At 38.2% G+C, this 60948-nt stretch overlaps 1 protein-coding gene and 1 non-coding gene across 2 annotated transcripts; one reads left to right on the top strand and one right to left on the bottom strand.

Moving 5' to 3' along the window:
* Nucleotides 1–27664: 27664 nt before the first annotated feature.
* Nucleotides 27665–27771, bottom strand: LOC142174001 (small nucleolar RNA R71). The gene has a single exon (XR_012703364.1). It is a non-coding gene; the product is annotated as a small nucleolar RNA R71 (small nucleolar RNA).
* A 12185-nt stretch (nucleotides 27772–39956) lies between these two features.
* Nucleotides 39957–54063, top strand: LOC107822472 (sphingoid long-chain bases kinase 1). Its single transcript, XM_016649019.2, has 9 exons — nucleotides 39957–40299; nucleotides 40670–41226; nucleotides 41318–41668; nucleotides 48809–48902; nucleotides 49007–49044; nucleotides 50254–50400; nucleotides 50704–50803; nucleotides 52400–53340; nucleotides 53628–54063. The coding sequence occupies exons 2-9, from the start codon at nucleotides 40804–40806 to the stop codon at nucleotides 53775–53777; spliced, it is 2244 nt and encodes a 747-aa protein (XP_016504505.1). The 5' UTR covers nucleotides 39957–40299; nucleotides 40670–40803; the 3' UTR covers nucleotides 53778–54063.
* Nucleotides 54064–60948: the final 6885 nt, after the last annotated feature.

Below are 60948 nucleotides of genomic sequence, written 5' to 3' on the forward strand. Positions count from 1 at the left end.
AGCTCTGCCTTTCAAGTGTATCAGTGAAAACTCTAAGTCTTTTACCAAATTTGCCAAAAATATGAGTAAGTTTGAAAATAGTAATTTTTCCAAAATTCCTTTCAACAATAAATAAGATGTTTCATTTTCTTTCCACATAGCCAGTGGAAAATGCATTAATATGCCCATATGTCAAGTGTGCATGTTAATGCGATGCAACTTACTGATAAACCATATGCATACTCTCAAAGTATCATTTCACTCGGTCCTTCCAGTCACTCAGTACTCCCAGTCACTCAGTCTTCACAGTCACCCAGTCCTCATAATCACTCAGTCCTCACAGTCACTCAATCCTCCCAATCACTCGGCACTCACACTCAGTAGGTACATGCACTCACTGGGGGTGTGTACAGACTCCGGAGGGGCTCCTTCAGCCCAAACGCTACAACAAGCCAATCATGACATAAACCAATGAAACATATTGCGGCGCGCATCCCGATCCTATAAATATCCTCACCATCAGGCCCTCGGCCTCACTCAATCATTAATATCTCCAGTCTCTCGGGCTCACAATGTCATGAAAATCAGCCCAAAATGATGATATGATGAATCAATAAATAGCAACTGAGACTGAGAGATGATATGAAATGAATGAACATGACTGAGTTTTAAAATTTCAATTTAAACAAATTCTACAACAATATAACCTCTTTGGTTGCTAATAATACTGGCATATAGCCTCAACATGATTTTAACATGATTCTCAGCTCAATAGCTCTTGTACGTAGAGATTTCCATGATTTCAGATAAGTTCAAGTAACTACACAGTACCACAGGAATAATGGAATCACAGTTCACACGGTGCCCGCCCACACGCCCGTCACCTAGCATGTGTGTCACCTAACACCAAACACATAACACGTATAATTCAGGGTTTATACCCTCAGTTCCAAGATTAGAAGAGTTACTTACCTCGAACAAGCCAAATCCAATACCGAGCAAGTTGTACAATACTCCGGAAATTCCATTCTGCGCGTATCAACCTCCATACGTCTTCCTATCCCCTCAATTCAAGCCAAACGACTCGTATCTATTCAAACAACGTGCAAATTAATTACAACTTACTCTAATGCTTACAATTTAACAATTTATCAAAATTTCTAACTCCGCTCGAAAAATTGACAGTGGGGCCCACGTATCGGAATCTGACGAAACTTATAAAATCCGAACACCTGTTCCGATACGAGTCCAACCATACAAAATTTATCAAATTCCGACATCGGATTGACCTTCAAATCTTCATTTTACATTTTTGGAAGATTTTATAAAAATCTGATTTTTCTTCTATAAATTCACGGATTCATGATGTAATTGAATATGGAATCATGAAATATAATCAATATAGGATAAGGAATACTTACCTCAATGTTTTCCCGTGAAAATCGCCCAAACATCACCTTCACCGAGCTCCCCAAACTCAAAAATGAGTAAAATTGGCAAAACTCCCCGTTTTATGGGGGTTTTACGTCTGTGGCGCCACAGGTGGCGTGGGGCGCTGCCTGTGGCACCCTTTCCAGTACCTCCAACAATCACAACGCCAGGGATAGCGCCCCACGCTACACTGGGCGCTGACGATGACAGAAAATCGTTCCCGACACGGAAATGGGCATAACTCTCTCATACGATGCCCGAATTCGACGATTCTTTTTGCTATGACTCCGTAATTTCAATACGGATCCAATGCTTCAATCAAAACTGAATTTGGAGCTCATTTTCTTAATGTGGTACCACGTATTCTTGAAGAATCAATGTCGAACATTTTAGGAATATCCAGCTTAAATTCTGTTAACCATCCGAAAACTACCCGAGGCCCTCGGGACCTCAACCAAATATGCCAACAAGTCCTAAAACATCATACGAACTTAGTCGATGCCTCAAATCACATCAAATAACACTAAAACCACGAATCATACCCCAATTCAAGCTTAATGAACTTTAAATCTTTCAACTTTCAAACTTCACGCCGAAACATATCAAATCAATCCGAATGAACTCAAATTTTGCGTACAAGTCATAAATGACATAAAAAAGCTATTCCAATTTCCAGAATATGATTTCGACATCGATATCAGAAAGTCAACTCCCCGGTCAAACTTCCAAATTTTAAATTTCTTATTTTCGCCATTTCAAGCCAAATTTAACTACGGACTTCCAAATAATTATCCGGACACACTCCTAAGTCCAAAATTACCATACGGAGCTGTTGGAATCATCAAAACTCTATTCTGGGGTCATTGACACATAAGTCAATCATCCAGTCATCCTTTTCAACTTAAGCTTTCATCTTTGAGACTAAATGTCTCAATTCATTCCGAAACCTCACCGGATCCGAACCAATTACCCCGGCAAGTCACATAACAACTGTAAAGCACAAATTGAGAAGTAAATGGGGTAACAGGGTTGAAATACTCAAAAACAACCGACTGGGTTGTTACATCAACATTACCTGGTATCCGCAAAACGTAGGTTCCCGTGCACTAACAATATGGCAGAATATGAGGCCTGCATCTTGGGACTCAGATTGGCCATCGACATGAAGTTCAGGAGTTGCTGCTAATAGGAGATTCTGATCTATTGGTACACCGGGTACAAGGAGAATGGGCCACTAAGAACACCGAAATATTTCCATACTTGCATTGTGTAAAGGAGTTGATCAAAAGGTTCACAAGGATAGAATTCAAATATGTTCCAAGGATCCAGAATGCATTTACAGATGCATTAGCCACCTTGTCTTCCATGATACAACATCCAGACAAGAATTTTATCGACCCTATCCCAATAGGAATTCATAAGCAGCCAATTTATTGTACTTATGTTGAAGAAGAGTTCGATGGAAATCCATGGTTCCACGATATCAAAGAATACTCGGGAAAGGGAGAATATCCAGAGAATGCTACACATACTCAGAAACATACACTACGAAGATTAGCTAACCATTTGTTTCAAAGTGGAGGAATTCTGTATAGAAGGACTCCTAACTTGGGATTACTGTGATGTTTCGATACTAAAGAGGCATCTAGATTGCTTGAAGAAATACATGCCGGAACTTGCGGACCTTACATGAACGATTTTGTTTTGGCAAAGAAGATATTAAGAGCAGGGTATTTCTGGATGACTATGGAAACAGACTGTATCAAATATGTTCAAAAGTGTCACCAATGCCAGATACATGCTAATATGATACGAGTGACGCCCAACAAACTCAATGTAACGAGTTCACCATGGCCTTTCTCTTCTTAGGGCATGGATGTCATCGGACCAATTGAACCCACTGCTTCAAACGGAAACAAGTTTATTTTAGTGGCCATAAATTACTTCACAAATGGGTTGAAGTCGTGTCCTATAAGGCTATAACTAAGAAGGTCATAGCAGATTTTGTCTGAGACCGCATTGTTTGTCGATTTGGAGTACTTGAGTCAATCATTACTGGCAATGCCGCCAATCACAATAGTGATCTAATGAAAGCCATGTGTGAAACATTCAAGATCAAGCATCGGAATTCTACGGCATACAGACCGCAAATGAATGGAGCCGTAGAAGCCGCCAACAAAAACATCAAGAAGATATTGAGGAAAATGGTGGACAACTACAAGCAATGGCACTAAAAGCTACCATTTTCTTTGCTCGGATAACGCACCACAGTTCGTACAACAACTGGGGAAACTCCTTATCTATTGGTCTATGGTACCGAAGTTGTTATCCCTGCCGAAGTAGAGATCTCCTCCTTAAGAATTATACAAGAAGCCGAGCTCAGCGATGTGAAATGGGTACGGAACCGGTACGAACAACTAGCTCTTATTGATGGTAAAAGAATGAACGCAGCGTGTCACAGTCAACTCTACCAGAATAGAATGGCAAGCGCTTTTAATAAAAAGGTTAGGTCAAGGCAATTCATGCTAGGGCAATTGGTACTGAAACGAATCTTCCCACATCAGGATGAAGTAAGGGGAAAATTCTCACCCAACCGGCAAGGCCCTTACATGATTCACCGAGTACTAACAGGAGGAGCACTTATACTCGCAGAGATGGATGGAGAGATTTGGCCGAAACCTATCAATTCGAATGTAGTCAAGAGATATTATGTTTAAGACTATGTTTGCACTTTCTACTTGATGTAACCCGAACTACGCTTGACCTGATTCCCTTTTAAGAGGGAATACGTAGGCAGCCCTGTGGGTTCGGTCACATTATAATAAAATCTCCATTCTCCCTTATGGTAAAAAACTGGGACAAGATCCCGAGTTTGCCCGATCTCATCGTATTCAGAATCGCCAAGGAATGTATCGCCAGAAGCATGCATTTAAACTGGGCCAGAATTTTGAGAAGGATCCTCAAAATTTCGAGTTAAGGAGGTTGCAATGTCTCAAAAGCGTATCACAGTCACCAATTCAACAAAAGTATTTGCTCTCACGCATTATCACATATGTCAAGCAACCACATTTTCATATAAACAATTTTTCACAAATGCATGTTTTTCGAAAATTTCATTTTTTCGTGGTAGCCAGCCGTTACCTAGGGTGACTCAAACAGGACCTTGAAACAGGAACACTGGCAGAAGTCGCCAAGCACAAACGCTTCAAACTAACGACCACTCGTCCTCTCACATTTAATCGTTGTTTTCCTGCATAGGGCTAAGCACTGCCCTTATTACATTGTATAGGGTTAAGTGCTGCCCTCATCATTGCACAAGGCTAAACGCTGCCTTTCTCTGCATGAGACTAAAGGTTGTCTCCATTACATTGCATAGGGCTAAGCATTGCCCTTATCATTACATAAGGCTAAACGTTGCCTTTCTCTGCATGAGACTAAACATTGTCTCCATTACATTGCATGAGGCCAAGCATTGCCTCACTTATTGCATAAGGCTAAACGTTGCCTTTCTCTGCATAAGACTAAACATTATCTCCATTACATTGCATGAGGCTAAGCACTGCCTCCATTATTGCATAAGGCTAAATGTTGCCATCCTTTGCATGAGACTAAGCATTGTCTCCATTACATTGCATTAGGCTAAGCACTGCCTTCATAATTGCATAAGTCTAAACGCTGCCTTCCTTTTCATGAGACTAAGCATTGTCTCCATTCCTTGCATAAGGCTAAACATTGTCTTTATCATTACATAAGGCTAAGCACTGTCTTTTCTTGCATGAGACTAAGCATTGTCTCCACTCATTGCATCGGGCTAAGCACTACCCTCATCTCATACAAGACTAAGCCTTGTCTCATCTCGTTCTCTCATATGACTAAGCATTACCTATTTTCTCTATCAAATAATCGATATCAATGCATACTTGCACTTCATGGGCTGAAACATCGCCACGTTGTCTGAAGGCGTCATAGTCCGAAGGTACCATCCTCATAACTCGAAGACATCATGTCATGGCCTGAGGATCTCTCGAAATTGCATATCATTATTCAAAGGCGTCGTAGTCCGGAGGCACCATCCTCATAGCCCGAGGACACCATTCCATGGCCTGCAAATCCCTTATCATACGCTTCATGGCCCAGGACGCCATAGTGTAAGGACATTATCCTCATCGTTCGAAGACAACTCTCATGGTCTGAAGGGAATTTGCATCATGTTTAAATTTTTGCAATAACCCATATATATTCACGTGCATCGTGTTTTAAGTTTTGCAAGTAACTCGGGAGGTAACTGTTCTACAAACAGGAACAATTCTCACTCCGATTTCGTTCACAACGTTCATATCCTTCGATCACCTCAAATGTAACCGATGATTAGCAATTGACTACCCTTTGTTCTATAACAATTCAAATATTTGCCTTATACATCCGTAACTATCAAATTCACATTCATAGCTCCACCTGAAATCATCCATTACTCATGACATTATCACATCCAAAAGATCCTTTTCGAAATACACGACCACTCTTATAATAACTCAATCGGTTTCGTTCGCCGTTGGATCCAGAACTACATACGACCTAATTTTTGTAACACCAAGGATATGTAGGAAACTCAAGAACCAAGGTTCGACCCCCATTTCTTTCAAAACACATCATTCCTCACTCATTTCGGACAAAATTGGTCATTATTTTCTTTACCCGATAGCTCTTTCATCATTCCCGAGTAAAGAGGGACATCTGTTGATACCCAATTTTGCCCTCATATTTTTATAAATATCATATATGCTTTTACAATATTAGTCCTACATCATCACCAATTTACAAAAGTCATACAAGTATTTTCTACAATTTTTTATAATTTTTAAAGCTTTAAAATTGATTTTCTTGCTTTTAAATTATTTGAATATGTACTAATTACCCCTTTAAATTATTTTGTGATGTTTTAATTATTCAAATTTATTATTTTCATCCACATATATGTTTCATAATATATTACCTCATTTTCATATAATTATATTCGTATTTTTAAGCTATTTACACAATTTTATAGTAATAGCCTATATGATGTGCATAATTACATTATTTGTGCCCAAATAGTATTTTTATATTTTTATAATGTCAAATTATTATTTACAAGTATCTTTCTACATAAATAATATTTTTATTATTTGTTAATTACCTCTTATAAATTATTTTATAATTTTCGTGTATTTAAAAACTTCGGCCCAATGTTTGAGTTAGTTCCGAACCCAAAACCTAGCCCAATAACCCCAAGACCAAACCATACAACCCTTTTAATGAACCCGATCGCAACCCACTTCAAACGACCCGCCCCACCAGTTTAAAAATCCTGGTCGTTGATCTCCCAAGATCAACGGCCCACGATCCCCCCTTCATTTTAATTACCTGCCCCAACCCTAATCCTCACATTTCACTCTGCCCAGCCACCCCCAAATGCTATCCTCTCCTCGTACACCAAACCATAGCCGTTGTATCTCTAAACCTCTCCAAATTCGGCTCTAAGATGGAATCAGTCACTGATTCACTTACTTATTTTGTGGTACTTCGCCATTGTACATATGTCTATGGTATTACTTAGTTATTGCCCTATTTTTGGCAAGAACTGCCTTTCGAAATCAAGCCTAGTTGGCTTCGATCTTCAAGGATTCAGACTGTATTTCGTCTACATACACTCGAAAGGAGGCGATTCTTGCACTCCTGGTTTGATTTACAGTTAATTAAACCCAACTAGGGTTTGATATCTCCATCTCCTTTAATGATTCTGATTGCATGAGATCTTTTCTTTCCTTTTCTATGTTTAAATTGATTATTTTCCATGTTTGTTTGCTTAATAGACTACTACATAAACCCTTTTCCCATCTCCCCTAAGGCTTAACGACTACTGCTACCACTACTATTATTCTCTCTACACTCATTCTTCTATACTTTCTTTACTCTTGGTTGTGGCCGGCTGAAAGCCAAGGCCATTGGAATTGTCTCTAATTACCTCTCTAGTGCGAGCACTGCTCGGGGCTCGTTCGAAGCTCCTGTGAACTCTGACACACTAGGGGTGTGGAATTCATGTTGTTGTTCTTATTTGCTATTGGCATTTGATGATTTATCCCTATTTTCTCTTGAATTTGCAAACTGGTAAGTGTTCAATCCCCTACAGTTATGTTTCTTTCTTGTTTGTGTTCATGCTTCTGAACATTTGTGTTATGTAGGCCTTTCTAAGACAATATGATATTGCGCCAACCTCGCTTTAAATTTCTTCTGCAATCATTTATCAAAACTTGTATAAGTTTGCTTGTGTTCATTTAGTGTAGCTAATTTGGGAATAATTATATGTTGTTATGCTTGTTTGAGGCTGTCATGTTTACGTATGCTTAAGTTTCTACATTGACTGTCCAATATTAAACCTTTTCTTATGTCTCACTTTGGAACGCTTGCCCTGAAACTCTGAGGAATTACTGCCTACCTAGAATTTGTCTTAATAAGTTTCTGAATCCTTTATGTAGGCTCTATTGTTGCCCTTCTTTACATGAATCATATGCTTTAACCAAACATGTGGATTTAAGAATTGTAATGTGATGTTTAGCAAACTCTGTGCTCTTTAATATTGCTTAGGTTCCCAGTTGAATCCCAATACACTTGTTTTTCTGTATTGTGCCTCGTTGACTGGTTTAAGTTCTGAAACTTGTCTGCTCTGCTTGACCTTAATTTGTCAATACCTTCTACCATGATACTTTTTGAACTTGGGAACCTATGTGTTACACTCAGCACAATTATGATTCTTATTAGTTGCTATAGACCATGCTTACTTGCTTGTTTACTTGCCATTCTCTAACTATGACTTTGTTAGACCTTCATGCCTTAAATTCCTAGTTTTGAGTCTCTTTTAGGCTAATTCATGCTTTACTATAATCATGTTGTTCTACAAACTAAGCATGTATGCTTACCATGTTGACCTAAGTGATATGCCTCCTCAACTCTGCTAATGTTGCACATGTTATACTCTTTCTCTTGTTATGAAACTATATTGTCATTCTTTATGCTAAAACGACCCTATTAAGGTTATTCGTTGTTGATTCTTCAGCTTTCATAATTAGATCCCCTACTTGAAATTGCCTTAAGCTGTTTTGACCATGTTAATGTTTGAGACTTCTTTAGAAGTAGTCTGTTATTCTATGATGATCAATCATGTCCCCTAAACCTGAAAAATGCAAGTATAAACTCGTCTTGTGTGTGTCCTACAAACATGTCACATGAATTTGTCTATATGCCTTGGTGGTAATTAGCTTTACAGTCTTAAGAAATAAGTGTGTGGACTTCCTTCCTGGGTTAGTTAGTTCAACATATAGTTTGTTGCTTGTAGTCATCTATGAAGCTTTCGTTTGGGGTGGGTGTCTGTTCTATGTGATGTCGGGATTGACTATTAGATTCAGACTTACTGCTGGTCCTATGAGTTGGGTTTTGAGTCTACTGGAGCCGTCAAAGGACTAAAAAAGCACTGGGATATCTGTACTGGGCCTATCATTGGGCCTATAGTGGCCTTCTTCTATAACTATTCATATTTGATTATTTCATTCGGGCTGTAATAACTTGTAATAATGAATGATGGGGAAGTTAATAAAAGGGGGCTGGGGTATTCTAATATTTACATGAAAGGGTAGAAAACATGCCTATAGGGTCTACGTGATTTATGTGCCATTTTGTTTAACTTGATTTATTTCTACACATCAATAGAAATCACGACTATAGGAATCACGCACGCACTTCACTTAACTTGTCAAAATATGTCAACTCAAGTAATTACTGCACTGTTTTCATTCAACACTTAGACATCATGTCTATAGTATGAATAATACATATTTGTTACTGCCCATCTAGATACCATGTCTATAGGTTTTCAATTAATCGATCAATCAATTATTTCTATTGCTTTTAGCGCGCTGTCACTTTAGATATCATGATTATAGGATTTTAATCAATTAATCAGTCACTTTGTTATTATTATACTTAAATGGCATGCCTATAGGTATAATTATATAAAATATATTTCAACTGTTAGAAATCATGCCTATAGGACATTGACGTCTACATAAGAAGCATGCTTATAAATCAGCACTAGTAATATGGTAACTAATATCGCTTCACTGCCTCGTCGCGTAAATAATTAGAAATCATGCCTATAGGACTTTTGATGCTCTAACCTGCCTATACTATGCTTGTACAATGTTGGAAATCAGAATAGCCTAGAAATTATGCCTGTAGGATTTAACAATTCTAATGCGTCTTAACCCTCTAAACTATGTACTGCCTAATCTGCCCGCGTGCATTTGTTGTTTATGTGTGGAGGCTAACTTGGGCCTTTAATTGTCTTTATGTGAAGTCCTATCTATTTTGGATGTAGCCTAGCTTTATCATTTTGAGCAACCTAAGCTGAGTCTAGAACCACCTAATAGTAGGTCCAAAGCCTCCTGGACCATAGGCATGGGACGGGTAGTGCACGCATAGGATATGGTTTAGAATTGAACTAGAGCGCCTTGAAGTAATAACTTCAACATAGTAATCGGGTAGCAGGAGATGATAGTCTGTTCCCGCTGAATAATATGAGCAACCCCTACCTTAAGGGAGTTGCGAAGTATTATTTATGTTGCACGGGGTGATCCTTTAGGCTAAAAAACTTAGGACCCCCCTTTCTCCCCCCCCTTTTTTTGCTTTATATACTTGTTATTCACACTTAGTCATTTAACATAGACCAATGCAGTTGTACCCTTGTAACCTTTAAGATTTGTACTGAGCATGTATTCTTATGTGTTACGATACGAGTTTTCAACTCCTATATCCTTCTTTGCTTATTTGATCACCTAGCTTAATTAATTAATCAACAGAGTATAAAATTCGGCCGGGAACCACAGTTGTGGACTTCTTCTCTTTGATGTAATTTGAGCCCTTACCAGATCTTTGGTGACACATACTAGTTAAATCATAGTTATTTGCAAATAGGTGCCCTAATGCACCTTAAAAATCGTTAGGTGGAGAATCTTATATTTTAATACCCATACTTACAAGGGTTGTCACACGTCGAAGCCTGCTTTCGCGAGAAAATGAGGCACGACAAGTGGCCACGTGGATTGCTGCAGAAGCTAGAGATTCCGGAGTGGAAATGGGAGTGAATCACTATGGATTTCGTTGTTGGGCTCCCACGGACTAAGAGGAAGTTCGATGCAGTTTGGGTGATTGTAGATAGATTGATCAAGTCAGCTCATTTCATTCCTGTGGTTGCCACTTATTCTTCAGAGTAGTTAGCTCAGGTTTATATTTGCGAGATTGTCAGGCTTCATGGCGTGCCGGTATATATCATCTCTGAACGGGGTACGCAGCTTACATTGCGATTCTGGAGAGACGTACAGCATGAGTTAGGTACTTGGTGGAGTTGAGTACATTATTTCAATCACAAACGGACGGACAGCCCGAGCGCACTATTCAGATATTAGAGGATATGCTTCATGCATGTGTGATGGATTTTAAGGGTTCTTGGGATCAGTTCTTGCCACTTGCGAAGTTTGCTTACAACAACAGTTATCAGTCGAGCATTCAGATGGACCCGTATGAGGCTTTGTATGGTAGGCATTGCCGGTCCCTGGTGGATTGGTTCGAGCCGAGTGAGGCTAGACTATTGGGCACAGACTTGGTTTAGGATGCCTTGGAAAAGGATAAATTGATTCAGGATCGACTTCATACAGCCCAGTCCAGAGAGAATAGTTATGCGGATCAGAAGGTTTGCGACGTTGCATTCATGGTTGGGGAGCAGGTCTTGCTCTTGGTTTCACCCATGAAGGGTGTTATGAGGTTCAGAAGGAAGGGCAAATTGAGCCATAGATATATCGGGCCTTTTGAGATTCTTGAGAGGGTTGGAGAGGTGGCTTACAGACTTGCACTACCACCTAGTCTTTCTGCAGTACATCTAATGTTCCATGTTTCCATGCTCCGGAAGTATCACGGCGATCCGTCTCATGTGTTAGACTTCAGCTCAGTCTAGTTGGACAAGGATCTATCTTATGTTGAGGAGTCGATGGCCATTTTGGACAGGCAGGTTCGAAAGTTGAGGTCGAAGAACATCGCTTTAGTGAAGGTTTAGTAGAGGGTTCATCCAGTCAAGGAGTCGGCGTGGGAGACCGAGCATGATATGCGTAGCCGTTATACTTATCTTTTCACCACTTCAGGTATGTGTCTATACTCGTTCGAGGACGAACGTTTGTTTAAAGAGGGGGAAGATGTAACGACTCGGCCGTTCGTTTTGAGAGTGCTAGACATGATCCTCTATTTATTGCTCCCTTTATCTCATTTTGTGGTTACTCGACTTGCCGGGGTTCTTGGTGTCGGATTCGGGAGAGTTTCGGAGTGGAATGGGACATATAGTCCCTAAATTGAAAGTTAAAGTCATAGGAGTTGACCGTAGTTGGACTTGTGTGAAGATGACTTCAAAATGGAGTTTCGTCGGTTCCATTAGCTTTGTATGATGATTTTGGTCTTAGGAGTGTGTCCGGATGTTGATTTGGAGGTTCGTAGGTCATTTCGGCGTTAATTGGCGAAAGTTGGATGATCTTTAGAAAGTTTGACCGGGAGTAAAAATTTTTTATATCGGTGTCGGATTCCGATTCCGAAAGTGGGAGTAGGTCCATAATGTCAATTATGACTTGTGTGCAAAATTTTAGATCAATCGGACTTGATTTGATAGGTTTCGGCATCGAATGTGGAAGTTAGAAGTTCTAAAGTTCTTTAGGTGCGCAATTCATGGTTTTAGCATTGTTTGATGTGATTTGAAGGCTCGACTAAGTTCGTATGATGATTTAGGACTTGTTGGTATATTCGGGCGGGTACCGAGGGCCTCGGGTGTGGTTCGGATCGAATTCGGACCAATTTTTGACTTAGCTTAATTACTGAAGTCACAGGCATGCTGGTGTCATCGCACTTGTGGAGGGTTTGACCTCAGGTGCGGAATCGCGGGTGCGGAGGTTGAAGCGCAGAAGCGAAAGAAGACCTTAGGGACTGGGCTCGTAGGTGCGGACACCTTGGCGCATGTGTGCCTCCACAGGCGCGGCCTTTTCCTCCGCAGAAGCGGAAGTGGAGGATGGGCTTTGGGGCAGGTTCGCAGGAGGGGTCTATTTCTCTGCATAAGCGGTCTCGCAGGTGCGAGCCATGATCCGCATAAGCGGAACTCCTGGACCTAAGTGGAATCCTCACCTGTGATGGTTTTTCCGCAGGTGCAGCGTCGCAGAAGCGACCCAAAGGCTGCAGAAGCGAAAGTCGCTAGGCACAAAAGGGGAAATTCGATGGTTTGATTTCATAATTCATTTTTGGACCTAGAGAGCTCGGATTAAGGCAAAAGTTTAAGGGATTTTCAAAGGAAGCATTTGGCTAAGTATTCTTGGCTCGTTTTTAATTAATTCCCACGAATCTATTATTGTTTTCATCATTTAATTAATGTTTTTAGTTGGAAATTTGGGGGGAAATCGGGAAAACTTCTTAAGCTAAAAATTGGGGATTTGAAAGGCGATTTGAGGTCAGATTTGATTAATTCTTGTATTGTTGGACTCAATATCGAATGAGTATTCGGATTTTATTATTTTGGTCGGGTTCCGAGATGTGGGCTCGGGTCAACCTTTTGCAGCGATTTTTTAATTCTTTGCTAAAGTCGTAATATCACTATTTAAATTAGTTTCCTATAGTTATATTTATAGTATGAAATTATTTTGGCTAGATTCGAGCTGATCGGAGTTGGAAAATCGAGGGAAATGCCTTCTTATTGATTGATTAAGCGAGGTTTGAGGTAAGTGACTCATCTAACCTTACACGAGGTGACGAGTGCGTACACGAGCTAAATATTGAAATTTTGGTTTTATTTAAGTAGTTTCATTCTATGCCTTAACTAAGTTACTTTAGCATGTATAGTCATCACGTTTAGCCTAATTTCACTTGTTTACTTGTCTTATCTCTTATTTTCAACTTGTACTACACGTTTAATTGAATTACCTGCTTTCTTGATTCCATGTTCCTTATTTAACTGTGGGATTCTTTACTTGAAATTTGCTATTCTTGAAATATCGTTGTTTCAGTTCTTATGTTTGGTTTCCATGATTATTGTTGAGATGATTGTTTGGTTGTTGCACGAAGTCTCTGCCATGTCGTTGTTATTGTTGCACGATGTTTCTGTCATGCCGTTGTGATTACTAATACGCATGTGGTGGTATAAGGTCTGGGTGTTGAAACGCATGCAGTGAGATAAGGTGGGCTTGATACGCGTGGCTAGTAGGGGAACTATTAGAAGTCATGCGGTGTGATAAGGTTGGCTAAAACGCGGGATGCTATTTCGGGAAAATAATTTTCAAAATAAAATATAAAGGCTCCCGCGGTGATATAAGGAAAGATTTGATATATTTACTTTTGGGACTACGAGGCGGTACCTCGGGAGTGCCCTTATTGATTTCCTCTATTTGTTGTTGATGTTCCTTAACTTGTATGATTTGTGCTTTCCTTTCATGTTGTATTTGTCTTTCTTTGATTTCGTGTTATTACCTTCTGTAAATTCTCATTGTTCATTTCTTAATCATTTCATTATGTTATTATATCTTCTGCCTTGTTTCCTATTATTTCCAGTAGGGCCCTGACCTGACCTGACCTCGTCACTGCTCTACCGAGGTTAGGCTTGGCACTTACTGGGTACCGGCGTGGTATACTCATACTACGCTTCTGCACATCTTTTTGTGTAGATCCAGGTACTGCCTACCAGACCAGGTACCAGTGAGCTAGTCCATATGTTGAGACTTCAAGGTACATCTGCCAGCGTCCACAGACCTCGGAGTTCTCCCTCTATCTTTATTATGTTGTTTCCTTATCCTCATTAGACTCTGATGTATAGGGATATTTAGTGTTTCTCTTTAGAGCTTGTGACTTATATCTACTGGGTTTTGGGAGTTGTTATACTTGAATTGTAGTTTTTGTTTATTACAAATGTTGATGTTTTGAGATTTGGCTTAATATTTCAGTTGTTTTGCATACTTGTTAGGCTTACCTAGTCTTAGAGACTAGGTGCAGTCACGATATCCCACGGAAGGAAATTTGGGTCGTGACAACTTGCCATCAGACCAAAGGCTATTCAACCATTAGAGAATGTTATTTCCTATAAGCCACTAGGGAGTGGTTCTGGAAGAGTCTCTGCCCGGAGTGAACAGGAGACGTCCTCTTCAAGAGCACCATAAACATAAGAGGACTTTCTCTTATGAAACCCTCACAGTAAAGGGTTGGTTCTGGAAGAGTCTAAGCCCGGAACCTAAATACTATCGGGGAAAAATGCACCATGCGCAATGCTTAAACAAAAAGTACTTTTATTTATCAAAAGTGCCAAACAACACAAGTACAAAAATACAAAACGAAAACAACAAAGGAAAAGAAAGCAAAAAGCTAAACTACGTCATTACTAGAACTCGGGGGAAGAGAAGCATCAGCGCCCCCGGGATAAGTAGGCGGATCTGCCGCCGGCTCGGGATCTTGGCCTTCATCGTTATTCTCTTCAAGATCCTCCTCGATTCCTGAGAACTCATAACCGGAACAAGAAGAGTCAGTTGCATCAGGCTGATCCAGGAGGCATCCTCGAGCAGTTAACTCCAGCTCTAGGGCCTTAGCGATCTCATCATCAATATCAATGACGCCCGCTTTAGCCTCTTCCAAGGTTTTCCTCCTCATACATAGAATGTATTTTTTCGATGATGAGGGAATCCGCTCGGCGCTAAAATTCTAATTTATGCCTATCATTCTCGGTTAGAAGGCCATCCCGCTCAGATCTCGTGGCGCTAATGTTAAGATCAAGATCACGGATAGTGGTTATATGAACCCTAATATGTTCCATGATCTTCTTATAGCTATCCTCCATCTGGACATGCTTCTCCTCGGCAACAGCAGCCTCTTCAGCTTTGGAGTTCAATGTTGCCTCCAAGTTATTCACTGTCTCAATGGAGGCAGATTCGCGCTCGGCAGTAGCGAGCACAACATCTTGGACCTCAGTCCATTTAGCCTTAGCTTCTTGAAACTGTACATTTAGCTGAGAGGCTTCTTGGATGAGGGCCATCACTTCCTACACACTTTGTTGCAATTGAGCCTCTAACTGGCTCGCCTCAGCAGCTTTTGCTTCCAGCACTAAGAGGCGAGCAACAATTTGGTCCCTCTCGGCCAACAATTGATCCTGCTCATACTTGAGTCCTTATTTATCAAGGATCAATTTTTAAAGGCCCTCGGAAGCAAGGAATTTGGCCTGCGAAGCAAATACGAAAGTTAAAAACCTTGTCACGACAAATCATGAAAAAACAAGCAATAAAAGAGCAAGTTTGGTACCGATGCCGCATTGTGCATGGCATTATTTAACAAACACTCTCCCGAAAGAGGGTATATTTTCTTCTTAACCTTTTTTTAAGTCAACGGCTTCAAATAATTGGCAAGTTCCACCGGCCATGACAACAGATGGCACTCCGTGAATACCGAGAGGGAGACACTCCTCCTCTGAGGATCTGCAGAAGCGGGCGAGTAGTTGTGCCCAAAATTCCCATGGTTTGGCGACTGGGGAGGAGGGACATCCTCCTCTTGGGCGTCTACGACCGGTGGGGGAGATGTAGCAGTTGCTGGTGATGAAGGTATGGACGACGTGGAATGAGATGAAGCTGATGGTGTTGTGGGTTGAGAAGCAGTTGCAGCAGAAGCAGTTGCTCACCAACCAAAGGCGGAAGAGGTCGTGTACTAGTCCTTATAATACCGGGAGAAGTAACTGGGACCGAAATGGGAGAATTGACATTATCCACCAAGTCAAATTCTCCCAGATCGCTTGGGCATCATCCTTGGTTGGGGTTATAAGCTCTTCATATTGAGTATTCTATTGAGTTGATGAAGGTCGTTATCTCCTTTCTAGGGAAGCCCTTTCATCACTGGCTTCCCCATCATGGTCAATAACCAAAGTGGTTGCGGCTGGCTCGAGTGCGGCTTTCTTAACTTTCTTATTCTTACCCTCGACTAAGGAAGAAAGCCGCCTTTTGGTTGCTTGTTCTCCGGTCGGGGACTCCAAGAGGAAGCGCTTGCACCAAAAGCAGATCCCATGGTACTTGTTTGGGTAAGAGACTCCTTCAACAACCTCACAGCCTCTACGAAATCAACCAAAACGTCCTCCTTGGGGATGGAAACAGAACCCTACAGGAGACCTGGATCCAACAAAAAGGTAAGGTTAGCCAGTTTTTTTATGTATAAAGATAAAATGAAGGCAAAATCAGTTTACCGTGATTCTTTTCCCTCCACCCGTACTCGGGGGCCAACTCTTTTCACCGGGGGGTCTCATGCGTGGTGATGTCCAGAATATTTTGAACCCAACGGTCCAGGCCTTTAATCCTTGGTGGTGTACACCGAGTTGCTGAAATAATGAAAGGAGAATGGCCAGCAATGATATAAACTGCCTTGTTTTTAGAAAACAAATAGATAGGCTTTGAACTTACGTGAACGAGTCCAGGACTCAGGGAAGGATGGAGTTGTGGCCGGGATGATATCCCTGGTGGCAATAATGACAAACCGCTCCATCCATCTACGGTTATTGTCATCATCCATGCTGGTAAGTAATGTATGGTGGTCACGCTTGCTGAAATTTATTACTCCCCCATGAAACATCGTGGGGGAGCAGAGGTTCATCATATGAGCCAAGGTGAGGTCTTCCTTCGTTTCCTGACATAGACGCCACAGACATGCCACTGTTCGCCACACCGAAGGGCCCACATGTGCCAAACAAATCTACTACCGATGGCACAACTCCAAAATTATGTGGTCGAGTCCCCCGCTCAAAGAAAATACACCCAAAGTGAAGGGGTACGTGTAAACGTACGTGAAGCCCTTCTTAGTGAAGGTTACTCGCTCCACCAAATTGGGAGCAATAATGTTTAGGTCGTGACAATCACAGTCCTCCTTCACAACAGGAATACTGGAAAGGCGGATAGAAAAAGAGAATTTGCCAACAATCCAGGTGCGAGAGTTTGAAGAAGAGAACTTCTCTTCAAAGTCCTTGTCTATATTGATATGTTTGGAGATGATGGTTCTCACCGTAGAAGGGTCAGCATCAGCATCGACCTCTTTGTCTTTTCTCCTTTTTGGTCCCCCACCGAAGCGAAGACCGGAGTTCTTGGAAGAATTAATGAAAGAAGTCATAATCAGCAGAAGGTGATAAGAGTTTTTTGAAGAAGATTAAAGAAAGATGAAAGCAGAAAAGAGTTGAATACAAAGAAGGTGAGAGAGTTTATGGAACTGTTAAGTGTAAAAGAAGAAGAATGAGGTGTATAAAGGACTAGGCGGCTAAAATCGCGGCCATGATTAACTCGAGAACCGACAAAAATATTGCTAAATCGTAGGGTAACACGTGTTCGAAGTATTAAATGCGAGGAGACGTGCGTCTTATCAAGCATTGGAAATTTTTTAGAAGGGTTCAGAAAATGTCCCGCCAAGAAAGGAATCTTCACCAGCTTCCCAGTAACACAAAGATGTGCCACCAGAAAGCAAGGGGATAGGGTAAATTCGATTTATATTAAATGATCATATGATAGTGTGACACGTGGAACCGTAGACAGATGGAAGATAAAGCGAGTAGAATCCAGGTCTGAAGACAACAACTTCAGTTGGCACCGGGAAGATCCTGAAGGGAACACAGTCAACAGAAGCAAATGAATGTTTGTCACCAAATGACATTTAATGAAGAATATTCTACGGTATTAAATAACATAGCCGTTGCAGAGAATTTTGGCATTCATGGCATGCCGTTATATATCCATCAATGACCCTCATTATTGTCGTTTAAAAGGGGTTTGATCCTAGGACCTTATTCCCTATGTATAGCTATAAATAGTGGCTTCAACAACCATTGTAACACACGAAAATTCCGACAAACTTATACTACACACTGTTCCAAGCTGAATAATACTTTATTTTGTGTCAATATTATTCTTATTGCTACCTTTGGAAGCCTTGCTCCCGGAACCAGGTTGTCTGTTATTTTATCTCGATTTCAATGCTAAGTCTAGTATTTTATTTTATTTATTTATTATTTTGGGATCAATCGATTCGTTTATCTATAAATCACGCTATAAATTCAATTGTACCGTTTCACGGGTAAATAATAAAACTAACAGATTTTCATATATCTTATGCAGTATTTTATGAGGAGATTCATATCAGAGCAGACACCGCATTAGCAATGTGAATTTGTATCTGTAACAAAGTTATATCTTCGAAAAATTACTGGTAATGTAGAGTTTTGTACCGACAAATACCCTTTGTATCCTCTTATAAGTTACTACTAGTATTATTCATCTTTTGATTGTCATATAGAAACAAAATCGAGTTCTCAACAAAAACTCATATATTTTCTAGCAATAAGAAAACAATTACATATGTTTTCCATGTTTGATTCATTTAAAGAATTAAATCTCTTAAATGATTCTAATTAAATCTCTTAAATGATTCTAATTAAATCTCTTAAATGATTCTATACACGTTACATGTTACTAATAGATACGGAATGAGTTCAAGGGGTTACAATTTTCTCGATCAAATGAAAAGGATTCAAACTATGGGCGTGTTTGGTAGGAAGGAAAATGTTTCCAATTTTCTCGTGTTTGGTTGGCTTAATTGTTTTGAAAAATATTTTTCTCATAAACTCATTTTCCTCCAATTGGAGAAAATGTTTTCTCTATCAAAAGAAGGAAAGATATTTTTCAAAACTCTTTTCAACCTTCTCCATCTTATTCTCCATCCCCACCAACCCACCCCAGCCCAAATCACCCCTACCCACCCACCCCAACCCCTTACCCCCCACACCTCACCTACTCCCACCCAGCCCAACCTTGCCCACCACTAACTCTAAATTGAATTATTATAAATAGTACTTTCTTTTCATGTTGTAGATAGAGTATTTTTTTTATTTCAACAAAATGAGTATATTCTTTTCATGATAATAAAAATATTTTCTTTCATTTCAACAAAACGAGTACTTTCTTTTCATGATGTAGAAAAAAGTGTTTTCTTTCATTTCAACAAACTAAATATTTTCTTTTTCTTTAAATAGAAAAATATTTTTTTTTCCAACAAAATGAGTACTTTCTTTTCATGATTTAAAAAAAGTATTTTCTTTCAGTTTAACAAAACTAGTATTTTCTCTTCACGATGTAGAAAAAATATTTTCTTTCATTTCAACAAATTAATTTCTGAAATAGAAAAAGTATTTTTTTTCCAACAAAATGAGTACTTCCTTTTCATAATATAGAAAAAGTATTTTCTTTTATTTCAACAAACTAATTCCTGAAATAGAAAAAGTATTTTTTTTTCAACAAAACCAGTACTTTCTTTTCATGATATAGAAAAAGAATTTTCTTTCATTTCAATAAAAATAGTACTTTCTTTTCGTGATGTATAAAAAGTATTTTCTTTCATTTCAACAAACTAAGTATTTTCTTTTCCTGATGTAGAAAAAATATTTTCTTTCATTTTAATAGAACGAGTACTTTCTTTTCGTGATGTAGAATAAGTATTTTCTTTCATTTTAACAAACTGAATATTTTCTTTTCATGATGTAGAAAAAGTATTTTCCTTCATTCAACAAAATGAGTAATTTCTTTTCAAGTGGTAGAAAGGATACTTTCTTTTTCTACAAAATAAATATTTTTTTTAATTTATCGAACTCAAATTTCAACGTTATTCTTGTGTGAAAAAGTAAAGTAGCACATTAGTTCCTTTAAATTTGTGTGAATTGTGAAAAGAATAATTAAATTCTTGAAAAAAAGGGGGGGGGGGGGGTACAGGAACATAAGAATTTTGGGAAAGGTGGGTTGAGGAGAGTAAAATAAAAAATTATTTTCATAAAAATATTTTATACTCTCTAACCAAACACTAGAAAAAAATTTCCACAAAAAATTTTTCACTCACCAACCAGACAAGGGAAAATAAGTGATAAAACAACTCATTTTTCATACCAAACGCACCTTGTATGTCCAAAATCAAGTTAATCAGATACCCTTTATTCCCGTCGTACTATCTAACAAGTAACATGTAGTGCTCTAGAGGAGAATCCGATCACTTGGCCCTCGTTATATACACACGAAAGAGAATATAAAAGAATTGGATGCGCAAAATTTAATAGGGAAGCTTATAAGATTCATCGTAGAGTCAGTTCTCTCTTTTACCTTTATATAAGCTTGTTTAACTGGCCGGGTTGATCCATTTTCGGATTGGCCTAGGTCGGTTGTAACCCGGACCGATCCGGACCGGTAGTTAGGGGGCGGGCTAGGTTAGAGGGGTTGGTCTATTTAAAAAAATCCGATTAACTGGACCGGTCAAATCCGGTCAACGAAAAATACTGTTGAACCGGTTAACCGGACCGGTTCAACGACTATAAATCTGATTTTTTTTTTAAAAAAAAGTCATATGACCGTTGGCCTTCAAATTTGACCGTTGCCCAACAGATATTTTGTAAGAATAACCCTTTTTGGGCAATAATTTTTAAAAAATAATATTTTTAGTAATTACTTATTTAATCTTTTGAAAAACTATAAATACACCCCCTCCCCCTTCCCTCTTCTTCATTTCTACACTCATCTCTCATTTCTCAAACTCAAATTCTCAATTCAAGTTAAATCATGCCCCGTGATTCTAGAGTGCGCTCATATGTTTGGGAACACTTTGAAGTGGTAGAAGAAAATGAAAAGGTTCACAAAGTAAAGTGCAAGAATTGTGGTCGAGTCTTAAATCTTCGTCGAAAGTGGGAGGGCATAGGCTGTGTTAAGGAGGCATATGAAGAATTGTCTTGAGCGTTCTCCAAAAATTCGTATTTAAGATTTTAAGTTGATTTTGAGACAATTTGTATTATTTTAAAAGTATTAGACGTATTATGCTTAATGTTTTAGTTTGTTAGATTAATTTGAAGTATTATTATGCAATGATAAGTACAAGTTTGAACTTTAATTTGAAGTATTAAATGTAAACTTTAATTTGCAAGTTTGAACTTGAAAATTATAAGTGCAATTTTTTTTTCATCTTCATTGTATTCTATTATCTTAAATTTTTAATGAAATATTCAAAATTTCAATATAAAGATTTTAAAACCTTTGCATCATTTTATTCAAACACTCTTTTTATAATATTGTTTATTTGTTTTATATTTTTACTTTATATTAATATAAATTATGATAGTTATACAAAATACAAAAAAAATAAAAAATAATAACACTAACCCGGCCCGGCCCCTTGGACCCGTAACCCTTCCGGTTCATTTTTTACCCGAATGGACCCGGACTCGTTGAGCCCGATATTGAAAAATCCGTAACCGGCCCGGATTTGAAACCGACCGGTCACCTTTTTTTCCAACCCGGCCCGATCCGGCCCACCCGTTAAACACTCGTATCTTTATATCTTTGCTACACAAATGAGTGTACATATACCTATTGTCAGGGGTAGAGCAGTATACATGTTACTGAGTTCGGCCAAAGCAGTATATATGTTACGGGTTCGATCAAAATTTGGTCTAAACTTGTGTATTTATCTTAAAAATTCATTGAATATATAAAAATTCTAAATTTAAAAGAACTAGAATATCAAACTCAGTTAACTTTAAATCCTATCTGCACAGCCTGTTGTGCGCTCTTCTTTTAATGCTTGCATGATTGCGTTTGCATCTCCTGTTTTTGCTTGTTTGCTCCATGACACTGCTCATCTCTTATCTGTCCTAATAGGTGCGTGCTAATAGGCATTAATTTAACACTCCAATTTTCTATACTATCTTCCTTATTTTATTTTTTCGAACATATAGCTGCATAAGATAATAAACATGGGGTGCATATATGTGTATTATATATCTATATCCGATCTATTATTCAGTCATTTTATTCTCGTCTCTTTACTTTATTCTTGTCTCTTTTAATTTTTGTAAGTGGAACTATCTAGGGACGGACCTAGAGCATTGAATATGTGTTCCTGGAAACCCAATAACTCTTGCGTATATTTTATATTTATATTAATAAATTACTAAATATTTATAAATATATAACTGTGAACTCAGTTATTATTGCATATTAATTTGAATTTACGGTAGGAACCCATAAACCTCATATCCTAGATCCGCCTCTGGAACTATCTCGCTTATCTGTGATTGCTCAATCTCAACCATCATCTTGTGTTTAGGGATGACATCATCATAATGAAGAATGATTCCACTGAGGTGTAAACATTATTCCACGGAATAAATTAATTAGAATCTAGTGAGTTAATAACATTGTAAAAGCTAAACATGTGACGGACTAGCGGCTAAATTACTTGAACTATTAGTGGTGTAATAAGTAGCTAGGTAGATCATGAATTAGTGGTCAATAAGTAAGTTAATTAGAGTAGTAGACAAGTTGTAGTCTAAGCGATTTCGAGAGTTACACAAGGAAATAATTGATATTTTTCTCACAATTATAACTACTAAAATGTAAGATCATGCGTCTTCATGCTCCAACACAAAAGTAATGCGCCCCAATTTTCAACTGTTTTAGATAACAACACATGATCAAAATAGTCCATCAAAATTTTGAATTAAAAAAATAGTCCATAGTTTCTCTAATTGGACACTAGTCTTTAGTCATCTCGTGGAACTTCCAACCAAAGCACTTTACAAAAAAAGTCGTCATCTAGTTCTAGAAACACCAATAACATGTACACATCTTTAGAGCTCTGGTGTGGCTCGTAATTATATAAAACGAATAATCACCTTTTCAAGAGTCATCCTTGTCTGCGCACGTGGGAATTGGGATTTATCAAAATAGTATCTTTGTTATATTGTTCATTGTACAATGTACATAGTTGTCTATTTGTTAACCATAGCTTTACGGGTCTCCCAAGTATCTCTCTAATAGAATCTTCTTAAACCCTAACTTCCTCCTTGCTTCCTATTTTTCAATCAAGACTTTATATTTTCCAATCCCTTTTCTCCTTTTGTCTTATCTTTTCCCTTTTTTCTTCATTATCCCCTTCCAAGAAGCAGCCCTTTCGTACCTAAAATTTTCCCTATCCGTACCTATTTATACCTCTCATCAACAAATTCCATTTCCTACTCACTTCAACTTAATACTCCCTTCCCTGCTTGTTGAATTTTATAATTTCCACCTTCCAAATTAGCTATATCACGTGAAATAATTAGTTAGTATATATACGTTACTAGTAGTATTTAGTACAGAGATATGGATTATGGGGGGGTGATGAAGTGCAAGAAGGTCAAGAAACAAAGGAGGAGATCAGATGACCATAATTCTAAGAAGTCAAATATCAAAGTTGTGTATATTTCTACTCCCATGAAAGTAAAGACTAGTGCGTCAAGATTTAGGGCACTTGTCCAAGAACTCACTGGGCCAGACTCCGATATAGCACGAATTATGGAGAGTAATGGCGCAACAGAGTTTGAAGATCATAACGGACATGGCAATAATGAACTTCGTGAACTGCTAAAGTCTTCGTCACCATCACCATCACCGTCGTCGTCTTTGCTGCAAGCAAAGTCTAATTCATCGTCTGTGAGCTCAGAGTCTAATTATTTTACGGAACCTAATTTTGAGGATTTATTATTTAGCAGCCAGATGGAAGAGCAGTTCCTTGCTTTATTGGCTTCTGCTAATTCTGAGATTGACGTTCTTGGAAGCTATGATGCATTATAGATTTCTTATGTTTGTTTTTCTTTTAAATTATTGGATGGACGATAGACTATGTAGAGGTGTATATATATGTAAGGATATATTTTTTTACAGAACCGATATTCTTTAGATAGTATGGTATAATTTTTTTTGAATTATTGGGAGGAGATTTAGGAGACTTTAGGAGTTGGAAAGATTTAGAAAACCTTTTATTATGACAAAAATAATATTAGCACGGTTTCAATATTCAATATCAATCAATTAAGATGAATAATGTACTATTTTTCAATAGTCAAAATCAACTCCAAAGCCCTTTAACTAGTAGTAGTAATCAGTAAAAATCCACTAACTTTTAAATCGAGCCACTTTAATTCTGACTAATCTATCGGCTTAAAATTTTGGAAAATTGGTCAATATACCTGTCTATATATAAAATGACTTAATTTTATTCTTCGTTATATTTTAAGGTCATTTATGTCCTTATTGTTAGTAAATTGTCCAACATATCTCCAACCGACCAACCTAAAATACAACAAGAGCTAATTTCAAATCATAGCCAAAGCACAAGGGTAATATTTGGATCCTTAATTTCCCAAAGTATTTTGACATTTGGACTCCACTACAATCACGTTGGAGAAAGATCAAATACTTCAACTAAATACTAGATAAATTATATTAACAATAAATGTATAAAAAGGTCCAACTGTATAACATATGAATAAATTAAAATATTTTGTATTGGTAGAATTGCCGTAGGTGGTTAAATTTGAACCTTTTGTGCCAAATATCACTATGATTTTTTGTGCGTGAAGTCTAAAGGGGTAAATATATGATAGTTCTTCTTTGTATGATTACGGTATAATGTGGATCTTTAATCCTAAAACAAGAGCTTCTTTTTGCCAAACGTCATTATGTAAAATATTAAATGATGTGCGTACCCGTACATTCATAGAGGCTATCAAAGTTGCTTATCATAAGTATAACATTATTAACATGCTTGTCCATCATTTGTGCATCATATTAGATTGAGATCATTGTCCATAATCATGTATCTTAGGTGATGGCTTCTTCATTTTCAACACCAAACTTAGTCGTATATATTGAAACTGAGTAAGTACCTTTTAATTAATTCTAATGCAACATGGTACAATAGATCTATGATATCGTGTTGAGTTTAGCTTTTTTATAATCGCGTGTGCCGCGTGGTGCATTAAACACTTTCACAGTGTCGAAACACCATTTTAGCCTTCCTTTGGTTTTTTTCTTCAACCAACTACATATCGATCGTATTATTAGATGACTTATAAATCCATGTTTCAAGTTTTAGATATGTTTTTATACATTGGGCCGGGGTACTACACATTCTTCCAAATTTGTCCTAACGTTCACACAACCTTTAATTTTGTATTTTGTTAGTTATAACCTTCGAGGTTGGATCGAGACATATATATTGATGTTTGGCTATAATTCCATATTTTAGTATATTATTTACCTTACATTTTAGGTGTTTTAATGTTAAATTATACTTTATTTGCGCGTAATGGAGTCTATTTTATGTGTATGTACATTTGAGATGAAATTAGAGCAAAAGAAATATTTAAAGTATAAAGCGTGCTCGAAAACAGTTGGAAAGAAGAAAGAAAGAATTGAGCAGCGGAAAAATGAACAAGCTGGCGAAGCAAGCTATTGAGCTCGCGTGGAAGCAGGCGACGCGAGGGGCAGGACGAGGTTGAGCGCGCGGAATGTCTCGCGTCGCACAGTCTAAGGCGAGTTGTATCTCGCCTTTTTACCTCGCGAGGCACGATCCATAGCGAGCCTGATCCAGATTTTGAAGGCTTATTTCGTCTCCTTGTTGGACTTGGACTTGGGCTATGTCGTTTAGGTCTTTTCCTACACATATAAATAGATATTAAACACCACTTTTGAAGGAGTTTTTTTTTTGGCGACCAAAGGCAAGAATAGCTCGTGGAACAACTTTGGGGGGAAAGAATCATCGAGTTCTACATTCCTTCATCTTTTCTTTGTAATTTAATTATGCAAAATACTTGGAAAATTGTTACTATAAGTATGAGTAGCTAAACTTCTAATCTAGGATTTTGATGGAACCTATTAGAGAATGATTTTTCTGTTACATTTAATATAGATTTGCTGTAGCTTTTTTTTTATTTTTTCAACTACGTTTATATTGTGGTTGGTTGAAGAGCTCTCAATCGACTGTGCCTATTTAGTATGTATTACTCGGAAAAGAATGCATATTTAGGTATTTGTTGAACAACATCACTCCTAACGTATGTGAGTGATCAATACGGAGTGTTTAAAGGTGGGATTAGAAGTAACGAAACCTTGGTGCGATCCGAGTGAGCCGTAACTTAGTGCCAGCTAGCGTAGTTTGGAAGAATATGTTTAGTAAATTGTGATAGTTACTCGGGAGAGAATTACGACACTCAAATCGCTCATGATCGGTAGAGAAAACTTAGGCAAATTTATAGAAAACGTAGCGGAAAGGAGTCCGACAATAGGAAAAATCAAAACCTTAGATCATTCCAAATCTTGTCTACAACATGTTCGTAGTTAGTTAGTAATTACTGCATTTCCATTACTTGGTCTTTAGTTAGTAAACATCCAATTCATTATTTAATATTTCTGAAGATTAATTAAGTGAATTTATGCGAATCTAGTATCTGTGCTTAGTAGGTTAATTTCCTGTAGGATTCGACTCCGCACTTGTAAACCGGATTATATTTGCAACGATTACTTAGTCCTTTTTATAAGGCATAGTTGGACGTGATCAAATTTTAGCGTCGTTGCCGGGGAATTAACGGTGTTATTAATTGCAGCTAAAAGAAGTGCTAGAATTCTTAGTGTAGTCAATTTTCTTCATTTTAAACTAAATACATTAAAATTCTAACGTTTGTAGATTTGGGTGTTACAGGTACATGCCTAGAAACTCCTCAAGAACTGGTGAATTGTTTGAAGCATTATCAGATCCTAAGAAAGTTTTCAAGGCACTGAATCGTGCAAACAAGAAGGACAAACAACAACAGAACTCAACAGAACAAATCGAACCAGACATGGATGACGTAATAGAAAATCCAAACAACAGAAATAATGCGAATGACCCGAACAATTAGGGTGTGGCACCTCTTGTGCCAGATGCAGCCTTGTATGATTGGGCATAACCCACCGCCGAAAATCTGGCAACCGCAATTGTAGTCCCTCATATACAAGCGGAATCATTTCAAATCACAAACAACATGCTATATTAGTTACAGAACAAGGGATTGTTCTCAGGGTCTTACATTGAAGATCCTCAGCAGCATCTGAAAAATTTCCTGTCGATATGTGTCATGCAAAGGCAACCTAATGTGATACCGAAAGCAATAAAGTTGTTATTGTTTCCATTCTCGGTGACGGGAGAAGCTCAGACTTGGCTAAATTCACTCCCCATAAACTCCATCACTACTTGGGAGGAATTAGTCAAGCAATTTTTGAACAAGTTCTACCCACCCAATAAGACTGCCAAACAAGTTGATGAGATATTGAGCTTCAGGCAGAGACCAACAGAAACACTACAAGAAACGTGGGAGAGGTTCAAGGGTAGGCTGGTTAAGTGTCCACATCATGGCATTTCAGATCAGATGTTGGGGCAAAGATTCTACATGGGATTGACAGACAGCTTAAATACCAATGTTGATGCTTTAGCAGGTGGAGCATTTTTGAGCAAATCATTCAGAGAATGCAAGATCCTACTTGATAAAATGGCTCAAAACTCAGGATGGATGACAAGAGACTCTACGATCACTTATGTCGTTCACTCAGCGGCTTTGGACCCAAACAACTCCATAGGCAAAAATATGGCCACTCTGATGACGCAAATGAGTATCCTCACCAAAAAGATCGATGAATCAGGCCAGAAGCAGCAGGTACACATAGTTGACGCGACTAATGGGGGCTTATGTACACCGTGCATTAACCAACCATATGTATGCCATGTGGCCAACTATGGAGGACAGAGGCAAGGTGGTCAGAATTGGGTGCAACAGAATCAGCAATATAGACCGGCACAGCAACAGTTCAATAATAGAAGCAATCCTGGAGTTATGCGACCACATGGTCAAGTTGTGCCTTACCAAAGGCAATGGGGATACAATCAGCAAAATCAGCAGCCAGCTTATCAACAGCCTCAACAACAACAGATAGTGCGACAAGATGATAGGTTGTTTGAAATTAAAGGAATGCTGCAACAACTCATTAGGGCCAGCAAAAAAATGGAAGAAAAGGTCCACCAGATGCAAGAAAAGGCGCACCAGATGCATGAAAAGTTAGTATCGCATGACTCGGCTATCAAAGGCATTGAGATTCAACAAGGGCAGATATCGATGACTCTGAATAATCGTCCCCAAAGGACGTTACCTGCGGACACCCATGTCAATCCAAAAGAGTAGGGTCCGAAGTAGCTTATGGCGGTGAGTCTAATAAATGGTAGAGACCTAGATCTAGAGCAAGAAATTGCTCGCAAAACCCGACCAACTAAAACACTTGTGCCAGTACCCATTGAGGTAGATGGTTAAACCGGGTTAACTGAGGTAATGATACAATATACACAAGAGAGCACAAGCAAGGAAAAAGAGGTTGCGAAAGAGACTGGGGTAGTGCAGGAAACAACAGTAGAAGTAGTGCCCGAGCAGGATAAAACTCAAATCACAGGAAGGAAGCGACCTCTAGCACCATTTCCACAGAGATTGGCCAAATATCAGAAGGATGAGCAGTATAAGAAATTCATGGAGATGTTGAAACAAAATCCAGGTGAACATTCCACTGATTGACGCCTTGAGGGAGATGCCTGGGTATGCCAAAATGATGAAGGATTTGATGTCTCGTAAGTTCAACTTTCAAAACTTGGCCACTGTTACACTAACCCAGACCTATAGTGCTGTCGTGACGAGACTCGTAGCTGAGAAGTTGTCAGGCCCAGGGAGTTTCACAATCCCATGCACAATAGGCAGCTATGCTTTTGCTAAAGCATTGTGTGATTTGGGGGCAAGCATAAACTTTATGCACTTGGCTATCTACAAAAGGTTAGGCATTGGAAGAGAAAGACCCACATCCATGTTACTACAGCTAGCTGACCGGACAGTGAAGAGGCCATCAGGTATCCTTGATGATGTACTAGTGCAGGTTGGAAAGTTTATATTTCCAGTAGATTTTGTCATTCTGGACTGCCGGGTTGATGAGGAGATTCCCATAATTTTGGGAAGACCATTCTTGAACACTGAGAGAGCACTGATTGATTGTGAAATTGGAGAGCTAAAAATGAGACTGAATGATGAAGAGATAACATTCAATATGCATAAGTCTATGCGGCGACTAAGTGAATTTGCTAACTGCTCTCTAATAGAAGTTGTGGATGTAATTTTGGAGGAGGAAGATGAGACTCTGAACGCTAAAGACCCTCTAGCAGCATGTCTCATGAACTTAGAAGAAGTAAATGGAGAGGACTTGGCGGAGTGGGTACTGGCTCTTGAAGGCCAAGTGTTCTGGAAAAGAGAGCTTGAATTTGAGTCATTGCACTTAGAAGAAAGAAAGACTCTTCCAACTAAGCCATCGATCGAAGAGCCACCATACTTAGAACTGAAACCGCTACCATCTCACCTCAGGTATGCTTTCTTAGGACCTAACTCAACTTTACATGTTATTATCTCATCGGGTTTACTAGATGTGCAGGCAGAACAACTTTTGCAGGAACTAATAGAGTGCAAAACTGCAATTGGTTGGACCATTGCAGACATTAAGAGTATCAGCACGGCCTTCTATATGCATAAGATTTTATTGGAAGATGGCCACAAGCCTTCCAGAGAACATCAAAGAAGGCTGAACCCCAACATAAAAGAAGTTGTGAAAAAAGAGGTGATAAAGTGGTTAGATGTGGGGATCATTTTTCCCATCTCCGACAGCAATTGGATTAGCCCAGTTCAATATGTGCCAAAGAAAGGTGGAATGACTGTGATACAAAACGAGAACAACAAGCTGATCTCAACAAGAACAGTCACGGGATGGCGAATTTGTATGGACTACAGAAGATTGAATAAGGCCACCCGAAAAGACCATTTTCCCTTGCCGTTCATTGATCAGATGTTAGATAGATTGGCTGGGAGGTCCCATTATTGCTTTCTGGATGGATACTCGGGGTATAATCAAATCTCTATTGCCCCGGAAGATAGAGAGAAAACATCATTAACCTGTCCATATGGCGTATACGCTTTCCGGAAAATGCCGTTTAGCCTATGCAATGCACCCGCCACATTTCAAAAGTGCATAATGGCCATCTTCACAGATATGGTAGAAGACATAATGGATGTCTTCATGGATAATTTATCAGTGGTGGGAGACTCATTCGATGATTGCCTAAAGAATCTAAAAAGAGTGCTGAAAAGATGTGTGGAGACTAATCTTGTGCTCAACTGGGAAAAGTGCCATTGCATGGTACGAGAAGGTATAGTCTTGGGGCACCTAGTGTCAAGTAAGGGCATTGAGGTGGATCGTGCAAAGGTTGATGTGATAGAAAAGCTACCACCACCCACGTCCGTCAAAGCAATAAAAAGTTTCCTTAGCCACGCCGGTTTCTACAGAGGGTTTATAAAAGATTTCTCCAAAATTGCTAACCCCTTGTGTAAACTGCTTAAAAAAGATCACCCTTTTGTGTTTTCTGATGAAGCAGGGTAGCGTTTGAGGAGTTGAAGAACAAACTGGTGACTGCACCAATCATAGTGGCCCCCGACTGGGGACAACCTTTCGAGCTGATGTGTGATGCAAGTGACTATGCTGTGGGAGCAGTTCTTGGGCAACGAAAAGATAAATTCATGCATCCGATATACTACGCAAGTAGAACCTTGAGCGGTGCCCAACTAAATTACACAGTGACATAGAAGGAGATACTAGCTATGGTGTTCGCATTTGATAAATTCAGGTCATACCTGATAGGCTCAAAGGTAATTGTTTACACTGACCATGCTGCTCTAAGGTACCTAATTGAGAAGAATGAGTCAAAGTCGCGCCTAATTCGATGGGTGCTACTGCTACAAGAGTTCAACTTGGAAATTCGAGACCGAAAGGGAATAGAAAACCAAGTTGCTGATCATTTGTCCAGGCTTAAAGGAGCGAAAAAGAAGGTTGAGGTGGAGGAGATCATGGAGACTTTCCCAGATGAACAACTTTTAGCAACGAGCCTCGAGGCTACACCATGGTATGCAGATATTGCAAATTACCTGACAAGCGGTATTGTTCCCTATGACTTGTCTTCTGTGCAAAAGAAAAAGTTTTTTCGTGATTGTCGCATGTATTTCGGGGATGAACCATATTTGTTTAGGATTTGTCTTGATAACATGATCCGGAGATGCATTCCCGAGATAGATCAATCTTCTGTTTTGCAGGCATGTCATGTTTCACAGTATGGAGGAAATTTTGGAGGTGTAAGGACAGCTGCTAAAGTGTTGGAGTCAGGTTTTTATTGGTCAACGCTGTTTAAAGTTGCACACTTCTGGGTGAAAAGTTATGATGAGTGCCAATGGACGGGGAATATTTCTCGTCGACATGAGATGCCCATGAACCCAATTCAAGAGGTGGAAGTATTCGATGTATGGGGAATCGACTTTATGGGACCATTTGTCAGCTCATATAATAACAAGTACATACTTGTAGCGGTGGACTATGTCTCGAAATGGGTAGAAGCTGTGGCACTTCCAACAAATGATGCGAAGGCAGTTATTGGTTTCCTGAGAAAGAACATCTTCACCCGATTTAGCACTTCAAGAGTTATCATCAGTGATGGGGGCACCCACTTCTGCAACCGAGCCTTTGCAAAGTTGTTAGAGAAATATGGCGTTCGCCATAAAGTTGCTACTCTGTATCACCCACAAACAAGTGGGAAAGTCGAGGTGTCAAACAGAGAAATCAAAAGTGTTTTGACCAAAACTGTAAATGCTACTCGGACTGATTGGGCGAGAAAATTGGATGATGTGCTATGGGCTTACCGCACTGCATTCAAAACTCTGATTGGTATGTCACCGTACAAATTGGTGTTTGGAAAGGCATGTCACTTAATGGTGAGTTAGAGCATAAAGCCTTCTGGGCGTTACGACAATTAAATCTGGACTTGGAGGCCGCTGGAACTATTAGAGTCACAGAGCTACATGAACTCGACGAGTTCCGTTACCATGTTTTTGAGAGTACAAAGTTATATAAGGAAAGAATGAAACTTGTGCATGACAAAAACATTCTTGAGCCAAATTTTTAAGCCGGGAGACGTGGTATTATTATTCAGTTCGAGATTGAGGTTGTTTCCGGGCAAATTGAAGTCAAGATGGTCAGGACCATTTTATGTGCTAGAGATTCATCCCACCGGAGCCGTAGAGATTGCTTCAGAAGATGGCTCTCGCAAGTTCAGAGTCAATGGTCACAGGTTGAAACATTATTTGGGCATGGATGAGACGACAGTAGTATCGGTGACTCATTTGCTAGAGCCAAAAATGTTGAGCGAGCCTTAAGTCGATTACCTACGTCGTGCCGCGACGTTAAATCAGGAACTTCATGGGAGGCAACCCATTATAATGTTGTATTCGCCATGTCGTGACGTTCACTAAGGCACTCGTTGGGAGGCAACCCAATTAGTAGTTGATTTTTAGCATAGTTAGATTTTTTTTTCTTTTTCGTTTATAGGAACTAACATGTTTGCAGGCAATTTCGGTGGGTCATGCACTGAACCTCGCGTTGCGTGGTCCCTAGCAAGCTTGGCCAGGCGAAAAGCCATGAGTCGCCAGATCGAGTGCTCGCGTGGGAACTCGCCTTGCAAAGGTTACAACGAGATGCATCTCGCGTGGAGTATTGCGCCGCGCGCCCCAGAACTCGCATTGGAGCTCGCCTCGCGAGGGAGAAAGCGAGGCAGTAACCTCACGTCGCCAGTTAAGTGAGTTTTTCGATTATTTCTTTTCTTTTATTTTTTTTAAACCCCACCCTTAAAACCTAACCTAAACGCCCCAAAACCACACTGCTCACAAAAGCTCACAACTCACACAAAAACATACTGCCAAACCCCCTCCCTCACAAACCCATTGAAGACAAGCATTCCTCTGCTCCTTTCTTCACCTGCAACATCAATTCAAGGGCAATCCCTAATCTTAAACATCTAAGGTATGATTTCTACCTCCATTCTTTAACATTTTAGAATTGGGTGAATGCATGTCATTGGATAAAAATTTTGGGGTTGTTCTTCATTGTAACAATGTGTTTGTGTGTCCCAGCCCCATGAACCCTATAGGAATGGTGTTGTTTTTTGTGTGAACAAGTGGTAACACGGAATTCCCAAGCCGAGTTGGGAGGGTGAGGCAATCCCTCATCTCTACAAGCACTCTCATGGCACTAGTGCATGCTAAGTGTTTGTCATAATGCCTCAAAGGCATTCTTTGTCCCCCATTGGAGCCCGAGTCTCCGGTAGAGTAAGACTAGTGCTATGTAGCCGTGCACCACTTTAAAATTTTAAGTGTGGGGTGGCTCACCGATAGCCCGATGCTTAAAAATTGGAGGAAACATCCTTATGTCATTGCTTGATTCTCATGCTAAGAGAAGGAGATGAGGTGAAGTCTGAGTAACCTCAGAAAATTGTTGAACATTATTTGATGAACTCTTAAGTGTGGGGTCGCAAGACCATGTTTTGAATTTTGCAATGCGTCCTAAACTGATTAATGCTCACTTGTGTAGGTACAAACATGCCTCCAAGGAAGGACACCAGTAAAGGCAAGGTCACATCCACTGCTCCGTCTAAGGCTAAGGCTCCCTCCGCACCTCTACCGAAGAAGAGAAAAGGAGGTGAAGCCACTTCAAGTCAAGTTGAAGGACTGCAAGCAGTGGCAGCTATAGCAGCCACTCGCCCATAAACTTCAAGGACAAGGGGAATTTGGACTCAAGAGCATACCTCCACATGTTAAGGACCGGTACAAACGTTGTAGGCCGAGACATATACATCCGGAATCTGCTATTCATGAGCGTCGCCTGCAAGCCAAGTACCAAGCAATCTGGAGAGGTATTAATGATTTGGGGCTGAGTTACGTGTTCAAAAATACCGGGAATATCAATGTCAATCTGGTTCGGGAGGTTTATACCGGTTTTGATCTAAATAATCCTGAGCAGCTGGTGCCTATTAGGGGAAGGTTGATCGATTTTTTAGCATCGGCAATATGCAATTTCTTAGATGCGCCGGATGTTCCCCAGGAACCCTTGGACAACTTCATCGCCCGTCCTACATATTGAGAACTGAGACACACTCTTTGTGGTATCAATTCTGTGGCGGCTTGTGTTCGGGACAAGAAAACCAATCGCCATAGGAAATTCCCTAAGAAGAAAATGAAGGCAGAAGCTCAAGAGTGGTTGAAATTGATTAATACACGACTCCTACCTTGCAACCATAACACTCTTATTAGCCGTGAAAGGACGTGCATGTTATATTTCCTCATGACTGGCCAGAGGGTGAATGTGGGCCACTTGATCCGCTACCAGATGACTCAAGTAAGAAGTACCAAGAGAATTGATCGAATGCCCTTTGTAAACATGTTGACTCAGTACTTGAGACATGAAGAGGTGGAGGAGGAGAAAGCTTTCGATCACATTATTGATCAGCCCCTACGACTAATGGACATTACAAGCATCCGGGTTAAGGAGAAGACTGTTATGCCATCAATGACAGATGTCGAGCGCAATGCTCGCGATGACAACTTTATGGTCCATTTATATGGGATGATGGACTTGCAGCTTCGGATTGGGGGACGTTCGGCCACTAACAGGAGAGGGCCATACTGGAGGAGCGTTTCCCGCTTAATGCTCATGCTCAACAACTGGTTGGGCTTGGTGATGGCTATAGACTCCCAGAGGATGAGGATTTCAACACACTTGAGCAGTCTGAGGCCGATCTGGAGCAGTCAAATGATGATGATGATGATGAGGAGGAGGAGGAAGAGGAGGAGGAGGAAGAGGAGGAGGAGGAAGCAGAAGATGAGGAATGAGCAGCCTTCGAGGATGAAGGCGATGACGAGGCTTGATCAAGGAGTTTTCATACACCCTACTTTGTTATTTTTCTTGTTTTGTCTGTTTGAGTATGCACTGAGGACATTGCATGAAATAAGGGTGGGGTAGTAACTTGTAAATATTAGTCTTGTTTGAATTCGTAGTTTTTTTGTAGTTAGTGTCGTCTTAACCTTTTAGAAAAAAAAAAGTAGAAAAATTGGACTCTTCCCGACAATGGATCTCCTAGACAGTTTTCTTGAGGGAATTAAGTCTAAAGAAAAAAAAATTTCTTTGTAGGTAGTGCAGTAATTTTTCTTCGGTTTTTCTTTGTGCCGCGGTTCTTTTCCAAAGGTTTTAGTTAAACCGGGTGCAGTTAGTTTTAATTTTTAAGAGTAGAAACCACTGTGCTATGAATTGAATTGTAGCGATATCTCTTGACTTTGTTATGCCTTGAGAATAGTGAGTACTCTGGTTGTGACGCTTAGGCTCAGTTTTTGACTCTAGTAAACGTACCTTAAATCGTAGATTCTTAAATTTGCTTAACTGCTTTGACTAGAGTGTCGTGATAAAACCAATCCTGAGTGAGTTATGTGCCATGTCTGTGGGAGGTTTGTATGTATTCTGTGCATTGCAGTTGATGTCTAGAACTTGCCCGTATGTGTGCAAAGCGAAATAGTAGTCTTGTTCAGTCTGGGAAGTGATATAGGTATTTTTTTTGTTGAGTCAGATATATATAGTTTACCCACCTAAATGTCATATAATGTAGTTAACCCCTTTGAGCCTATAATCATGTTTTTTTGGTAACCATATTACAAGCCTTACCCTTGTTTGAATTGACCATATATTTGAACCTTGTCACCTCTCATGAGCACTTGAATTGTGATGAATTATGTAAAAGTTAAAGTGTGGGGTGGTGGTTGGCTTTTGAGTAGAACAAATGAAATAAGGAGAAAGGTGCACCGTTTTGAAAAGAAAGAAGAAAAAAAATATATCAATAAAAGCCACTTAAAAATAAAATAAAAAAAATACATATATAGTTGTATTGTATAAAAAAATAATTTTTGATGATGGTGGCTAGTGATATAATTCTGCTTAAAGAAGTATGGGATAATATACATTGATGTAAAGGTGGAGTTTTGGTTTGACATAAGTATGGGCGTGAGTGTTAAAGTATATGTATTAAAGTGCTTAGGGAAGTGTTGTCACTCTTATATCTAAATATATCCTACCCGACCCGTAGCCTACATTATAACCAAATAAAGTCCTACTTGGTCCTAGACTGAATGAGCTCGATGAGTAGAGTATTATACCACGGGCAAGCCTATGGTGCATTATTTGTGGCATGTGAATGTTATTTCTGAGAGCGAGTCAATTCTTCCTATCTTGAGTTCCTACGGTCTTAAAATTTATTGTGTGTGGAACTAATATCTTTTGTTGTGTGAGGGCACATGATTCATGATAGAAAGGTAATGTCATTGACCTCCATGTTAGAGTAAGTAAGTGAATTGTGAATAATGCATGGTATTTGTTAGTCAAATCTTGAGGTGAGGATGTTACACCTTTGTGCTTAGTATATTTTAAAGATTCTTGGTGTGATGAGTTAAGGGAATTGCTTAAAAAGGTCGTGTCTATAAGTGTAGTTTGATTGCTAGAGGACGAGCAACGTTTAAGTGTGGGGTATTGATGTTTGGCTATAACTTCATATTTTTGTATATTATTTACCTTACATTTTAGGTGTTTTAATGCTAAACTATATTTTATTTGCGCGTAATGGAGTATATTTTATGTGCTGATACATTGAAAATGAAATTAGAGCAAAAGAAATATTTAAAGTATAAAGCGTGCTCGAAAACAGTTAGAAAGAAGAAAGAAAGAATTGAGCAGCGGAAAAATGAAGAAGCTGGCAAAGCAAGCTATTGAGCTCGCGTGGAAGCAGGCGACGCGAGGGGCAGGGCGAGGTTGAGCGCGCGGAATGTCTCGCGCCGCACAGTCTGAGGCGAGTTGTATCTCGCCTTTTACCTCGCGAGGCACGGCCCATAGCGAGCCTGATGCGATTTTGAAGGCTTGTTTCGTCTCCTTGTTGGACTTGGACTTGGGCTATGTCGTTTAGGTCTTTTCCTACACATATAAATAGATATTAAACACCACTTTTGAAGGAATTTTTTTTTGGCGATCGGAGGCAAGAATAGCTCGTAGAACAACTTTTGGGGGAAAGAATCATGGAGTTCTACATTCCTTCATCTTTTCTTTGTAATTTAATTATGCAAAATACTTGAAAAATTGTTACTATGAGTATGAGTAGCTAAACTTCTAATATAGAGTTTTGATGGAACCTATTGGAGGATGTTTTTCCTGTTACGTTTAATATAGATTTGCCGTAGCTTTTTCTCTATTTGTTCAACTACGTTTATATTGTGGTTGGTTGAAGAGCTCTCAATCGACTGTGCCTATTTAGTGTGTATTACTCGGAAGAGAGTGCATATTTAGGTAGTTGTTGAACAACATCACTCATAACGTATGTGAGAGATCAATACAAAGGGTTTAAAGGTGGGATTAGGAATAACGAAACCTTGGTGCGATCCGAGTGAGCCGTAACTTAGTGCTAGCTAGCGTAGTTCAGAAGAATATGTCTAGTAAATTATGGTAGTTACTCGGGAGAGAATTACGACACTCGAAGCGCTCATGATCGGTAGAGAAAATTTAAGCAAATTTATAGGAAACGTAGCGGAAAGGAATCCGACAATAGGGGAAATCAGAACCTTAGATCATTCCAAATCTTGTCTACAACCTGTTCGTAGTTAGTTACTAATTACTGCATTTTCATTACTTGATCTTTAGTTAGTAAACATCCAATTCGTTATTTAATATTTCTTAAGATTGATTACGTGAATTTGTGTGAATCTAGTAGTTGTGCTTAGTAGGTTAATTCCCTGTAGGATTCGACTCCGGACTTGTAAACTGGATTATATTTGCAACAACCACTTAGTCCTTTTTATAAGGCATAGTTGGGCGTGATCAAATTTTATCGCCGTTGCCGGGGAGCTAACGGTATGGCTGTAGGTGTACATATTGCTAGGTTTCAAGTTTGAACTTTATTTTGTTTTATTTTTTTTTAGTGTTATTACAATATGGAACTGATCTTAAGGATTCAGTCCCTGAATATCTAACTCATTATATGAGATATGATGTCAAGTTAACTTCTACAACTACATCATTTTATGATAAAGGGCTAACAATAAAATGTTTTCAATGTACGATAATCAGTTCACAAGCAAAGGATAATCGAACCATATACATACACATAAATATGTACATAAATACAATGATACAAATATATTGAAACTAAAATGCATATATATATATATATATATATATATATATATATATATATATATATATATTAGTAAGTAGTTCATCTAAATTTATATTACCCACTTTATAAATTTGAAATATTCAAATGTTTGGCACCAATAATTATAAAATTATCTATTAACATGTTTCAAACTTTGATATGATTTTCTGTTATTTAACTAACTTTCGCAATATTTTGGCTACCACTTTTAATCAAGTATACACCAAGGGTGTGTTTAGTACGAAGGAAAATATTTTTCGAAAAATATTTTTCAATTTTTTCATGTTTGGTTGGCTTAAATGCTTTGGAAAATATTTTCCTTATGAACTCATTTTCTTTCAATTGGAGGAAAATGTTTTCCTTATCAAGAGAAGGAAAAACATTTTCCAAAACTCCTTATCAACCTTCCCCACCCTCACCCACCCACCCCACACCCTCACACCCACCCACCTAATCCCACCCCTCTCTCCAAAAAGGCTTTTTTTTTTTTCAAATTTCAGTTTTGTTTTTCCGTCACCACCCACTCTACACCCCTCCGATGTAAAAAAAGTTTTTTTTTTACTTTTTTTTGTAATTTTAAATTTCTATTTTTTCGTTTTTCTACACCACCCACCCCACTGTCCCCCCACCCCGCACAAAAAAAAAGTTTTTTTTAAAACTTTTTTTTTTGTAATTTTCAAATTTCTATGTTTTTTTTCTGCACCACCCACTCCCTCCCCCACCCCACTGCTCCCCACCTCGCACAATTTTTTTTTCTACTTTTTTTTTTTTTTTTGTAATTTCAAATTTTTGTTTTTTTCGTTTTTCTGCACCCCCACCCCACCGCCGCCCCTGCCCCTTCCCCCTTCCCGGGAAAAAATATTTTTTATATATATTTTCAGTTTTAGTTTTTTCATCTTTCGATTTACAGGTTTAAAATTTTACAAGTTCCAAAGTTATGAGTTCAGAGGTTTATGTGTTTGGATTTCCCAGCTAAACTAATGGTGCAACTTAACTTAAATAGAGGGAGTACCAATTTACCACATTTTAACCAAAATTTGAAGTTTCTTTTGTAACACATTCAATTTTAATTTAATCTGCCTATGCATGTGAATATATTACTTTATGTTTTGAAATTGAAATGTCAACTTTTTGAACAAGGGATATTTAAAAAAAAAGTCTTCTTATAATATTCTCTCAAATTTTCTCCATTTTATTTTTGCCAAAAAAAATAAATTAAAAGTGAAGGCATGACGTCACATAATACACCAACTAACTACTCGTCCATGTACCTAATACTAAGCACAAAACCAAATTAAGATATTCACTTGAAAACAAAAACATTAATTTATTTAGATAAAACACGACTAAAGCTAAAGCTAAAAGGCTAAAGTAGATCCATTTAAGTTGGTAACAAATTATATCATCCCACAGCCACACTAGAAGAAATACTTTAGCATTATTAGCATTAGGAAAAAAGAGAAGGAATTTTTTTTATTTGCTCCTGTTTGGTAGATGAGAGAAAGTGGACGGAAAAAGCGATTTCTCCTTTCTCTGTATTTTCCTTTTCCTTTCTCTCCCAACTCTCCCCGTATGTGAAGTATCGGGTCATTTCTCCTGGGCTCTCCGTGAACCGCCGGTTCAAAACGCATTTTCTCCGATGAGATTTCCGCCGCTAACATCAATTGAGGATTCCGATTTTCATCACAGCATTCGAGAACCGTAGATTTTGACTGAAGATATCAACATTCGAATACAAACCCTAGCACTCAGGTTTGTATTCTTCTTCCTTTTATTTTTTGTTCGTGCCCATATTTTGCTTTGTCGAACGCCTAAAGCTAATCTCTGGTTCGTCAATTTTAACCAGTTTGGTAATTTTGATCTGGAGAGTGATGTGCTGTTTGCATTTTCATATGATTTAGTGAATGCTTTCATAATATGTAATCTCTGATGAAAGTTTTGCTGTTGAGAGATTACAGTTAGTTTTTGGCTTGAGAATTTTAGTCGATTGGGTGGTTGTTTCCTAGATGAATTTTGGTTATTCTGATCCGGAGAGTGTGATTCGTTGTTTTGCTCTGAATTATATAATGATTTAAAGATTTATTTAAAATGAATTCACCAATTTGAAATTATCATGATGCAGGTTTGGTCGGTTGGTTGGATGTGAATTTTTTAGGCTCTGAATTAGCTATTTTCTGGATCTTGTTACACTTAAGCATTAGAGGAATCCGTTATTGTTCAACTCTATTCTCTCTCTTTTGCTCGGTGAGGAGAAATATGCAGAAGAGCGGGAATCTTGCTAAAAATAATTCTTTGAGACTTACAACTCAGCAGTCTCTTCGACGTCTAGGGTTGTGTTCCCAGATTACAACAGCAGGGCAGCATTCATCTCCGGTTGTTTTCCCTGAAAAACGAAGTAAAGGAAGAAGTTCGATACGTGGAGAACTTAGTCTGAGTAATAATGACCCTAAGAAAGAGAAAAATGAGGAGCACAGGATTGACATCGGGGATGAGCAGTCTGACCTGCTCGGATATGAAGTGTTTTCTGGAAAGCTGGTTTTAGACAAGGGGAAGGCAAATAAAAATTCTGAGTTAGAAGCCTCAAAGGAGGTTACTAGCCAGGATGCTGTTGAAGCCAAACTTACTAGCAAGGCTATGGTTTGGGGTTCTGGTATGCTGCGTCTGGAAGATGTTATTTCGGTAAGGTTCTTTAAGGGATTATGGGTTTTGTCAGAATTTGTATCACTTCCGTTTGAGTTTTACTAAGCAGTAGGTTCTGCACTTACCACAGGTATCATACTGTCCTGGACTCCGACATTTCACCATCCATTCATATCCCCTTAGAAGAGGTTTTTTAAAAACTCGAAGAAGCCAGAAGGATTTTCGCTTCTTAGCTTCTTCATCAGAGGAAGCACTTCAATGGGTAAATGCATTTGCCGATCAACAGTGTTATGTGAATATATTGCCTCATCCTCTGGCTTCATCAAAGAAGCAGGCTTCTGATTTGGTTACTAATGAATTTCCTCTCGAGTCATATGTACGATGTAAAAATCCTCCTAGAATGCTTGTCATTTTAAACCCAAGGTCTGGCCGTGGTCGTTCAAGTAAAGTATTCCATGGCAAGGTTGAACCTATATTCAAGGTATGTTCTAGAACTGTAATCTGTTATTATCTAGCTGACAATTTTATTTGCACCTCTAACTGCATGATTTTTTTTAAAGTTAAGCTAAATGCATGAAAATATTGTAGTGGTCGCAATCATCTAGTGTTGATACCGCTGGATGTAAATGAAATAAATCGTTTCTCTAATAGCATTCTCTCTTAGCCAACAGTCCTTGCTGTTAGAAAGGGGATGTGTTTGTTCATTGCGTTATGCAGACTATCTGATTTGTCCCCCTAATCCCTATTTTCCTTTATGTTCATTATTCATTGCTTTCTAGTGTTTATCCAATTAGTTGCTCCGTTGCTTGTCCACATGTCTCTTATATTTTCCCCGTCCCCAACTGTCACGACTTGCATACAACTATAAAAATTGTTTGGGGTTGGCAAAACTTGCAAAATGATTGAGAAAAACAAACACAAATTTTACTTAACCAAAAAAAATTGATAACTGCAAATGTTGTCATCACAATAACTATTTTTCTTGATAATTGTCGTCAGATATTTCTTTACAAATTATACATCTTCTCAATTATGAAGTCCAGAAAGGCTCAATTTACATAATCATATGCCTTATCCTAGTTCAGTTTGATATTTATCTTGGAATCAATTATTGCGTTTGCAATTGATGCTGTAGAATGTCAAAAGGGAAGCACTGCTACAAAAATCTTGTAGTTGCTTTTACTGGATTTATAGGTCTGAAGTCTCTACCGTTCAATCTCTCATATTGTTTTTTGGAATAAGCTCTATAAGGAGTTCTTAGTGTTTTATACCCCTATTACAACAACAGCAACCCAGTAAAATCCCTGAAGTAAGGGATCTGGGGAGGGTTGTGTGTACGCAGACCTTACCCTTACCCCATGGAGTAGAGAGGCTGTTTCCGATAGACTCTCGGCTCAAGAAAACGAAAAAGACGAAAGAGACAATATATCAATACCATCCGAGTCGAGGCTCCAGTTTAGGGCTGTATTTTGTCCCGGGCCCGGGCCTTAGTGGGCCTAACGGGCCGGGCCTCGCGGTCCCGGGCTTCGTGGTCCCGGGCTCTGGCGGTCCCGGGCCTGGCGGTCCCGGTCTTCGTGGGCCTAATGGGTGGAACCGGCCCGTGACGGGCCTAAGCCCACATGGTCCTGTGCTTAACGGGCCGGGCTCGTGGGCTTCGCGGGCCTAGCGGGTTTTTTTTTTTTTTTTTAAAGACAATTTCTTGTAGTATCATGGCTATATTAATATGTAGTATATATGTATATCTAATTATTAAAGTGCTTGACGAAAAAGAAAATAACAAAACAATAGTAAAACACTAAATTGTCATGCATAAATATCACTTCTTGATATTATATTGTATCTTATGTATATATATTCTCTTATATATTTTCTTTTAGTATATATATTGTATCTTATGTATATATTGTAGCTTATAAATATATTTTCTTGTAGTATATATATTGTATATTATGTATATATTGTAGCATAATATATTTTCTTGTAGTATATTATATTGTATCTTATGTATATATATTCTCTTATATATTTTCTTGTAGTATATATATTGTATATTATGTATATATTGTAGCATAATATATTTTCTTGTAGTATATATATTGTATCTTATGTATATATATTCTCTTATATATTTTCTTGTAGTATATATATTGTATATTATGTATATATTGTAGCTTATAAATATATTTTCTTGTAGTATATATATTGTATATTATGTATATATTGTAGCATAATATATTTGCTTGTAGTATATTATATTGTATCTTATGTATATATATTCTCTTATATATTTGCTTGTAGTATATTATATTGTATCTTATGTATATATATTCTCTTATATATTTTCTTGTAGTATATATATTGTATCTTATGTATATATTGTAGCTTATAAATATATTTTCTTGTAGTATATATATTGTATATTATGTATATATTGTAGCATAATATATTTTCTTGTAGTATATTATATTGTATCTTATGTATATATATTCTCTTATATATTTTCTTGTAGTATATATATTGTATATTATGTATATATTGTAGCATAATATATTTTCTTGTAGTATATTATATTGTATCTTATGTATATATATTCTCTTATATATTTTCTTGTAGTATATATATTGTATCTTATGTATATATTGTATCTTATAAATATATTTTCTTGTAGTATATATATTGTATATTATGTATATATTGTAGCATATAAATAATTCTAAGTATAGACAAAGAAATATTGCGAAAAGAAGCTCATGGGTAGAAGCAATAAATTTTATTACCAAAAAATGACATATCTTTCTTAGTCATCCTTCCCCCAATGGAATGAGCACAACAAGGTACTAATACCACCATTAGAAGGAAAAAACTAAGGAAGATGTGCCAAAATACAAGTTACATATTATTCTATGTATTATCTCTAACAAATCTCATAAATCCTTCAAGGTTCGGAGGAGGTTGCGTTGGTGGTGGTGGAAAAGAAGCTTGTTCATCACCACTTCCGGGCGAAGCCGAATCCTCCGTAAGTTCCGCTATCATTTCTTCATAAGCTTCATCTATCGCCGGTTGTGCTTCTGCAATTCCAAAGTTTCTTCTTTCCGAGCGGATCCAATCTCTAAACAATACTGATTTTTCCAAGCTATCCCTCATAGACGCTCTATGATCACCTATTTGCAGTCTTGCTTGACTGAAAGCGCTCTCTGATGCAACAGTTGAAGCTTGAATTGATAAAATATCCCGAGCCATCCTTGCAAGAACAGGAAAATGTTTTTCCCTTGCCTTCCACCATTCCAAAAGATCAAAAGAGCCGTCTGGATTCTCCTTTTCAAGTCCCTGAGACAAATAAACTTGAAGCTCATTTAGATGTGAAGTTTCATCATAATTTTCACCTTGAGACCCCTGAACTCCGTCCAAGATTTAAGAGCTTTTAAGCCCGCAACTCTTTTAGAGGATTGTGAGCTAGACGAAGTAGGGGTTGGAATAGTTGGCCTAGCATGCTCTAAGGCAAGTTGATAAGCATTATAAACTGTTTGAGCGTTAATCTTAATTGAAGCTTTTGCATCTGCAAGTGTCGCAATTTCCTCATTTGAAAGATCTAAAGCCTTATAAATATTTGAATACCAAAAATGAGGACCTCCCAATTTCATTGTAGGATTTAGCATTGCAGCAAGACCATAAATAGGAGGGATAGGAAAAAAATATTTTTTAAACTTTTGTTTCATTTCATTTATAGCAAGTTCATAAATATCCCCACCCTCACTAAATTCAACAAACAAATCAGATAGTGCTGCAATATAAACTAAACAGTTTGAAATAGTAGGATAATATTGCCCAGAAAATGCATTTGTTGCAATTTGAAAATGTTCTAAAAAATCTAAAAGAATTTTAACATTAGTCCAATCTTGAGTGGTAAGCATTTCATCATCATCTTCACCACCTACCCGAGAATTAAACGTTGCATTAATTGGGTTTCTATATTCATATGCTACTACTAAACTTTCGTACATACAATTCCATCTAGTCGGGCAAGGTTTAGGAACCTTTCTTTCTCTAAGGCCATATTCATCACATTTTTTAAAATACTCTCTAAGTCTACTTCTACGGTTTGAATAAAAAAGCCAATTAAGAGCCATTCTAACCTTTTCAATTTCTATGTTTAATATTCGCATACCATCACCGACAATTAAATGATAAATATGACAAATACATCTAACATGGAAAATATTAGTAAATGCAGGATTTAGTGTTGTTGTAAGCATGCCTATAGCACTGGTGTTACTAGAAGCATTATCCATTGAAATTGCCATTATTTTATCGCTAAAGCAAAAATATCTACAAATATCTGCAACAGTGTTAGCTATAAATTTACCTGTGTGACGCGAATTAATTATTCTATATGCAATTATGCGTTTTTGCATTATCCATTCTTCATCTATCCAATGACTTGTAACAGTTAGGTAATCACAATCATTACCACTTCTACCAATATCAGTAGTAATAGAAATCCGATTAGGTATATGAGTAAATAAATAACGCAAATATTGTTCATATTCATGTTTGAATTTATAAATATCACTCTTAACTGTTGCGCGAGGCCAACCTTTATAAGTAGGATTAAACACTCTTCTAATATAATGAACCCAATTAGGATTAGAAGCAAAAGTATAAGGTAAGCACATAACAGTAATCATCTTTGCTAATTCTTCACGATCTCTATTTGGATCGTAATATAAAATACCTCCAGTGACAGTGTTAATTCCTGGTTGAACTAGATTTGAACCTGTACTAGGGTTAATCGCAGAATCTACACTTGTCCCCTCTAGATGCGCTTTCATTTGAAAAAATCTAGCCTTATCTCTAGGGTGTGTTTTTATGTGCCTAGTCAAACTACCTGTGCCGCTACGGTCTCCTACATATTTATGCGACATTAATTTCCCACAAGTTTTACACTTAGCCTTATTTTTTTCTCTTACTTGAGTAAAAAAATTCCAAACTAATGATGTTTCTAAGCGTTTAGCAGGTTCTCTATTAAAAGTAGGAGTTTCTACAGGTGGGTCGACCGGTGCATCACTTGGGTTATTAAGAGGACTAGTAGGTGTATCATCTAAATCCGGTGCTTGAGTTTCATCATCATCCTCATTTTCCTCATTATTTTCTAAGATGGTTTCATTAGGATAAAGAGCATTCATAATTTCATCATCTAATCTATCACCTGGTGCAACATTATGATAAAATTCACTATCGGTAAATTGAAAACAAGGGTGATCACTATCAAGAATTACGGAAGGAGGAGGACGTCTAGGTTGGCGACTACTTTCAACTTGCTTATCTTTTCTAGGTCGGGGAGCCGGGGGAAGGGTAGTTGGTTGGCCACTACTTTCACCGGTTTTATCTTTTCCTTTACCAAACATTTTTTTCAAAGTAAATGCCATATTAATTATAATTATGCAAACTAAACCACACAAAAATATATTATAAAAACGTAAGAGTTGAAACGAGTTTACCGGATTGCCGAACAACTTCTTGAAAATTGAAAATCGTTGAACACTTGAAAACTTCAATTCAACAACTTCACAATTTTTCACGAAATTTCAACAATAAATTAAGTAATTGTAGTAGAGAGATTGAGAGAGATTGAGAGATATTGAGAGATATTGATGAATTGGTGAATAAAAATGAAAGAATGAGGGGGTATTTATAGTTGAGAAATGGGGAAAAGTGTAATTATATAAAGTTTGGGGTTAAAATAAAGTTTGGGGGCCAAATGGCCATTTTTTTAACTTAAAAAACGGTCATATTTTCAGCCCAAACGGCTAGATTTTAAATATGGCCGTTTGATTTTTTTTTTTTTTTTTTTTTTTTTAAAATAGCCGTTGGGCCCGCCAGGCCCGCCAGGACCGGCCCAGGCCCGCCTGCCGGTCCCGGGCCAAACGGTCCCGGGCTCGTGGGCTCAACCATGGAGACCAGCCCGTGACGGGCTCAGAGGCCCACCAAGACCGGCCCACCCAGGACCGGCCCACCAGGCCCACCAGGCCCGTTAGGACCGCGGGCCCGGTCCGGTCCGGTTCAGGCCCGGCCCACCGAGCAGCATTACCCCTATTGTATGCATCATTTTTCATTTTGCACTGTCTTTTTATTTTTTTAACAATTTGCCCCTTGACCTATTTATTTCTCTGCAAATCACAAAAGAGTTCATAATTTTATGAATTATATAAAAAAAAAATTGTAAGGACTAAAATAGGAATTATATAATTTTATAGAAAAAGAAGGGTTGAGAGATGGTAACGAGACATTTAATTTTTCCGTGAAGCTTTACACAAAAATCATCAAAAGCTTAGCTAATTAACATAAACTATGCCATTCCATTGGCTTGAATATTGTTCATTTCAGAAACATTCTATTCAGGAAGAACTTTTTAGTATCGTGGTGTTCAAGCTCCATTCTGAAGTTTGCTACTCTTCCGTCCAAATAAAAAGAAAAAATACGTCATTTGATTGCTAAAAAAAGATAAACAAGAAAAATATTGATCTTGAGCAAATGAAGTGGAAACTTTTAAAAGCATCATTTGATTGCTAAAAAAGTGACTGTGGGTAGTGTCATCTACTTGCAAGTATAACTAAGCTTACAAGTCATGTTTAATGCGATGGACGCATCAAGGGTTTAGCTCTCCACTCTATCCGAATCCTAAAATATCCAACAACTTCTGGAGTAACAATTAACATTGCTCTCTAAGCCGTCACGAGCTACAGCTTCCAAGAGTGATGTAGAAGTAATATACTATGAATGAGCATCTAGAATATATTAAACCTTGAAGGCTGCGAGAATCTCTATCTGCTCAGATGAACGATCTTCCGAAAGAAATTAGCTTCCGTTCTCCAAATAGATAAATAATCTATTAGAGATAATTTAAGTCATCAGTTATCTTTCATCTTTGGTAACTCTCGTGTCTTTGACAGAAATGCAGAATAACTTTAACATGTCTCTCTTGCCAGCTTAGGTATTAGAGCCGAGCAAAAAGAAACTCATTCCATGCATCATTCCCTTTTTTTTTGTGTGTGAATACGGTAGGTAAATGCTTGATTCTTTCCTCTTTCTCCTTGCACTCTTCCTTTTCAGAACCCCCCCCCCACCCCCCACCCCCACCCCTCTTTTTTCCCCCTTTAAATATATATAGTTCCTACCTTGCATCTCACAGAATGTACTATTTTATGGCTTTTAAGGTATGAATAAGTTAGGGGGTAAATTGTGGGAAACAAAAGGATAAATTGCAAACCAAAATGGTGCATACATCAGGTGTGCAAAATGCGAAGAATTCGCGCTATAAGAGAGGCATTCTAAATTGGTTTTATTATTCCTCTGACTAGTAGAGGAGTTCCTTCTGATACTTCCTGGTTTTAAGGCAGTACTTTTCATGTGTAATTCGTTGTGAGAGCCGATTGTGATATTAGGTGCAGATTAACAAAGTTATGTTTATGTCACGTATGCCTTCTATTGTGCATCCTTGAGATTCTCTTTTTTCAGAATTTCTCTTTGGGTGAATGTTTCCGATTCAATCAGATTATCTCAGACTGGATATCCTTGTTCGTTCTTGTTCTCAACTTTAACTCTGTTTCTATTGAATTTACAGCTTGCTGGGTTTAAGTTGGAAGTAGTCAAAACCACATCTGCAGGTCATGCCAAGAAACTTGCAAGCACGGTTGACTTCAGCACATGTCCTGATGGTATTTCTTTCAATGCTTTAGTTTTTCTGTTATTCAGTTTTAGTTGTCTAAGACCATGTTCATCATTGTTTTTTCTTATATTCTCTGTTTTGGAAAATGTTCAGGCATTATATGTGTAGGAGGCGATGGCATAGTGAATGAGGTTAGTTATGGTCTGTCTTTCTCCAACTTCACAAGTGACAAGTGTGTATGTCTGCAGTGCATATATAGCTCAATTACTCTCCTTTCTTGCATCAATAAGTCAGTTTTTATGCTCAATAAAGGTTTTTCGAGTAGCATTAAATCGAGAGAGCTATCGTGACATAATTTAGGTGTGCACAGAGTTACCTGATTTGCTATTTTTTTCTTTAATAGCATATTGTTTCTTCTTTAGGATAGAGACATCCTTTATGTTGTTGTGGATTGCTTATATTGAGTCAATTAAGACCTAAGATGGCTGGCTTCTTTGAGATTTAGTACGATTACTGACCTTGTGCAAAGTTCCTGTACCCTTTAAACAAACTATAAGATCTGTCAATTATGAGTCATTAAGTTGGATGCTTTTCTATTTGAGATAGTGCTTCGTTTAATAGTTGGATGCAGTTTCATCTAAGGGGTTGGCAATCTTGATAAAGGCTACACAAAAAGTTTAAAGAATAATAAAGCCTGATAAGTCGCCCTTGATTTTAGAAAATATAATCACTCTTTGAGGCCCCTTCATTATATTTTCACTCCTTTGTGTTTTCTTCAAGCAAGTAATAGTATACAAAAAGGGGGAAGATCCTCTATACATGAAGTATAGAGTGAATAATGCCTATAAAGGGGTTTATCTCAATGGGATCTGGTCAATCATCTTTAACATGCTGGAGCATCATTTGGCACAAAAAGTACAAAGTTTGATGAGTCTCCTAGATTCTTTTCTGTTTTTATATCTTCCACCAGCTTTCTGCCCTTTGCAATCTCATTTTCAGAATGCTCTTTTCTTTTGGTTACACTCAGCCTCGTTTTTTTTTTAGCTTCTTAGTCACCCTATATGTGGTCCGTCCCTTCCCCGAACCCGGCGCATAGCGGGAGCTTAGTGCACCGGGCTGCCCTTTTTTTTTTAGTCACCCTATATGTAGTTATTGATTTTGTGTTCAGAATAGAATTTTCACATTTGTTGAATTATGGCCTTAAGCTAAACTGCATGCTGATAAATTTTACTATAGTTTCTTGACATCTTTGAACTGCTAAGTTGGTCATTCTGAACCAAAAAGTGAACTTTACCAATATTTGCTGGTTGACATTTAAAAGGTGTGCTCAGAATTAGTTAATCTAGCTTACTCGTCCAGAAAATTAAGTTAAACTTTCTTACATAACTTTCCTGATTCAGGTTTTAAACGGGCTACTCAGTAGGGATAACCAGAAAGAAGCAATTTCAATTCCAATTGGAATCATTCCTGCTGGTTCTGATAATTCTCTGGTCTGGACTGTGCTTGGAGTTAGAGATCCCGTGTCCGCTGCCATAGCAATTGTCAAGGTATGTTTCATCTCTCTTGATGCGTCTTCATGCTGATTATATTTATAGGTTACAAAAGACGTGTGCTAGCTCCAGTATAAACAAAAGAATATGCTAGGATTAGGGAGCTAACAAAATCAAATAATTGATCAGTGCTATTTACAGAAGTTAAGTTACTCCTACTGAACAAATAAAGCTAACATCTAGCCTTCAGGGAATGATTTGGAGTTGATTCCATCAAACATCCGAAATATTATTTGAAATATCTCACTACTGCTGCTAGGTTATCTACTCCTTTCATGTAGTGTCGATTTCTTGTTTCAGGGAGGGCTTACAGCTACAGATGTTTTTGCTGTCGAGTGGGTTCAAAGTGGTAGAATTCACTTTGGGACGACTGTCACCTACTTTGGCTTTGTAAGCGATGGTACTAAATCTTTTAATTCCTAGCAGTTATTAATGTTTATGCTTTACAATAATTTGGTAAGATAATCATGTGCTATGATAACTTTGTGATTATTACCTATACAAATGCAGATACTTGAGTAGGGTAAGATAAGGAGTCGGACACGAAAGAGGAAATTTGGAAAACTAGGGTATGCATTACCCTAGAACATGATTATTGATATTTGATCTTTCATATAGCCTAAAATGTCTAATCAAGAACTATTAGTAAATATTTATCAACCAATCATAACATGCCTATATCACTGAAAATGTCCCAGATGACAGAGTTTGCTAGGATTACTTAACAAAGAAGAGTCTATCAAACTTAACCTTCAGTTACGTGAAAGCATCTCAAATTATGTGTTTGCTTAAGACTTAAGGCAACTCCTTTTTTTCCTTTTTCTTTTTCGAGTTTTGTCTACTGTGCTTTCTATCTCCTTATGTGTTCCGACTTCTGTGTTTTAATTGAATAATTTGTTGTTATTACATTTAAAATGCATACTATCTGCCTTTTCTAATATATTTTGGCTCCAAAATTATGAATTGGGTAAAATGGTAATTATCTTGCCTCCTTTTTGTCTTCCAACTGCGGTATCCTGTTCCTTCTTAAATAGATGGTGCCTAAATACAAGGAAAAATTTGGGATGCAACTAACTGAATTGATATTGTAACTTGTAAGAGCATTTGTGCCTGACGATTACCCGAAAAAACATGCATAGATTTGGTGTATGTGCTTCATAACTTGTCACTTGAAAAGCTGACATGTATCATCTGAGTTATGGTTTTATGGAGAAGCTTTTGCTGCAGATTCTTATAGGTATTGCCCTCGTTTCCTCTCAGATACAATGGGAACTATCTTGTTGGTCTCTGCATTAGTAAATATTGTGAGCTACCTTTGGGAGGGTATCCTCTATGAAATATTAGCTTTGTCATAACAGAAGATAAATAAAAAAGTTATTAAGACTAAGTAATTTTGAGAATGTAAAAGGTTGATTTGTTGATTGAAAAGGTTGGCATGTTGGCTCTCTGGCTTCGGTCTAGTGGTGAGAGCACAACCGTGATGTGTGGGTGAGGCAGAGGCTCATGTCACGGGTTCGAACCGTGCTGCAAACAAAAGCTCGGTATTTAAGTAGATAAGGGTAGAGGGGCCGAGACTGTACTTGCTTTTCATTTATTGTTGTTTTACATCCGGATTACATGAACTGTATAAATTGATTTGACTTAAACTGCTGGATTTAGACAAGAGTGGGTTGCTCTAGTGGTGAGCACCCTCCACTTCCAACCAAGAGGTTGTGAGTTCGAGTCACCCCAAGAGCAAGGTGGGGAGTTCTTGGAGGGAGGGAGTCGAGGGTCTATCGGAAACAGTCTCTCTACACTAGGGTAGGGGTAAGGTCTGCGTACACACTACCCTCCCCAGACCCCCACTAGTGGGATTATACTGGGTTGTTGTTGTTGTTGTTGTTGTAGCAGTAGCAGTTGTGTTTTGCATGGATATTTAGTATTTATATAATATGGTATCTCTGTCTGAATTGCATATATTTTCAGATAGTAAGTGTACTTCAATTATCTATTGTAGTGCTGGAACTATCTGAGAAATACCAGAAGCGGTTTGGTCCATTGCGCTACTTTGTCGCTGGTTTCCTCAAATTCATGTGCTTACCGAAGTACAGTTTTGAAGTGGAATATCTTCCAGCGCAGAAAGAAGCAACTGGAGAAGGAAAAGGTTTGGTTGAGAGGGAAGTCATTGATATGTCTGAATTGTACACAGACATCATGAGGAGATCAAGCAAGGAAGGGCTTCCCAGAGCCTCTAGCTTATCAAGTATTGATTCTATAATGACCCCAAGTAGAATGTCCGCAGCAGACTTGGATACTACATGCAGTAGCACTGAGCCATCAGAATATGTGCGGGCCATTGATGCAAAATCCAAACGTTTATCTGCCGGACGGAGTGGCAATACAACTTATGAACCGGAAGTTATCCATCCTCAGCTTCCACTTTCAGCAACCCCGAATTGGCCCAGGACTAGGTCCAAATCAAGAACAGATAAAGGATGGAGTGGGTTGACTGCTACAAATGACCCCACTAGATCTTCTTGGGCAAATACAACTACAAATGATAAAGAGGATATCTCATCAACGATGTCAGACCCTGGCCCAATTTGGGAGACGGAACCAAGATGGGACACAGAACCTCATTGGAATATGGAAAATCCTATTGAATTGCCTGGACCAGCAGATGAAACTGAAGATGCTGTGCGGAAGGATATTGTTCAGAAGTCTGCAGAAGAATGGGTGACTACCAAAGGTCAATTTCTTGGTGTCCTGGTATGCAACCATTCATGCAAAACTGTTCAAAGCTTAAGTTCACAGGTTGTGGCCCCAAAAGCAGAGCCTGATGATAACACGTTAGATCTGTTGTTGGTCCATGGAAGTGGAAGACTGAAGCTTATCAGGTTCTTCTTGCGTCTGCAAATGGGCCGACATCTTTCCCTCCCATACGTTGAATATGTCAAGGTAAAGCAGCAAATGGATTTTGGATGCAAAATCCTTGTTTTTTCCTACTAAGGCAGAGTTTTTGAGTGCATTAATACAGGTTTCCCTGTCTACATGGAGGCCATTACTGTATGGATATTTTCAAAACATCAATCTACTTAGTAAAGATAAACTGCCTCAAGAAACTTACAGTTTCAGTTTAGAGCTCACCCATCTATTTCAGAAAATCTGGTTTAGAGACTTTTAATGAGGTTTTGTTGGTTGGTACTCACTGAACTCAAAATAAGCTTCATTCCTATGCAATGCAGGTTAAAGCAGTAAAGATTAAGCCCGGAAAGCACTCACACAGTAGCTGTGGTATCGATGGTGAACTTTTCCCAGTAAATGAGCAAGTGATTTCGTCCTTGCTTCCAGAACAGTGCAGGCTTATTGGTCGTGCCCCAGGTAATTGCAAGTGATTGATGCATGTATATCTTCAATAGGTCTCTCTACCTTCCGGCTACAGCATTAAGCTCTTTATTTGTCATTGAGGTCCTTGTAAATTTTGTCAATGTTGCTTACATTTTTTCAAATTGTATGTCAGCTTATATATTAATGTGTACCCTTGTCGTAACTTGTATTAATGCCTTTGAGAGTTGGCTTTGTATGGATATTGGCCTTATTCCTTGTACTGGTTTGACAAAGCGTGTAAATTATTGGTTTGCGTTTGTTGAGGAAGGAAATTTCACTCTTTTGGTTATCTAACACTTACCCTCTCTATCCCCCTCTTTGCTCCATTACCCCCCCCCCCCCCCTCCCCTCCCTCTAGCACTAGCACTAGCTGGAAAGGAAAGGGGGGGAAAAAGGCCCGAGAGAGGGGTGTGCTTCTTTGTTCTCTTGGCGTTGTTTAATTATTTGTTGAATTTTCTTTTTTCTATTGGTCACTTAATGAAATTTTGGTTGAAGTGGCAAGTTTACGACAGTATTAGTAAGGTTTGGGCATAAAAACATTATAAGGCTGAAAGTCGTCACTTACGTAAAAAGCCCCCCTGGGGGTCCCCCCACAATCTCGTCGCTGTTTCTGATAGAGTATGTATGTATGCACATATCTTTCACGGTAAATCTTGGTGGCACAATTAGTTGGTTACCTGAACTTTCTATCTTCTTGGTGGGCTTAATTTTTCACCTTTTAATTTTCTCACATTTTTTTCTCCTTCATTATGAATAGTAAAAACTAAATAAAGTATCTTTCACGATTTGCTAATACATATATTTTTATTCATATTATTTTTTGCATAAATAATACTATGTAAATTCCTGTATAATTTAATGTATGCATTATTTGATATTGACGAGCAAATGCTACATTAAGTAATGCAGCGATTATTTTTCTTATGCAACTAGCCAGACTTCGTATTATTTTATATGAATTTTTATGCAGGGATTTCTAACACCATGCAATGCCAAATGATTTTAGATGGTAAAAGAAATGGTTTAAACCCAAATATATACTGACTAAACTGTTTATTCTTTTGTATTTAGTTGAATTACATTTTAAGATTGAAATCTTTTTATAAATACTAGTCTTACGATACACGCATTGCGCGTGTACACTATCTCAATGGATAAAAGAATTCTAAAAAGTCGTATAGATATTATATTGAAATATTGTGTCTAAGCTATAAAATAAAATTTTATTTTCCTAAAAATGATAAATGTTGATCCTATATACTTAACTCAATAAAAGAAGAAACTGCTCCATAAAAATTCTCAATAATTCGTCAATGTGTTCAGTCAAAAAGTTGTTCAAATTTTATAATTTCATTACTTAAAATTCAAAATTTATCATTCTTCCTTCGCAATTTCAGCAGATAACATTTTTAAAATCTTAATTTAAGAAGTTCACTAAAAATAAAATTAAGTTGATGAATACATTGACCAACAAGGAAACTAAACCTTAGTGTCCATAGAGAGCAAATTAAAAAGCGAGATATTAACTAACGACTTCCTATAAAGATATTTTATGAATATATTGCATTTAAGTTTTCTTCTTGTTCTTTTATTCTTTTTTCCTTTTGAACCTAAGACAATTTTGAATTTCCTTAATAGGGATATTAACTATTCTTTTCCTTTTTTAAACCAACGACAATCGCTCTTTGTTAGGGATATAGTTATTGAAGGAGTTTCCACTTATTCTCTTCTTCTTTTTCATTTTTTGTCATATTGCAGCTTTGTTTTTTTGAAAAAATTACACTGTATTTGTATTTTCTATTGTGTCCAACCAAAAATGTACTTATGAATTTCGTTATGATATATATATATATATATATATATATATATATATATATATATATATATATAAATTTTTCTAGGATTTGCATAATTATAAAACAAAAAAAGTTCTTTAAAAAAGATTGAGTAGGAATATAATTGAGTAGGAATACTTTCGGATTATGTAAGTCCTTTTAGATTTCGTATGACTTTTTTAGATCTTAATTTTTGCTCTAGAATATTGTATGTCAAGATATTATTTTATTAAGGAATATAATTGTATTCCTAATATTGAAAAATATAAATATATGATAGATAAAGCTTCTTTTGAAAAAATATCTTAATTGACTTCAAAGTCGTAATATGAGGATTCGCAAATATAGTTTGTAATAACATACTTTAAATAAGGAAAGAATATTTATAAATTAAAATTTTAATTGATTTTAAAGTTCTAAATTGTAGGACTTTTTTTTACATAGTTCAAATAAGGAAGTATTTAGTAATTACGATTTTAGTTATTTTTAATGTCCTAAATATTAGGAAAAATCATTAAATGACTATTTTATCCGGTGTAAACTCTATGTTTAAAGGGTAAAAAAGGCAAACAATATTTAGCTAAGGATTTTCGTGTTTTTAATATAGTATAAAAGATAAAGTTAAAAGTTCCTACCAAGATGAGAAATTCTTAGACATTACTTAGAAACAAAGATAAGAAAACAAAAAACTCCTCTGTAGAACCTCCATTAAGGTTAATCAAACCTTGATATTTCAATTATAAGATTAAGATGAGATACTCACTCCAAGAGATTTAATTATGTACGTACTAGTGCGAGTTAGGATTTCCAAATTGCTTGAGAGAAAAATAGGTGATAAATATACATTGATAATGTGAATAATTTTATATCGTTAACTTAATTCAATCAGTTATACAAATAATTAATTTAATTCAATCATTTATAACAAATAATTATGTATACAGTCGAAATTGATTTTGGCCTTCGTACGATCGATCGAGGTCAAAACATAATGGATCGAAGAAAGATTTCATAATATCGAGATGGGTTCCGAAGATGGTATGAATGGGCTTCAGATTTCATGTATAGGTCAAACACCGACTTCGAAATTATTATCGAGCTCGGGCCCGAATCGAACTATGATGAGATGATTTCGAGCTTAAGGGGCAGAGGCCAACCGATATCGAGCCCAAATCATCACCTGATTCTGAGTCCACATCGAGCACTAGAAGCAATACCGACCAGCACCGAGGCCGATCGAGTTCGAGCTCACAGACAAGAGCCGTTGCAAACACACTAAGGGAGAAAATTAGGGATAAGCTGATTTATCATGGGTTCTCCACTATGTATTTTTAATTATATCTAAAGTAGGATCCTCTACTTTAAAGAGGATGACTACATTTCTGTAGAGGGCAGTTCTTTGGCTTACATTGTAATTCAAGCACCATATTCTCCTATATTCAAGAGTTACTCTTTTAAACTTCATAAATTGATCCATCTTGCTTAGTCCTAAAAATCATCTTCTTTACAACCTTGTTTATTTTGCATTCTTTGCAATCCATATTTGATATTTTTATTTATCCTTATGATTTGTATTAAGCTATATCACATATCCTTAGAACTACATACAAATTCAACTCTATCGGTTTTTTGGGTAAACAGTTTGGCGCCCACCGTGGGGCTAAGGATAAGAGTGGTTATTTGATACGAATCTGCAAAAACACACAATTTTGCGCTTGTTTCCGAAAGTATCTTGGATTTCAGATTAGCAATGACTAACTACCAATCAAATGACCTTACCTATCGACAACGAAGCTGGTCTTCAAGATGAGAAGAACAACTTTGACACCCAGTACCGAAAGACCACTTGTCAACGCCATTGGAGCTTTAATCGGAGTGCCGATAGATATCAATTCGCATGTGGCCATTGAGGCGAACATTCATTCTGAACCTGAAAATAGTATTCATGGTGGCACTCGGTCTGCAGCTCGAGACACCCATAACATTGAGGAAAACGGCGTCAGCTTGCGTATGATTTTTGAAATGTTGTAAGCCCAACAGGTAGTGATAGCTCAGTTGCAGAGCCAAACCCAGCTACCAAGCAGGCCGGAGCCGAGTTGACTCCGAGAAATTGCCCGCAGAACAGAGCCAGTCATAGTGAGGTCAAATGAGCAAGAATCAGGGACTACTCCCAAAATTGCTAAAATACTCGAGGAGCTCACAAAGCGAGTCGAAGCCGACGATAAAAACGTAAAAACATATAATTCCAGGGTCGATCAGATCCCGGGGGCTCAACCAATGATAAAAGGGTTGGATTCCAAAAAATTCGTGCAAAAGCCTTTTCCCTTGAGCGCAGCCCCAAAACCAATCCCCAAAAAATTTCGTATGCCTGAAATTCCCAAATATAACGGAACGACTGATCCTAACGAACACGTCACCTCTTACACGTGTGCCATCAAGGGAGGACGATGAAATTGAATCTGTGTTGTTGAAAACATTCGGAGAGATCCTCTCGAAGGGAGCAATGATTTGGTATCATAACCTACCACCGAATTCGATCGACTCATTTGCCATGTTAGCAGATTCTTTCGTAAAGGCACATGCCGGTCCATAAAGGTCGCAATGAGTAAATCAGACCTTTTCAAGGTAAGACAAAAGGATAACGAGATGCTAAGAGAGTCCGTATCTCGTTTTCAAAGAGAACGAATGGATCTGCCACCAGTCACAAATGATTGGGTTGTTCAGGCTTTCACTCAAGGTTTGAACTAATGAAGTTCGACGGCATCACGACGGATGAAGCATAACCTGATCGAGTACCTATCTATCACTTGAGCCGACGTGCACAATCAGTACCAATCAAAAATTAGAGTCGAAGATGATCAGTTGGGGGTTGAACCCGCTGCTCGAAGGGATATCAATCGAGAACAAAGTCCGATCAGGGATCGATACCGACCGTATAACGGAAACCATAGAATCAATGAATCGAGACATAACCCCGGACAAAGCAACAAAAAAAGTGATCGAGGTCAAGGGTCTCGGGGGCTGATGAACAGAAGTGGGTTCGACAGGCCTACCGGATCTAAGGAAGCACCTCGGTTATCGGAGTATAACTTCAGCATTGATGTATCCGACACCGTGTCGGCTATCGGACGCATCAAAGACACTAAATGGCCTTGACCCATGCAGACCGATCCTGCCCAGAGAAATCCCAATCAAATGTGCGAATATCATCGCATCCATAGCCACAGAATGGATGATTGCAGGCAGCTAAGAGAGGAGGTAGCCCGGTTATTCAATAAAGGGCACCTTCGAGAATTTTTAAGTGACAGGGCGAAGAACTATTTCAAAAATAGGGATTTCGGCAAGCAAAACGAACGAGAAGAACCACAGCACGTCATTAACATGATCATCGGCGGTGTCGATACCCCTCAAGGGTCGGTGCTTAAACGCACTAATACATCGATTGTGAGAGAAAAGCGATCTCGAACTCAGGATTACGCACCTATAGGAACTTTGTCCTTCAATGATGAAGATGCAAAAGGAGTCATACAACCTCATAATGATGCATTGGTAATATCCGTACTTATGAATAAAACTAAAGTTAAGCGTGTGTTAATTGATCCAGGAAGCTCGGCCAACATCATTAGATTGAAGGTCGTACAACAACTCGGTCTACAGGACCAGATCGTACCCGCGACCCTGGTCCTAAACAGATTCAATATGGCATGTGAAACTGCCAAAGGCGAGATAATTCTGCCGATAAACATGGCTGGGACCATCCAAGAAATGAAGTTCCACGTAATCGAAGGTGACATGAGGTACAATGCCCTTTTTGGAAGGCCATGGATCCACAACATAAGAGTTGTACCTTCGACCCTACACCGGGTTCTTAAATTCCCAACATCGAGGGGGGTCATAACAGTGTACGGAGAGCAACCGGCCGCAAGAGAAATGTTGCCGTCGAGGAAGCAAATCTAATATCCTCTCCTTCGCCAATAAAGGGATCGAGCTCAAAAGGGGAACAAGATGCCAAATAGCAATCACAGACATTAGGTTTAACCCAACCAGAAAATCAGAAGATCGATGAAGATAATGATAAAAAGATTCCTCGATCCTTCGTGCTTCCTGATGATTCTGACGCTACCCAATCAACAATTGAAGAGTTGGAGCAAGTCATATTAATCGAGAATTTGCCCGAACGAACGGTATACCTGGGAACGTGATTAACCCTCGAACTCAGGAATACACTTATTCAATTTCTTATCGATAACATAGATTTTTTTGCTTGGTCCCATTTAGATATAACAGGGATCCCACCGGATATAACGATGCATCGGATAAGCCTAGACCCTAGGTTCCAACCAATAAAGCAAAAGAGAAGGCCCCAATCCGAGGTAAAGCATGCATTCATAAAGGACGAGGTAACTAAACTTCTCAGAATAGGGACCATTTGGGAGGTAAAATATCCCGAATGGTTAGCCAATGTAGTTGTAGTCCCTAAGAAACGGAACAAACTTAGAATGTGTGTAGATTACAAGGATTTAAACAGGGCATGCCCCAAAGATTCTTTTCCACTGCCTAACATCAATCGTATGATCGATGCCACGACCGGCCACAAGATCCTTACTTTTCTCGATGCCTATTCCGGGTATAATCAAATCCAAATGAACCCGGAAGACCAGGAAAAGACTTCATTTGTCACCAAGTATGGAACATATTGTTATAATGTGATGCCCTTTGGGCTAAAAAATGCAGGAGCTACTTACCAATGCCTAGTAAATAAAATACTCGAGGAACAAATAGGTAAATCAATGAAAGTTTATATTGATTACATGCTAGTTAAGTCCCTGCGCACAGAGGACCATTTGACCCATTTGCAGGAAATATTCGGGATTTTAAGGAAATACAACATGAAGCTCAACCCCGAGAAATATGCTTTCGGGGTCGGTTCGGGCAAGTTCCTCGGCTTCATGGTGTCAAATCAGAGGATCGAAATTAACCTCGATAAAATCAAGGCCATCGAAGACATCGCCATCGTGGACAACGTAAAAACCGTGCAGAGGCTAACATGACGGATTGCAGCCTTAGGCTGATTCATTTCAAGGTCGTCAAATCGAAGTCACAAATTTTCTCTCTACTCAAAAAGAATGACGATTTCGATTGGACCCCGGAATGCCAACATGCATTAGAGGAATTAAAACGATATCTATCGAGCCCACCACTGCTTCATACTCCAAAAATAGACGAAAAACTTTACTTGTACTTGGCAGTATCGAAAATCGCGGTAAGTGGTGTCCTAGTTCGAGAAGAGCAATGTACGCAATTTCTCGTCTATTATGTAAGTCGAACCTTAGGAGAAGCAAAA

Source organism: Nicotiana tabacum, chromosome 19 (genome assembly GCF_000715075.1).
Source record: "Nicotiana tabacum cultivar K326 chromosome 19, ASM71507v2, whole genome shotgun sequence".
In the NCBI taxonomy this organism is placed as follows: Eukaryota; Viridiplantae; Streptophyta; class Magnoliopsida; order Solanales; family Solanaceae; genus Nicotiana; species Nicotiana tabacum.

What these genes read in the sequence shown, in the direction of transcription:
- LOC107822472 (XM_016649019.2), top strand. Translation starts at nt 40,804, where the DNA reads ATGCAGAAGAGCGGGAATCTTGCTAAAAATAATTCTTTGAGACTTACA. An exon ending in CTGCCATAGCAATTGTCAAG is followed by an intron (nt 50,401 to 50,703) that starts GTATGTTTCATC and finishes TTCTTGTTTCAG; the next exon opens with GGAGGGCTTACAGCTACAGA. An exon ending in CATACGTTGAATATGTCAAG is followed by an intron (nt 53,341 to 53,627) that starts GTAAAGCAGCAA and finishes TATGCAATGCAG; the next exon opens with GTTAAAGCAGTAAAGATTAA.